Source organism: Cyclospora cayetanensis, unplaced genomic scaffold (genome assembly GCF_002999335.1).
Source record: "Cyclospora cayetanensis isolate NF1_C8 unplaced genomic scaffold, CcayRef3 CcayRef3_contig_29, whole genome shotgun sequence".
Taxonomy (NCBI): Eukaryota; Apicomplexa; class Conoidasida; order Eucoccidiorida; family Eimeriidae; genus Cyclospora; species Cyclospora cayetanensis.
In genome coordinates, this window is record NW_020312247.1 from 48501 (window position 1) to 115305 (window position 66805).

A 66805-nucleotide genomic window follows, 5' to 3' on the forward strand; every position below is an offset into this window, starting at 1 on the left:
AGACATACGCTGGCAAAATCTGTCTACCACAGGTGCTCCACATGGCCTCTGGGTGTGTGGCGTTGCGTTTCTTTGCAGCTCCCCTTCGTGATGCTGCTGCATCTGCATATAGCAATAAGTTAGTTAAACAAGGTTACAGTAAAGAAATACGCCACAATGGACACGGTTCAGAAAACAGTGTATCATCTGGTCAAGGGGAAAGCTATGCAACTCATGCCTTCTGGGAACCGAGCTCCCACTGCCATTCAGCGGCCTGTACGGATCTACACACAAGCCTCTCGTTTGCTAGAGCCCCATATGTGTAGCAGAGCTAGTAATACTGAACTGCTTGTTTTCCCGAAATTATGCAGAGAGTGACCGGTGTCTTCTTCTTGCTTGTCCAGCTTACTTCTACTTGAGATCCCCCTCTTATAGTAGCAAAGAATTTGTTTGGGGAAGCGAAGACGGAGCAACCATGGAAGAATGCAGCGTCACAGCAGGACTATCAGAAGATTCTGATACTCTTGCCTCTTGGAAACAAGGATTAGAAGATGTCCCTGTCTCGCGTAAGCTCCACATAGCAGTACTTGTGCCGGATTCCCGCTAGGGACACAGACAAAGCTTTCATCCCTGCACACACTCAACAAATTTATTTTTTGCGTTACAGATCATTAAACAGCACGTTTCGTTGTTATTCGTTTTTCTTTAGCTCCCCCATACCGGAGGCCCTACACTCCAATCAGCAACGAATCCGTTAGGGGAAGTATTGGAGTTACAGAGCTTACCCCTGAAGATATTCAGGACGCTCTTTTCTCCGAAAAACACGCCGAAGAATCTGACACTTCCCAAAACGTTGCCTATGGTTTGGACTATCTCCGTTCTCCATGTAAGCGGCATAAATCGAGGAATCACGATACTGAATATGTACATGACTGCCTTACCATCTTGGGTAGGCGTATATGCCTCTGTTGCTGTAGCCAAAGGCCGACTTGTTTTTTCTTATTTTAACTCTTCCTTCGAAGTGTTGGCCTCTAGTGGCCACTAGAAATGTAATTCTCGTCATGTGCATTAGCCCAGCAAATCCTCGGGGAAAACACGTAAATACTGTTTCACCAGAATAGTAGACACGGAGATAAAAGCGCGTCTTGTGACTAAGGATGGCTTGCAGCCCTCATCTAGATGTTGAGGCTTTGAGGCGCAAGTCGCATATACTCTACTGCCCCTATTCGTGCAACGTCCTCTTGCCACCAAGGCCGAGTTTTAGTTTGTTCAACTCAAAATCTCAAGGGCAGCCTTCCTGCTTTATGGACCCAATAAGACACCACTTTGAGCGTTGATTTTTTTGGAGAGTTAAGGCTTTAGGGGTTTGAGGAGCCGTTTCTCGAAGTGAGCAAACCGATGCGCTAAGCATCACTTGTATAAAGGCGCTAGCTACGCCCACAGCTCGTCACATGCGGATGGGAATACTCTGGAAGACTGCAGTCCATATATTTTTAGACATAGATTAATCTGACTCCTCGCAGGTCCCGATGGAATGTGTGTGCTACTACGCGTACTTGCAATGTTTCCTGGCTTGTAGTGTTCTGTATTTTTGCCCCGCACAGAGTACCACACCTCATTTATTTATTATAATAAACATCTGGCCATCGAGCAATGACTTCGGAAGCCACCAGATAGGCAAAAACGAGTCTGCTACTTGCAATGCTGCTGTTGCTGCAATAGAGAATTGCACCATTTTAAAGCACCAAGCAACTCCTGCTGACATGCCACGGTCTCATGGCGATATTTCCACATCTCCACCTTGCCCTAGATAAAACCTTCGAAGAATGGGTCTCAAACAATCCATCTCAACTACGTTGCCTTGTCTGAGAAAACTGCATTTGCTGTTCAAGACGGAGCCGTAAGCTGCCCGAACACCCGATTAAACTACAGCGTGGCAAGTTAGCCTGAGCTGGTGAGTACCACTAACTTTTCTTGGGATACTCAGCGGTGCATCTTCACCAGGTGTGTCACACCGCTCTACAGGCCAGAATATGCAGTGCCTGGACTCAGACCATTGAAATCAAGGGGCGCCCAGCCCCTGAGTAAGTCATAGGGCAAAAGGCGATAAAATAACCTTTCTCCAGAAAGATTCATCGATAAGTCAAGAGCCTCACTATATTAGCGATTCTCTACTCTGTCGGACACTCTACTGAGAAAACATAGCGGATAAGACGCCGTGTCCACCAACAGCTTCCCTCATGGGCATGATCTACTAAAATAAGCACTGCAGTCAAGTCTGTGGGTATTGACGCTCCATCTTAGAGCTAATGTTTTCTTCCCAGCATTGTAGTGGGTTTTTCTTGTATAGCGAGGCCCAATTTGCTCGTATGTGCTTGAAGTGTGCAATAGGTGGAACCTTAACGATAAATATGAGTGCGTGTGCCACACAACCCATTGTAAGCCCAGTTAGAAGGATCGGAGTTTAGTTATATAAAGAAGTAGCCCAAGTAGTGGTGCTCCCGGGATTATTCTTCCGTATCCATGCTGTTTCCTAAGTGACGGTCGTGAATTAAAATCTTAGACTAAGGAGCACTCTTGCAGGCCTCAGTATTCAGGGCATTCGGTACAAACACTGCCAGCTAATGACAGTCATACATATCCTTGCCTTCCCAGAAGCTGGAAAATGCGTTGCACGTGGGTGTAGCTAAGCCTGTTCTTACAAAAGATAGCGGCGTGATGTTTTGAACAGAAACTCCTCCTTGCGGTGCCCATTTCCTGATGACATCTCAACACGATGTATTTGTCCATACTGAGAGATAAGGCAGGAAACACACTATCCGGACACTTGATTATTTGAAGCATTTCATTTTCTCCTAACTTTAAAAGGCTCTTCCACGCACTTGCGATCCAGGGTTCCTCTGGCCAGCATGGCACCTCGAGTACTGTGGAAAAAAGGGAAGCCATATCCAGCAAGCTATTCCTCCCTTTTTTGTATTACTTCGCCAAATTAGTTGACTAGCAGCTGTATTTCTTTCGTATATGCGGGCCTCTAACAGGTCTACGACTAGTCAGGGGAAACGAACATGTATCCCCTGTAGTCCTGTTGGGTTTCTGTAGCTTGTTCACGGAATTGTCCACAGAACCGGGCAAAGAACAAAAACAGAAGTAGCAGGATATTGCTGTACTTTACCACCTCGGTGACGTCACACATCATATATGGTGAGCATAGGCAGAGAGGATTTCTCCAAGGAACTTTCCAGGGCATATTCTGAACTCCAAAAGCACTTTGATGCAGAATAGCGAGTTCAGGAACCCTGCGCACTGTTGTATGGCCAGACACCACAGGCTAATTCAAATAGTCCATAGGTAGCTTATGAGTAGTTCAGAGCTGCTTTAAGCATGAAGCAATTTGGGATCTTTGGTTCCCGACTACATATTTACCCTATGGCAAGAGCATTTTATGAGGAGGGCCCTTCTGTTTTCGTTTACGCTTAGATGACGATTGATGAAGAAGAGCGTAGTGCCAGGCTTGTGCCCTTGTCTATAGGGTACAGCGAGTTTGCTGAAAGCGCGCGGCAGATTTCGAGTAGAGCACATTCAGGACGTGTACCCTACATGGCCATAGTATTAGCAGGGAACAACTGGACACAACACTTACCTGGAGGCAGTTGCTGCAATATCTTTTACGCCACAGATCCATACGTATCACCTTCCTTCTAGTATGGTTTTGGGCATTACAGCTGGTTAGAGCGAAGCCTGTTAAGGCTTCCGAACAGGGTTGTACTGGAGACGTAAGGCAGTTATCCAGGATTAAGCAAAACTGCAGGACCTGGTACCAGAGCGCAGAAGATAAAATCATTTATGTAAAATTAGCTCCTACACGCCTAGCTTGTAGAACTGCTAGGCTTCATTTGGATGCAAAGTATCCTGAAAGTCACCTAAAGGGCATGATCCGCAGCCGCTGATATGCAGAGCGAGCACTCTGTACGAAATTCCGAAATCTATGGGGCGCTTGTCTATTACAAACAGTCACCATATACATAGCGTGCCTATGTAGTCAACTACGTGGGAGCTAAGATTGCAGAAGTAGGCTTTAGTTTTGCGCCGAAGGCAGCTGGTGACTCATTCTTACGGCTCTCCTTTTGCAGGCTTTCTGAAGAACTTAGAGAGTTTCACAGATCTCACAATGCCTTGTTCAGTGCGCCTTGAAGAATCTGCAGGTGCCTTGCTAGCATGGTCTTGCTGGTTTCTGGGCCTTTCACCTAATTTTGTCTCTTCTTGGTTTCGTGTATCTTGCAAGAGTGGGGCTTAACATGTTGAAAGTAGCATATCCCTCATGTCTAACTGTTCCTGCTTCATCGATGACCTTACGAAAATTTAATCCTGTTCCGCACTTTGTTGTTCTGGTGATTTGGCCTTTTGGGGCGATGTGCCAACCTGCCTCTAAACTTGGTGTGAGCGACCAATCCGGATTTTCACATGGGCCTCTTCAGTATCTTCACGTGACAAACTAGCTTTTGGCCTAGCCTGATGAGTACTTTTTTATGGGTCCACATGTCCGCGAATCAAAGGCAAAGCTGCTGTTTAGTCGCATTTGTTCCGCAAAATAAAACGTGAAACACAGCAGCTAAGGTGGGCTGAAAACGCAATAGGCAGTGGAGCTGTCAGAACGGCTCCACAAGGGGCCGTATGCAGCTGGATATAGGCTGCCTTTTCGGCTGTGAGAGAGTTCGTGCGATAGTCACGGAAAATCCATCGGGATATTAGGGGAAGCCTTCCCTTGTTGATGCCTCAAGGTAAGGGGGTAACTTATTTTCCCGAGTTAAGTAGACGACTCGTACGAGAACCAGATCAGTTTGGGTGGTCTTCTTCGGCTTTATGTGCAGGAAAGACCATGCGAAGATGACAACGAATAACCCATGGAGATCGCATTGGATTCTACAGACGCATGTGCCAGTGGCTGCAGTAGTGCTGACTCGATTGCCCCTTGGCTGGGTTGATGAAGTGTCAAAGAGTTTGGTAAGTGTGAAGTTCATGCTTAATGGACGGCCTGGGGTATTGGGATACTAAAACGAAGATGCAGCCGCCTACTGTAGAAAGGCTCATGCATTCGCCAAACTCTCGGTACGTTTGGAGCCTTAAAGTCAACATTGAGCGAATATATTCGGTGAAACTCAGTCAGCCTAGACTGAACGACTCTTGAAAGCAGCATTTATTATTGTCCAATCACTGCTTTTTGCCTGTATATCCTCCAGAATTACCCCTTCAGAGCAAGTGTTCACATTGCTTTCTTCTTGAACGATTGAGCCTCATTTTACGCAGGTTATTTAAAGCTTCGCACTTTTCGGATCTAAATTTGTAGATGATCTAGCTAAATGTATTTTTGCCCAGTTTTTGGATGCACACCATTATTGCAGTGGGTTCCCTCGAGCCTTGCCAAGGCTGCAGAACCAATCATGCTATAGCAGATGCACGGCAACTAAGTGGTCTAATTTGCACGCTCCTCACTGGAAGTGCTTCCTCTTTAGCCTTATCGGTTCCCAGCTAGATCTGCTTAGCCTTTACACTAAGTCAGGAGCTGTTACATTGATGATGTCAACTATATGCGAATTTGACAGAACTTTCTAAGACTGTAGTATCTTGAGGCATCGGCTTTTGAAAGCCCACCTTGCTTCGTCTGCCCTGTGGCATCTAACTCCGATCAAGCCCTGTTTTGATGAACCGTTGATACGGCACGCATCATAAGACGCTGTCTTTCTAGCATCTTAACACCCATTCAGAAGTGTCTGCGCATAGTAATTCTTCCTCTTGATAATCTGTTCTGTGTGGTCATGACTAGGATGACGTCATCTGAACAGAGCAAACAGTAGATCACTATGCCCTTGTGAAGTACATGTGAGAAGCTGTATGACTGATTGCCAGCAGCGGCCGCTAGCGTGTCCCACGCACCAGTAACACCTACAGAAAATTCTCAGTAGCCCTAAGCATCCCAGCAGAGGGTCGAGCTACAGTTCAGCACATTGTATTAAAGCGGCTGTTTATCGAATAAGCTAACACCGAATTGGCTCATCGGTTTGACTGCTCCAAGGTTCTACGTGCCGCACAGAGCGTTTATTAATGACGTCACAACGCTGTACTCCTGGGTGCTGAATTGCTATATGGAACTTGGTGATTATTGTCAGAAATGCCCAGAGGGTGCAGTAACGTCACGTCAGCTATCTTCTTTTGCTTCAGCCGAGCCGTCTAGAAGGAAGGCGAATAGAGGCGTAGCCTCTTAGAGAAGATTATTAAACAATATTTTAATTAGCTTTGATGTGACTTGCGGGCTTTGAAGGGGGACCGCAGAACACCGCTATATTCCAAAGAGCGTGCTCTGTAGGGCTTCATATAAAGATGCCACAGGGGAACACTGAACCTCAAGCCCATTGAATGACTTGATAGTAGATATCACCTGGTCTTCCAAAGCGCCACTTCCCCTCATTATTACGTCTCGGGGAAAGAGGGTCAGCTGGAATGCGTGTTGATGCACCAACTATGTAGGCGAGGCATTCACAGCTGGTTGCACACCCCAACAAGGGCACAGGCCAACAACATTGGTTTTTGTTGTATGGCGCTAACAAACAAAGGGTATATCCTACTAGCCATACTAAATAGCTAATCCTTTTCAAAATCTTAATCAAGTTTAACGAAAAGAAAGTGTTCAGATGTAGCGGGCTAAGCTACACCAACAATTTCTTCTGTACTGGTTTTGTATTTAACCATAAACGGGTGAGCATTGACTGTTTGATTTGTCTGTTATTGTACCTTAATTTCTTAGAGTACTGATACCCCCATACAAGAAGACGCGTTGTTGAATGCGTTTGCACTAGCAGCAGCATGCAAGTAGCTGTGAAACTCGGAGTGCTAGAATTGCTGCACAACGCAGCCTAGCTGGCCCTCTCCCCTCGTGTTGAAACTCCAAAGGCCGCTGGCAGTATAATGAAGAAGCTTTCTGTGTAAGTACTTAATAAATTTCTAGTAAGTTTGCATAGAGTCTAGAGACCATAGATGGAGAGCTACATAAGCTGTAGTTTGGAGTGCTAGGGGACAGCATACAAAGGTGATAGATGCATATAGCATGCACAGAGGCAGTATGTAAACGGAAGAAGCCAGCATGGAATAGCTAGAGTCCTTTTGGGTGCCTTTTTGCCGCCGTGCAATGCTCTGGCCGTTAGCCCGATGCCCTGTGTTGAACAGGTTCGCAAGACGGGGCAAATAGGCAGCACTAAATCCCCATGCTAGCATATACTTGCCGTCTCACGGACCTATGAGAAGAGCGTACTTCAGTATGTGTGTTTTGGAGCTTTCTTGTGGGGATGAGAGCGCCACTGTATTGGTTGCTCCAAAGCGGTCTTGTAGCTTGGCGCCTTTATAACTGGTCCGATCCACGACTAGAGTTTTATTCAACCATGTTAACATAAAACACTTGCTGAGAATCAAAGATACAACTGCACTTTTGAACGCGGGAAAACGATGAAAAGCGTACATCATTGCCGCCTTGGCTTCCCGTTGTCCGGCGGAACTCAACCGGCACACAGCTGCATGCCTTGGATTCTCTACTTCTGTCGCTGAGTTTTCGCCTGATGTCTTTGAGTTTCCATGGGAAATAACGGAAAATTACAAGCACATGTGATCCCCCTTGTCGTGCTTATGCATCTGCTTCATCCGAGTTGGGTGGTACCAGCGGCCTTCCCCGTACAGCCGCAGGCAAGGGCATGCAGGGGGACTAAATGCAAAGAACCGCTAACTCGCATCCTCTTGTTGCGTCCAGCACATGTGTTGGAGAAGCATCACTGCTAAAGGTAGTATAAGCTGACTCTAGCACCTGTCTTGGGGCGAAGCCCACCGGGTCTAGGGTAACGGACGACCACTGCCGTAGGCAGCGGGTCGTGCACTCCGGATCTACCGCTCTCTTGAGACAATTTTCCCCGTGTGCGCCCACATTTTTGAATTGAAAAGAAGAGCCGATACCCAAGGTTTTGGGTGAGGATCCAACACTGCTCCCGATGCGCCGCATGACCTACGCTGAAGCTGCGGCTGGTGCTGCCGGAACCAACAGCGACCACCACCAGCAGCAACAGCAAGCCTCGACCGGAACCAGCCCCTCACTGTGCAGTGCTGAATCCTCTCGAGATTATGGGAAAGACGGAAGATTCGCAGCAAGCCGCGGCAGCTCCCGCGAAGATCTACCAAGCGCTGGATCGTTATGTTTCAATGCAGCACATCCAGCAATATCGCCAGTGGGGGCGAATCCGGGAACTGTGAAATTTCTGAAAGAGCGCTACGAGCGCCAGGGCTCGGAGAACGGCCTGACCAACGTGCCGCGCCTGCGGCTGCCGAGTTCTGCACAGTCTTTCTCATCGTCCTGTTCTGCAGGGGCACCACGAGGAGCGGAAAGCCGCAACAGTACAGATGATGCGAAGCACTGGGAGGTATTGGCCGATGCAGAAGCTTGCGCCGAGATTATAAAGCAGCTGCTTCTGGAAAAGCAGCAGCTCCAGCAGCAGGTGGACTATTTGTGGAATCAGAAAGAGGCTTTCCGCTGTGCCAATGAAAGAATGTCAAAGGTTTTGTTGCGACAGCAGCAGCAGCCAGCTGCCGCGCTTGCCGCAGCCGCAGAGGCCGTCGGCGCGACACCTAGAAAGGACCTCGCTCGCCGCTGTGTAACCGTCGTGCCATCCGGATGTCTCACGGCAAGGGGCCCTGTGGGCCCGCGATTGAACTTGGGGGCTCTTCGAGAGAAGTGCGAAGATCGTGCAGGTCTTGTTGGGGTCAAAGAGCATCAGAGGCAAAACGCGTTGCAGCATCCACCCGAGAAAGGGAAGCAGCCCAAGAAGCCGGTGCCTCTGCCCCAGAAGCAACAAAACAAATTAGCCGGCATTCCAGGCATGGCCCCCCTGAATTTGGAGGCTTTGCAGCGCTCAGGGGGCAGTCACGTGAGCGGTGCTGTTGCGACTGCGAATACTGACTGCAGGGGGCTCCCCTCTAGGAGCCTCCGCACGGGGGGCCCTTTGACGTGTCGGGCCCCCTTGGCCTGGAGTGCTCTAAAAACACCGAGGCGGAGGTTTGGAGATGGAGTTATATCAGCCCGTGCATCATCGGGAACCTGGCAGCGAAGGGGGCCTGGCGATGAAGAGGAGCAGCAGCACAGAGCAATCGAAAAAGCCCTTATTACTTCTCTGCGTTCAATGAATATTTTGGGGTCCTTTGGTCGCGGTGGAGCGAACGGTAGCCGGAAATGCAGCAAGACTGCTGCTGGTGCAAACTGGGAGCCCACACCCGAAGTGGCGCTGACCCACTGCACGAGTACACCCGATAAAGGATTCTGGCACTCGACCTTTCTTTGCGTCCTGAAGATTGAGGGCACGGACTTTTTTCTTGACGCTGTCCAGCAGCCGCTGCAGCAACAGCACTCCCTGCGGCACTCCCACAGCAGCGCCAGCAAATTCTTAAGCAGTCTGAGCTTGGCGGCCGACCCAGCAGATGGCCACGCAATGAATGGGGCTCGTATTTTGGCTTCGAAAGAGACAGCAGGTGAGAGAGGACAGCACAAGCAGGGTTTGAAATTCCTGACGAGGTGAAGGGCAAGCCGACAGTAACGGCATGCCGTTGTGTGTACTCCCTGGCCCCCAGGCCCGGATACCCTGCGCTGCTATGCTGAAAGTAGCCGGTGTCTTGAGCCCTCCATTTGTATACGTGTGCCAATCCGCAGCTCTGATATGTGCCTTCATTAGATTTTGGCCCTGCGACTGTGCTGTGGGTTCTCTCGCAGGTGTGTTTGAGGTTTGTGTCCGTCACTTGCTGACAGATGACAATTGGGTGCGATCCCTTTGCATTTCAATGTATTGGGGCCTTACCTCTGTGGTAGACCCCGCCGAGCTGCCTCCTGACCAAACCCTCCAGCACGGCCTGAGCATGGATGAAACTCAGGCAGGTGCGCTTGAGGACCGCTGTGTGAGCTCCATCACATCGGAGTCCGGCAGAGAGGAAGAGGAAATGGTTGGCGGGGCAGGCGATAGCAATGGCAAGAACAAGCTGTGGAGTGGCTGGGACTTGGTAGCCTTAATGTATCAGCGAAGTATCGACGCAGGGGGCACACCGATCCCAGGCAAAGAAGCCAGTCCTTCCACGGGCCTATATGTTTCCTCACGGGTTCCAGACGCTTCCGAAGCCGGTTCTTCCCCTAGCGGCAGCAGCAGCACCGGCAGCACTATCACCAAAAACAGCAGCAACAAAAACAATGACATTGGCTACGGCCTTGGCTGCAGCAGCACCACTGCAGACATGCGGCGGGCAGAACCCTATTCAGCGATGAACCAGCTACTGCTCCAGAAGGGGCCAGCAGCAGAACAGGTATTCATCGTTAGGGCAAAGGACCGACACACCGGAGTGATGCCTCTCTTCCACAGGTCAACTCAAAAATACCTCCATGTACACCCCACTATGGGCCTTGTGGGTCTTGTACCTCCCGTAATAGAACAGGAAAAGCAGATGCGACTGCTGCAGAAATCTGAGCACCAGCATAACAAAAGATCACGGAGGCGGTTGAAGGCCAGGACACCACTGGAGAACCTGCAACAACAGCAAGAGGGAAGCAACTGCAACGTGAGTAGCTCCGACCAGAACACCGCCGAAACGAAACAGGAGCCGGTAACTCCAGACATGTTCTTGCGGCCATGCAGAGTAGAAATGATACCTCTTGCAGATTTGCTGCTGCAGCAATCGGTTCAACGACTTCTCTCGAGCGTACAGGAAACAGTGCCACAGAAGCAGCCGGAGGAAACCTCTTGGGAGGGTTCTGGGGACACTGGCCCAAAGGCGCCTGCCGACTCTGCAAGCAGTTGCAGCCACAGCCGCAGCTCCTCAGATCAGGAAGATAGCTTTGACGGAGTTGTTGCTTCGGAAGGTGTTGGTTCGCTCGACCTTGGCAGCTGCAAAGATAGCCGTCACCCGTTAGTGCCCCCTCTTGGTTTTTCCTCGACCGTCGCACAGCCGACATGCTTATCACCAGCCCAGCAGCAGCCGGTAACCCTTGAATTTCATCTTGATGACGAAGGAGTAGACACAGACATGGAAGGAGAGGGCGTCAGACGCTGTGGCAGCGATCGTAGTAGCGATAACAAGACGGCGTATGTTGATGGTCACGTATTGTACTAACCTACTAGCCTGGGCACCAGGAAGTAGGGCAATGCCGTATGTGAATCTTCTTAGGGACAGAAAGCTATGATGTGATTTTGAATGTGGGCTAGTCATAAAGAGCTGTCTGAGCGGTGGTGCCGAGGGGCTTCTCACCTCGTCCGTCCCTGCAGCTGAAGCTGAAAAGAAGTCGAGACATCTTTGTAGCGTGATGCATTTAACAGCTTTGTTTAATGGGTGCATCCAAGCTGAATAGCTAGCTAGAACGTTTGACATGTTATCGGTTCCTGGGCTATGGGAGTATGCAAGTGGGCACATAGAGGTAGCTGTGTGTGGATCGCTCTGTAACCTTGGTGTATAGGAAACTCATTATAGAGATCTACGCACTCATAGGTAGGCGAGTAGCTTTCCCCTTTTCTGTTCAACAGTTCAGCGGTAATTGTGCGATCTTATCCAGGGTCATATTCCACAGAGACCTAATTCTGTAATTAGACAAGGGCAAACATCTCGCTAGAACGGCTATCCAACGCACAGTCGCGGGTAGTTTTGGCTGGCTGTGCAGCTCAAGTATGGCTTGCAGGTGTATTTGGTATGAAATTTCGAGAAGTCCAGATATTTTGGGGCACTGACCGTGCCAATGGGCCTCAAATCACAAAGAGCATTTGCAATACCTGCTGGGTACTATTGCATTGTAGAGAAGCCACACATCCTTGTGAATGTTGGCTCACCTGCCCGATAACATAAAGATACTACATCGTGGTACGCGGGAGCTATCCACCAGCTAGCACTTGTAGATCCGTCATCCCTTGTTTTAGCTCGCCGGTTCACATCTAATTATGTAGCAGCACATTCCTTCCACTAAACATGCACTTCCGGGTTACATCCCACAACCATTCGTCCACACATTAATTGCGGCCAACGTTCCATGCTTCTAAGAAGGCAATGGTCTCACAAAGCCAATAATGCTACAGGAGACTCTGGTCCGTTGGCAGGAGGAATGAGCTAAACTTCATTGACAGATCTGTAAACATTTTGCAGAATTCTGAGGCGAACAACTACCGGTACTAAGCATTTCATACTAGCTGCCAGTGTGCCAGGGGATAGACATAGTTCTCTATCTGTAGAGGTGAACCAATACAGAGCATTGGCATCTAAGGCGCAATGAAGTACTTGCTAATGTTCGCAGTGAGGCACTTTCCTGAAGAAATGTCTCCGAAATGCCTTACGGACGCCTTAAGAGCCCGCGTTTCATGCAGGTCACTAATTCTTAGCATTAAAGGCTTATCAGTTGTGCACACGTGATCGCAGAAGTAAACGGTGCACTTTTGGAGCTGTAACTGGCCTTTCTTCGCTAGATTTTGCACAGTAGTATTCGCCGGTATTACACTAAAGCTCGCCTTTGCTTCTGATCCTGCGAAGGGATGCAGCCACATTTGTTGAGATTCACGAATCTCGTCGCAACTGCCTAATTTGGAAGCAAGTGGCTGGTATTGGGGATGATGGGAAGAGTGAAACTGCCTAGCTTTATTCAAAGTGTGAACAATATGAGTGCTGTGTCTTGCGAAAGTAGGGATGGAAGCAATATTTAGGTATGAAACCCGCCTATGTGCCTGCAATTAAGAGCCTTGGATTTGTCATGTACTGTTTTTTACCTTGCAGCGGCCGCGCACTCGGACAAGCGAAGGAAGTATCCCATCTATTGTCTGCGGGGCACTGAAATAAGGAGCATTTCATCTAGCCCCAATAGTTCAAGCATCTAGTAAAACACGCTAGTGAATCATAGCAAGCAAAAGGCCATTGCTTCCTACCGGGCCAGTCCGTGCGAGAGCATTCACACTCCTGTGTCTTGTATCGGTTTTATGGCGCATCGGTGTCTCGCAGAAAGCCTGGTGGGTCAAACAGACAATTAAGAGGCCTCTTAAAAAGTTAATTGATTAAAAGATGTGTAAGTTTGTTGATTTTGTGGATACAAGGTGGTATTCCGTGGCAGACTGGCAATTCCCAACTGAGCACTGCAGGTATCTCCAGGTCCCTCCTGAGCTACGGCCAGCAGCGTTCATGCTGTATATACCTTGGCTGATCTTTCCAGTAAAATATTCCAGTAGCTAAGAATAGATATTATATGTAGCGTTTGCATTCTTGCTGTATCTTTTCTTGTGTATTCGTGCATCCAAACGCCGCACTCCATTTCCATAGTTTCATACATTGCGCGGACGCCACTGTCCTGTTGTACTGCTAAGGGCAAAGTCCTTTTGGTCCTCTTTTATTCACAGCACGCACGCCCGAATGTGATTTATCGCAATTACTATTTGTATGTTAATTTCGTGACTGTTAGTCATATGAAGGCAACGCGGGGATCAGTGAGAGCAACATGAGGACTTTCGCGTCGTCTTGAGGTTGCTCTGGTGATCTCCAAAAGCTTACCAACGTTTGTTGCGATTCAAATGCCGTTTTGAGGTGTACTAATTTTTGTTTTTCTTTTGGTTTTATTGGCGAAACAGCGCCAGGCCCTATATGTGGACGCGATACGTCATATCCGGCCAACGGTTCATAGAAGATCCAACAACTCCAAAATGTGCTCGAGCGTTACACAAAGGTGTATCAGCTTCCTAAGAAGGGAACGGCGCCGATTCCAACACCATCAGCTGAAACTTATCCCATGAAGACAAGAAAACTACTGCCTCTGTCAACTGTTTGCTTCTTGTCGTAGCGTGATAGGACTGTCCAATAAAGCTACGTCTAAGAGCCTGCTTCAAAAAAAGGAAATTCCTTCGTCAGCAAAGCGTGCGATCGGTCTTCTTTCACCCTTTGCCGCAAGGCCTGGGAAAACTTGTGATACGCTGCCACAACAGCCTAAAACACCTGTGTTTTCTGGCCCTAAAGCTTACAATCAGACACCTCCATTCATTGATACCCATCCAACGTGCAAAATGAGTATCGAAACCCCTTGGAAACTGTGTGCCAGCAATAAGGTCAATATCCCTAATTCAATTTCACCGCGGTGCGGAGATGAAAACGGCTGCGAATCATCTATTCGCGTCCCTGAGTCGGGCGACAGGTTCAACACAACTCTCCCTACTCTGAACTCAGGCTATCTGCTGAGCATCAGGAGGGCGTTTGACGACCTATATTGTTGCCTGCGCAGGGGGGCTAACCAGCTTAAGAATGCTCTTGGGCTATGGCGTCTTGGGAGGACCACGATTCTCCGTTTTTTAAGGGGGGCAAGCAGGTTCATGCGTTATTTTCGAATGTCTCAAGTCTTTCAATGCGGTAGCGATGGACATACAAACGAACAGGGCTCTGAGGCGGTCAGAGAAACAAGAAGAGATCTGGAGCAGTGCACCACCGAATTCCACAACACAAACTGTCTTCCAGACCAGCATGAAGCTGGGTATTGTACGGGTAGTCCGCAGTCCACTGTCGGGCATCTTTTCCCCGTAAGCATTATTTGGAATAAAGTAAGCAATGCAGACAGAAGCAGCCAGGAACTACCCCCTGAAACTGTACGACAACGCCCTCAGGAATATTCACACCTATCGGCTTCTTCAAAGGATCAGCAGGAACATGTAAAATTGCATGAAAATCACGTGCCAATCTTTTGTTACCAGGAACCTAGTCCAGCGCTGCCAGCCCCAAAACAAACAAATGCATATTCAACTTTGCCACTGGTCGTACTGGAAGAAAGCAATAGAATACAAAACCAACGATTCCGCTCCTCTGATACACCGAAAGTGACTGCATCCACGCCTCGGGGGCAGCAGACAAGGTTCATCCGCGCAATTCATCCGTACAACGCATATTGGCCTGGGTCCGGAGGTATGGCTTCTCTCCCCTTTGGTCAACATAAGCGCTTAAAACAAGCGGAAACGGATAAGCGAGCCCGCACCCTTCCACTTGCATCAAGTGGCTCCCATTCCTGTATAGTGGTAGCCAACAGAGATCATGCAGCTAATGCGAAGACAGAAAAGAAAGCGCAGCAAAGATTTCGCAAAGCAGACAGAAGAGCAGGGTATCAAACTGAACACATCGCAAACCTATGGATGCCAAGGAATGCGTTATCCGATGACGACCTTGTGTTCTCAAATCAAGAATCGGATGATTGCAGTGCCCTTGAGAGATCACCTGCCGCCCCTACGAAGCAACAGAGCTCGGGGGCATTTGGAAGCACACGTGTGATCCGGTCCCGGGATTCATCCGCCTATATTGGGAGCACAGAAAGTTTAGCTGATGGCTACAGTACTTCGGTGGGGATCAGCACCTGCGACACCAACAACACAAACTACATACCGACTCAAGGTGCAAGTGCTTCTGACAAGTCGTCCCGAAGATGCCATCAATATGCAGATTCTTATTCCACTGTGTCCTTTGCCTTCCCTTCAATCACAAAGTCAGGTCAAACAGGCGTTTATCGACGGCCCGTTGGGTCATTCAAATATCGCCCATGTTCAGCCACCATTTGCGGAAAGGCTCCACGACGGACTCAAAAGGACTTGGAAAGCATAAATTTTCGAAATGGCCACCGGGCTTGCACAGAAAGAAATGCTGGTACTGCCAGCACAGTGTCTCCTAATACACCTGGAGCCACTGAGCCGAACGCGGAAGACTCTACTGTTGTTGTTACAAAAGACCACGTCGTGGACTACATATTGATGCAGGCACATCCCTCCATGTCTAACCCAGATGAGATTGTGGCCTATGCCGCAACGCGGCCGTGTCCACTGGGCAACCGCATGCAGGCGGATTGCATTGTGGGAGCAGTTGCCGCGCATGCACTAATTCATAAGGTACTCCTTTCGGACATTATTCTGCCACAACTCACGAGGTCGAAGGTAGTGGCCATGGTTGACTTCTACTTCGACAGAGTTCGTCAAAACCAACACAGAATTCCGGATCCTGATTCTCCTTCAGATTATGCTTGCCTCCCTTGCTGTCGAAGGTGGCCACGGTGCGCCTGTTGGGGACGAGTCGCCCGCGCAGTATGAGGGAATCGCAGTGGAGGGCCGTTCAGAGTTCAGACTTCAGTCCATGCCATGCGTCATCTATATTCGATTATATCCCTTGCGTTATTGGCTGCAGAATCCCAGTGCGTTAAAAAATATTTGGCTTTGAGTGGAATTAAAAACATAAAAGTTGCTGATTCGGAGAACAGGTATCAAATCGGATATTTGATTGAGTTGCAATGCACAATGATGAAAGGTGCTTTTCTCATACGAAGCGTCGATGTGTGATGCCATTAATTGCGTTTTGATGGTACTATAAGGTCCCAATGTGTTGTTAAAGTGACCTACGCCCCCCTCGGTTTGATGCTCCTAGTACAATAACAGAGTATGCCGTCTTGATCGTAGCTGTTTTTGAAGGCACTCAATGAATGTTTATGTAGCCTTCATACCAAGGTCTACTGTGTTGGGTGAATATTTCACTTTGAGTGAAACCTACTTATGAGCGATGTAGCCGTGAATATAAGGCACCCTTTTATCCAAGTCTCAAGACACAATGAAAGTTTTTGAGGGTGGTTAAGAAATCGTCCAGCCTTCTCCTGCGTGCGCTCCTCAGAATTTTCAGCATAGGTTTGGAGACAGCTAGGGTACGCGCAGCTGCACCCTCTGCGCACTAGAAGCTGTTTCCAAGTACTTGCACGTGGCGTCAAGCGCACATGCACCGTCTTCTTGTAGCAAATTAGCACTACTATGCAACGAATAAAACTCAAGAACAGACGAACCAATAAGTCCATCGCCTACTGATTCTGAGTTGAATATAACTAGTATAGACAGCTAGTCAGCAGAAGGTGTTAAATGTAGCCTAGCTTGCTGTATTCAGGGGCACAACGAAAACACATGCATGACGTAAAACCATACATACCTCCAGAATGGCATTACATGTTCTTTGTGCCTGCTGTGGCACAACGTGATGTTTTCTTCATCTGGTGTTTGTGGTTCGTGCTAGGGTTTTGCAGTCAGTGAATGCGGGGATTAAGCAGGGACAAAGTTTGCTAAATGCCTGAGGATACCTTTTCAGTTATCTCGAAAATATGGTTACACACAGTGGGAGGCCTGTGATCTTGTCATTTATGAAAGCCACGGCCTGATTTTTTTCTGATGGAGTACAAGTATTTCTGCATACACAACTGCATGGGCGAACCGTGCTGTGCACGCCAAGGAGCCAGAAGAATAGCTGGGCCAAGATACGCCCTTCAAAGGATACCAGAGGGTTCAAGAAACGGACTCCCGAAAAGTCTTTTAAAAGGAGTTCGAGCTCGTATTCCCAGCAGTGCCCGAGGCACCGAGTTCCGTTCCTGGAGCATGAATTGGAGAAGCCCGGGCTAGGGAGCAATATTGAAAATAATGCGGCAATGACTTCGACATTGGATAATTCTTAACCCCGTGTTTCTTTCAGTGTGCTGCCTGCAGGCCGCTACCTCCCAACCGGCAACTAAATCGGAAAGCGCGAAGGCAGCGTCGATGCAATATCTAAAACGCCATTGTACCCTTCCTTAGGATGTTCTCCACTAGGCATATGATTCACATGATGTTGTTTTAGCACGTAGCCTGCGAACCAGATAATCTGTAGGTATCGTACATGGTACTTTCGCAAGGGGCCTGTTACGGGGTCCCTGGGGGGCCCACGGACGCCAGGAAGCGTCCGTGAGCCATTTTACTAAGCGCGAGATCCCGCTAGCTAGAGAGTTCTGTGTTATACCCAGAATTTTGCTGGTGCTTTTGTCTCGAGCAAGATATCATATGAGCAGAGCCGCTTGTATCCACTACTGCAGCGGTTTTGTTACAGTACCATCCTCCGTGAATGAGCCCCAGTCTCGGCCGCATTTCCAGCTTTTTCCATAACCGTATGGCAGAAAATATCTCTGCTTCTTAATGGGAAGTCTTTACTGGTGGCCCGGTGGAGCCCGCTACATTGTTTTCTTGGGGCATCCGCCACCTGAGCTGAATGTCGGGAACTCCAAAGGAGCGGAGGGGGCCTTCAGGGCACGGTACCTTCGAATGCCGTCAGCGGGCTTCCACTCGAGCTCCAGCGCAGCAGCCACGCGGTCACCCCTTCGGTGGTCGCCGTCGTCCTCCTTACCACTCAGATCCATACAGCAGCTCGCATCAACATGGACAGCAGCAGCCCAGTTCTAGCCGTCAAACCTGGCAGGTCCATCCTCCAGCCCCCCCGCCGCCACCACCACCTCCTCCTCCAGCACCGACAGAGCACATACAGCACCTTCTACATGGAGAACAGCAACAAGCCGCGCTGCAGCAGCACCATTCAGCGTCCCCTTACGCCCATGCAGAGTCACGGCCGCAGCACAGGCGGCAGCGTGAAGTTGACCCCAGGCAGAGACCTCTTCACTGCGGCGAACAGCCTGGAAGGCAAACGTTCACTGCTGCTGTGGCGGCAGCAGTAGCATCTACTGGAGATGCACCAAGACCCCGCCAATGGAAAAACAAGCCGGCCTCCACAGCGGTACGGCTTGGCGAAGAAATCGTGCTCAGCAGCAGCAGCGACACTAGCAGCAGCGACTCCGAAGGAGACGACGCATCAGCAGGACTTGAGCGAGATAAGCCGCAGCAGCCTCGTTGGTCGCACCAGCGATGGCGGGAAATACGGCATGCAGCGGCCTCTGCGGAGAAGAGAACCCCTTTGGAGAGCTCTCAGTATACCGCGTCGCACACGCCTCAGGTGCAGGGCTCAGCTGAGGGGCAGCAGCGACGGCAGCAGCAGCAGCAGCAGCAGGAGGTGCGGCATCTCGGCGGTCCAAAGCTGCGCATGGATTACGCGGTGCCAGCGCAATTAGCATCGACGGCCCCAAACATCCAGAGCAGCAGCGGTAAAATAAGTCGGAGCATGGACGGTGGCAGCAGTCTGTATGACATGGATGCCAGCCGATTGCTGCCCGAGTTCGGAGGGCTCCTCCGTTGGAAGAAGGGACAGTTGCAAAAGGCCTTGAGGATTGCCTCTGCAGAAGACGGCGTGCGGCCTCATCAGGCGGACGCCGACACGTTTATTGTGGATTCTGACTCGTGAGCATAGATGTATTTCTTTGCAGCTGCATGCCTCGAAGCGCTTGCGCGTGCCCAAACGGACTGACTACGCATATGGTCTCTTAGCAGTCCAGCACCCCCTTCAGGCAATACAGTGTTGGTTAGAGTTAGGTACCAAGACGCGTTTTGCATGCTTGTATCAGGGGCTGAGTTCAACTTGGTGGCTTTGTAGGTTAGCGTCTCGGCAGCAGCAAGTGCATGTCTCTCTTGAGTCCTTGGTGCCTTGTGCTTCTTGCCACTCCTTCCCTAGGCTGTTTGCGAAGTTTCTGTGGTCTTGATTTCCGTCTTTCATAAGCGACGCTGGCATATTGAATGCGGCCGCGCACGCAGTCTCCCGCCTAAGCCAGGCACACAGGGCTAGAGATACGTTCAGAACGCAGAGCCAGCACACAAGGATTGAGCGAGCTTCTAAGTAGAGGCTTGGAAAGAGTTTGGTTTCTTTTACAGAAGCAGTGTTGCCACTCAAGCTGTTTGTGTGTGCTCCTCTGCAGAGCCAACTGCCGGATCGTGGACGTGGCTGTATGTGAATGCAGCTGCCCCAACCCGAATCCACCGTGCTCTCACCTACTTGCCGTTGCTCTATGGCAACCCCAGCAGCACATGCACCAGCTGCAAACCTTCAGACTCCGCCTGGCGATCAGTACTTTTGTCAAGCAACAGCTGCTCAAGGTGCTTTCCGAAGCCTTCGTTCCTCTTAAGCCCCTCAGCTGCGAGCCACTGCTGGAAGAACTCTGCATGCGTTTGTTGCGAAGACATCCAGCTGCGGTTGCTGCCCGCGCCGCCGCAGGGCTTGTCGTCGGGTTATTGCTGCGCTTTGCTCAGAATGCCAAGGGAGTGCTGCCTCAAATTCCTTCCACCGCGGGCAGAAGCAGCACCGAGCAGCAGGAGGAGGACGAGGATCTGAAGGAGATTATGGATGCGGACGAGGAGAAGGAGCTTGAGGATCAGGAGGGAGGAGGGAACGGTGTGATGCAGACTCAAGAAGACGTGCGGCTTGACTCAACGGAGACGACCTCCAGCAGCAGCAATAAGCGCAGTCTCTGTGCTAGTAGCAGCAGCGAGGCGTGTTCAGGAGATCCTGCTGCAGAGCGAGGCTCTGTGTCGTCCCCTGAAGAGGCTGTTACCCGCCTTATGCAGTATGTACAGCTTCATCTGCAGCAGCAAGGGGCAGCAACCGGGGGCTCCAGGGAGGGGCCTCTGAAGCAGCTGCATGCACTGGAGACGTCCATTTTTCCGGCATCCGATTCCTCTCAGGCGCATTCTTTATTGCGGTTGCTGCAGCGCGATGAAGCGCGGGCTGCTGCTGCCGCCATAGAGGAGGCGCTGCAATGGCAAGGCACACACACGGGAGACGGAAACTCACTATCTGGCCTTGCGAATGAGGCAGCGTCGATCGAGATATATGTGCAACTGGCGCTGTTGTTGCTGGAAGCCTCAGGAGCAGCGGCAGCAGCAGGCGATGTAGATCTAAACATGCAACAGCAGTGGCTACACCGTGTGTGTCTTCGGCTTGTGCAGTTGCACTTTTCTCCTGCTGCTGCTTCTTCCCTATGGTGTAGCAACGCACTGTCTGATGCTGCAGCGCTCAGCAAGTTTCTCGCAGCTTTGCGTGAGTCGATGTTCACGGATCCCCGAACCTTCCGAACGGAGGAGTCTTCCAAACCTGCCGCCTTGCTGCCTGCTCTGAGGGGCGAGGATGAGGCCCTTTCTCCCGCCTTGCACAACAGTATTGCTGCGGAGCTTCAGCGGCAGTCCAGCAGCGGCATTCGCCTAGCCGCAGCGCTCTGCAACCCCTGGCGGCTCGCCTCAGCGCTCGCGGCGAGCTTCCGCTATTCCCACACGCAGCAGCAGCAGGGGACAGCATCTGTGTCTTCCCAGCAAGCAGGCACGTACGAGCAATGTCTGCAGCTTCTCGTGTCGCAGCCAGAGAGCCTCACGGCCTTGCGGGGGAAGCAGCGAATGGAAGCCGCTGTTACCTGGCAATCCGTTGCCGAGCGAATTGCCACGGCTCCCGAGCTCGTGGAGTTGCGTACATACCTCGACTGGTCCGAGACTCTAGATCCTCTTTTTGGAAGTCTTGACTCCTTTCTTCAGCGCCATGGGCATGCACCGTTTAGGGCCGCTAGGAACACCAGCGGCATGGGCAGCGGTCGGAGCACCACTTTGTTGGATCGGAGCTTCTTCTTGAGCGTCGAAGGCGGCGGCATCCTTCGCGTGCGGAAAGCGACTCAGGAGACTCTTTCGGAGCTGCTGGAAGCCGTCAGTACCAGAGAGGCCTCCACCGCTGTGAGGGCTCTTGCGGCGCTGTTGGGGCAAAGGCAGGAGACAGGATCTGGTGGCAGTGGCGGAGAAGTTCATTCGACCTCTTACGATCCCATGACCCTCCAGATACACATTTGCAACCATCTGAGGCAGCAGCAGGCGCAGGAGCAGCAGGCGCAGGAGCAGCAGGACGAGCAGCAGCACCAGGCGTGGGGAGACTTCTGCTGCAGGGTTCTTGCCGAGGCTCCGAGGGCCTTCGTGGACGGATGCGTTGTAATACTTTTGGCACCGCTGTGCGAGGTGTTTGGATCTGGCGTTGTTTTCGCCGCAGTAGAAGCTTTCAATTCAACGCTCAAGTGCCGAAAGCAGCAGCGCGAGCTAACGTCTCTGGAGAAAGCGACGGCGGAAAGGGTCCCCTCTGCCCCAGAGTCTGGCTTGCTGCGGCTGCTACAGACAAATGTCGCCTTCAATGCCTTGTCGTCGCATCTCCGCAAGGCGCTGCAACGGTGCGTTCATCTGCTCCTGCCGCCTCGGGAGGCAGGAGAGCTATGGGATGCCTTGCAACGCGAGCACTATGAAGAAGAAGAGCAGCAGCAACAGCAACCCAGTTCTCAGCATACCTCGCTACAGCTAGAGCACGAGGAGCACCCGCAGGATTTTGATGCTCGAAGCAGCAGCAGCCGTACGCAAGAGAAGGCCGTTCCCATGGAGCAGCCTGTGCTCGCGCTTCTACCCCCCTCAAGCAGGGCATGCCTTCCTGAACCCTCCGAAGACGGTGACACACTGCTGCTATTCTCGGGGAGGACGACAGCAGGCTTAGGCTATTTTAGCCGTCCACGGGCTGCAAAGGCAGCAGAACGCAGCTCAGTTGCTGCTTCTCACGCAGGTGCAGATCTCTCGGAAGCACCGCAAACGGTGGCAGGCGAAGATGCAGCAATCGATCTTTGGAATGGCGAGAGTCCGGCAGCGTTTGTGCGCCGCTTACGCGCAGAGGAGTTCGGTGTGGGCCTAGGCAGCAGCCACAGCGACGTCGCTGAAATTGCGCATGAAGAAACAGCTGTGGATGCTGTCATGCGGAGGCAACGCGAGAGGCTGACGCGTGCCTTGGGGCGTTTGGCGGGAGATCTGTACGCTGCGGAGGGTCACCTGCAGTTAGAGCTGCTTCAGAATGCGGATGACAATACATATGTCCTCCCACTGCCTTTACCGCCGTCTCTGGTCTTACAGCACGAGCAGCGAGAGCAGCTGCTGCAACTGTCGCTGCGGCTTACGGCCCTTCAAGTGCCCGCTTTGCACTTCGAGGTCTTGGCAGAAGGCCTCTGCGTTTTTAACAATGAAAGAGGCTTCAGGCCTGCTGATTTGCGTGCCTTGTGTGACGTGGCGCGTAGCACGAAGGCCGTGCAAGAGGAGCACAAGCAGCATAAGGGTGGCAGACGGCGCATAGGCAAGTTCGGAGTGGGGTTCAAGTCCGTCTTTAGCCTTGCCGACGATCCTCATGTTTTTTCATGCACGGGAGTGGCAATCAAATTCTCTGCCACAGACAAAAGTGGCCTTGGTTTCGTCCTGCCGCATCCCCTGGATCCCCCTGATCCCAGCAGGTATGTACCGTCAAAGGCTATGGAAGGCGCTCTGCTTGCGGCTGCAGATCCAGTTCTTTCAGCAGCAGGAGGCAGCAGCAGCTGCGAAGGCGGCAGCAGCAGCTGCTGCTGCGGCGCACTGGCATCGTGTTATTGTAACGCAAACGCGGCAACAGAGGCGGCAATCGGGATCTGGCGAACAATCATTTGGCTGCCCGTACGTCCAGCGCTGCTTGAGAAGTGGCAGGCGGCTCATAGCAGCCTTCCCAAGCGTCTTTCTGTGGTGGAGCCGCACTGCCTCCTATTTCTTCGCCGAATTTGCCGTGTGTCCTGCCGCAGCCAGCCGAATAAGAGCTGCTTTCTGCTAGTCAAACACACGTTCCAATGTATTGACTCCTCTGCCTTTGAGGGCCAGCAGCAAGAGCACCAGCAACAGCAACGGGGTCTTCGTCGCCAGACGTTTGGCTTGCCCAAAAGCGCTCGACACGTCGTTCTCACCTCACGTAGCCGCTCGCTAGCGAGCCCACTAACGGCAACACGATCATGCGACTTGTGGAGTGGGTGCACAAGCACGGCGGCTGGCGCTTGGAAGCAACAGCAGCAGCACTGGCTGCTCGTAGAGCACCTGGCGCCCTCTGCGCCTGTAGCGGGGGCTTTCGATGAACCCCTCGTGGTGGCTTTGCCTTTGACTCCGGAAGGCTATGCTGCTTCAACGTCTGCTGCTCCTCGTGCTGCCCACAATGCGACAGGAAACGGCGATCTATGTGGCAGCGGCACCAACGACCTTGAAACCACGGGAGTCAGCGCGGGATGGCCGCTTTATTGCTTCCTCCCCGTGAGAGGCTTCGGACTCCCTTTTATTCTGCAAGGCGCCTTCAGCCTAACAGCCTCTCGAGAGGACTTACAGTGTAGCGACCCCTGGAATGCGAGGCTCCTGCAGCAGCTGCCCGCTGCTTTATGCAGAGCTCTTTCTGTTTGCCGAGATGTCCATCCTGAACTGCAAGAGTCTCTGCTGCGCTTCGTTCCCCTCCCGAACGTCTACGCAGCCGCGGGGGGATCTGCGGAGATGGTCGCTGCCGCTACATCTGCAGCAGTTGCGGCAATAAAGGACCTTGAGTGCGTCCTTGCTGTCAACCCCCACATCAGCGACGTGCAGCAGCAAGACCCCCAAGACCAAGCCGACGACTGTGTCTGGTGCTCGCCGGCTCGCGCAGTCATTCCTTGGGGCACTACAGCGGGAGAAGGAGGTGGATCGCTTGCCGATATCGCATCTGGCGTGAGCAGCAGCAGCAGTCGTACCAGCATCCAAACTGCGGACTGGCCAGTTCCGCCGTGGCTGCTGCACAAAGCTCTAGGCCTCCATTACGTCCATCCTCGAGTGCTGCGACACCTCCCCCCTGCACGACTGCGCGCACTCGGCATGCGGGAGCTGACACTTTGGGATGTAGTCGAAATTTTGCGTTTTCTGGTCGCCTTGCGACAGCAGCAGCATCAGGTGCACAAGCATCTAGGGGCATCGGTCTTGCAGCCGCAGTGGGTTGGCAGGCTTTTGCAGCTTATCGAGTGCATTCGCACAAAGGATAAGGCGTCTCTGCGGCACCGTGCCGCCTTGGGAGTCCTTAAGGGCATTCCTTTCATCCCTACACGCTGCGGCAATTTTGTTTCTGTGGACGGTGCGGAGCTGACTCTGTGTCTGCCAGACGACGCCTCTGCTGACCCTGCAGCCGACAGCCCACTGCCTTCCCTTGACGCAGAGTCTTCCGAAGCTCCTGCAGAGCCTGTAAGTGGTGCCAGCAGCGCCGCATTTGTCCTGTATGTGCATCCCGCCGTCTTCAAGCCATGGTCCATCGGGCTGCGTCCGCCAGTCGGGGAGGCTGAGGAGCTTGTAGACGCGCAACTGCAGCAGCAAGGCGAGGACACTAGGCAGCTAGTGGATAGCGATAGGGCATTGCAGCGATCCTGCATTGTGCGCTGCTTACGGAACCTGGGGGTGGACTTTCTTCAGCCGCAGCAGCTGATGCGGCATCGGTTGCTCCCGCTGCTGCAGGACGCGCAGTTCAGGGAGACAGCGACGGACTCCCAGCTGGTGGAGTGCCTTTCCTTCTTCGTCTTGCACTACCGAGACTTGGCAGCGCTGATCGAGGCGGACCGTAGCTCTCCCATCGACGGCGTTCGGCAGCGAATGCTGTCGCTGCCGGTGTGCGTGGGGGAAAAGGGGGGTAAAATTCCGCTCGGAGCCGCGTCAATGCGCTATGTGTGGCCGGACGACCACGGATGCAGGGCTGAGGCACGCCACCAGGAAGCCGCTCTGCTTCAGCTGTACAGACAGCTGCTGCCAGAAATAATGTTCCTCTCAGCTGCATATGATCCGGTCATCGCCATGCCGACCTGGAAGCCTTTTTGCGAGCTTTTGGGACTTCAACGGCTGATGCACATATCTGCTGTAGTCTATCAGCTGCAGTTCAGCGACTCGAGGCAGCATCATTCCTCTACGCAACAGCCAGCTCTCAAGATTGTGTCTGTCGATGGCTACCCAGTGCCTCAGGGCTGCTCCAGGGAGGCGGTGGAGGATCTCGAGCTGCTGCTGGCTCGCCGATGGAGGGGATCTGCGTGCGATTGGCTTAAAGCAGAAGTGCAGAAGCAGGCCCATTGGGGGGACGCAGGTGTACGTGATGACGAAAGCGTCGCCGCTGGTTCCGCGAAAACTTGCGTCTTTTTGCTGGAGGATTTCCTATGTCCAGACTTTGAGCGTCTTGTTGCCGCTGCTGCAACTGCGGCAGCGTGCAGCAGCAGCAGTGACAGCAGCAGCAGCAGCAGTGACAGCAGCTCCAGTCCTGCGTCGTGGTCTCAGTCTTTCTTACGACAGCCGCTTCAGCGCATGCGTCAGCTGAATGAGGACCTTCGGCAGGCAGAGAATATATCCCTCCGTCTGCTGAGTGCAGTTCTGGCTGAAGCAGGACAGAGATGGCAACGCCTCAATGCCTTGCGATGGTGGCATGGTGCTGCTGCAACGTCTTCGGAAGCCTCCTTTTGCAAACCCCACCCGCTGCTCGCGAAGAATTTAAACGCAGCAGCAGCCAGGGCGCGTTGGCTCCCGAAAGATACTCCGAATGCTGGAGGTACAGCAGCGTCTTCCCTGTTTGTGCAGCTGCGTTGCAGTGCGTGGCTTCCAGCAGTGGCATGCGATGCCCTGTCTGATCTTGCCGTGGCAGCGGCATCACAGGAAGCAAGCGGCGCGGAGGCGCAAGTCTTTGAGATCGACTGCGAGGGAGATGACGTGCTCACTGGTAATAGCTCGAGCAGCAGCGATAGCGAGCTCGAGACTGCTGGACACGGTCTGCCGACGAGGCTTTTGAGCAGCTGCATGCGCAAACGTACAGCCACCAGCAGGCGCGAAAATCTCAGCAGAAAGCGCGGCCTACATGAGGAAGGCGAGGTGCACCAGAGGCAGCACAAGAAGTGTACTAGCAGCAGCAGCAGCAGAAATAGCGGCGGCAACGGCATGCCACACGGCCTCTCAGCTGCCGGAGCGGGAGGCGACACCAGGAGAATCAATAGAATCGCTGATGGCAGCTGCACGCGATGCAACGGCCGTGCTACCAGCGGTGACATATGCTGGCAATGGAGGTTTGTGGGACTGCGAAGGCCTTTCGAGGTGGCAGCCCCATCGGCGGAGTGCGTCGCGGTGTACGGACGCCTCGTCGAATACCTCCACCCGTTAGTGTGGCGCTTGCTGCAGGATCCGCAGCAGCAGGAGGCTCCCTTGGAAAGCGAAAGCCTGGAGGCCTTTGCAAGCCTAGCCCGCCACGAAAGCTGCCGTACGAGTGTGGGGAGTGGCATCCAGCAGGCTGAAAAATCCCTAGCCGCAGCCAGCCACATATTCCTACCCAATGCGTCTTCTCTGGAGAAGGTGAATGGCGGTAGATCAACGGAATCTTTCTCTCGTGCGTCCTGCTGGCTACGGGAACCGCTGCGATCGCTCAGGCCGCCTGGAGTCTTCGCAGCAGCAACGGCAAGTAACGACGGGGAAAGCTGGACATATCAGGGAATTCATTGCATGCCAGATGAAGCCACAGCTGTCAACGTCCTGCTGTCTCTTTCAGCGCATCTGAACCGCGCAGGGCAGCCCTCCAGGCATCCCACAGCAGCAGCAACAACAACAACGCCTGCTCGATCAGCGACAATTGTAGAGTCCAGCCGCAGCAACAACTACGACGTCAAGGCTCCGTGCAAAGCCTCAGAAGCACCTGGAAGCCCACACACTGCACCAGCCTTGTCAGTGGCACAGTGTTTCCTAGCGGCTGCTGGTGCGGCTTGCAAAGAAGGCCGCTGTTGCTGTGAACGCAGCTCGGCATGCGGCGAAGGGTGTGGCTGTCTCTGGCAGCATGCAGGAGGAGAGGAGTTGCAGCTGTTTTGCTGCTGCTGTTCTACGGTTGCTGCCGACTTCTTCGAGTTGCTGCAGTATCTTGCATGTCAAAGGCACTCGGTGGCAGATGCGACAAGCCTGCCAGGAAAGGCCGCCTCGAACCAGCAGAGCAGCGCCTTGGCCTTCTTGGCAGCGAAGGGTCTGGTGCTGCTGCCTCAGCCGGCGACTTGGGGAGTGTGGCAAGGAGAAAATCGAAGCACGGCAGCTTGTGCCGCTCGGGGATGCTGCATTCGCTGGATGCCACCGTCACAGACAGTCTTTCGGCTGCCAGTGGGAGCGCCTTTAGGAGCTTTTGTCTCGGGGGGGTGGCCCTTGGAGGACTTGTTGCTGCTTCTGCTGCGAGATTCGCCTCGTGCTGAGGCATCTATTTCCGGGAGGTTAGAGGCTGCGCTTCCCCCAGAGACTTCGTCGCAACAGGAGCAGCGTCTCGCGTTTTTGGAGGCTTTCTTGTTGTTGGATCTACGTGTTGCCGAGTTTCCCCCTCTAGAAGCCTGCATTGCAGCCCTTGTGTCTGTGGCGCATGAAGCACGCCGGCTGTCTGGGTGTGCGGCATTTGATGAATCGTCTTCGTCTACAGCAGCAGCAGGCACAGCAGCAGCAGGTACAGCAGCACCTTCGGGTGAGCTGGTCACTAGCACGCGGCAACGGCAACGCACGTTGGGGAATCTCGGGAGGAGTTTAAAGTATAGGCGTTTCGAATCCTCAGGAGAGGACAGCCCAAGTCGGCTTGTAGCTTCAAAGGATTCTCCAGCAGGAAATCGGTTGGCGGGAGCAGGTGCAGGATCTGTGGCAGGAAGGACAGGGTGCACGGGCTCCCAGGATGCGGGAGGCTGCGGCGAGTTTCTCCTGCCGATTGTTGCTCTGCTGTTGCATGTGGACTCTTGTTGCCGAAAGACAGGCGCAAGTCTCGTGCCTCTGCTGCACGGGCTGTGCGTCATCCCGTGTCTGCGACTGGCCTGTCTCTCAGCACCGTCCGAGTTCGAGGAGGCTGGTCGCACTCCTGTTGCTGCTGCTGCTGCTGCCGGGTGTGCTGCTCGTGCTCCCCTTCACGTCGTGCAGTTTGGCCTTCTCCCGGTGGGAACGCCGCTGTGGCTGCGGCTCTCCCCGAGTGACTGCAGACTGTGGGAGTCTTTGCGGGAGGGCGGAGTTGCCTCAGCGGCTGGTGAGAGTCGCAGAGGAGGGAGGCGGGGGCAGCGGGGCTGGCGAGGAGCGCAGCGTGGCATGGATGTTGACCCTTGGGGATGTGCAGATGCTGCCTCTGCCTTTTCTGACGCGCCGCATGTGGTGTGGTGTTGCGATGCTTCGTGTGACTGGGAGAAGCTCGTGGCTGCTGCCGCTGCTGCTGACTGCAGTGCAGCTAGGGGAAGCGAATGCTGTTGTCGTCTGTGTGGGCCTCGCGCGGCGTATCGCATGCGGAGATATCATGGGCTGCAAGGGGGGGCGGCTCGCGTCTCTCAGGCGTGGCTCGAACTGCTGCAGCAGCGGCTGGGTGCCGAGAGTCTCCATAGTGTCTGCTCCTCGCAGCTTACCGCTGATCCTCCCTTCGAGCTCGGTGAGCGGGGGAGGGCGTTGAGAGGGCTAGAGGTGAAGTCTCTCTGCATGGCGCTTGACGGGCAGGGCAGCAGCACCGGCTACGGGTTGGTGCTGCACGGGCTGAAGCAGCGGCTGCTTGCTGTGCTGCTGCCAGCTGTGAGGCGCTTCCTGCTACACCATGACCCTTCGCGGTATGTGGAGCTGCAGAGACAGTGGCTGGCTCGTCAGAATACTGCCGCGGCAGCGGCAGCGGGAGCACCGGCGCCGGGGAGGCCCTGCTGGCTGCAGCAAGTGCAGCGTCTCTTGATACTGCTCTGCAGGAATCTCCGCCGTACCATTCGCCACATGCCCTCTGGCGCTGTTGGACGGTGGGATCCCTGCCCAGCGGCACTCCAGTGGGAAGGTTTGCTGGAAGGCGAGGGTGGCGAGTTGCCTGTCGCCAGCGTTGTTTCCGGTAGCAGCAGCACGTGTGGCAGCGGCAGCAGCAGCAGCCACAGCGTGGACGCGGCATCCGAGAATCGGTGGGAGACAGACTTTCTGGGGGCAGAGAACGTGCCCCTTCTACTGGCCTGGAACGTGAGCGACGAGGCTCTGGGTAGTGCGCTTGTGGGCCTGGAGGCAGCGGAATCTGGCGGCAGTCGCTCACCAAGCAGAGCGCATGCTGCATTTGATGCAGCTTACGTGGACCGCCTACAGGAACTCCTGCTGCCTTCGCTTCCTGGAGAGGTCTTTGGGGAGTTTTCCCGCCTTTTCTCCCTCACGGGGAAGGTAGACGCCTCGCTCTCCGCCTTTTTGTTGCTGCTGTACGCGAAGGCTCAGCATCGGCTGCTGCAGTGGTTGCTCCGTCCGCCTTCCTGTGGAATTCTCAACTGGCTAAGGGAGCTTCAGCGGGGCACCAGCGTTCTCGGCTTCAGGCTGTGGACCGTTGCGGCAGCGTCGATTGTGGGAGCTGCGGTGGAGGATCACCTCGCAGCAGACTGTCTCTGGACGGGGGGGCCGCTTGACACCCTGGAGCTGCAGCAGCAGTGTCTTGCAGAGGCAGAAAGGAGGGCTTGGAGTGCCGACAGCAGCAGCGTTGGTGCTGCAGCCGCCTTCGCTGGTGTCGGTGCTGGCAAGACTGCAGACACCGCAGTCCTGAACAAACAGGCACTCTTGACGGTGCTGAAGGAGGAAGCACAAGCGGCTGAGAACAAACGGCAGAGCTGCCAGGACGCTAACTTGCAGGAGTCCCCCCTGTGGCTACTGAGAGATGCCTGGTTTGTCCTTACGGCGACTGACGGTGTCTCCACAGGTGGCAGCGGTGCGGAGCCGTTTGACAAAACAGCGGAAAGCATGTCGCAGGAAGAAATGCCGCGTAGCGATCAATTGGAGGGCGGGGAAGCTATTGTTGTTGACTCGGTGGACGGCAGAGACGCTTCGCCTGGTGTTTCGCCGGCTAAAAAAAGGCGCCCTTCAGAGGGAGTTGGTGCTGCACACAGCGAGATCCTTAAAGATGGCGAGGGACAGTTGGCTGCGCGGGAACATAGAGGAGCCGGCAGCAGCTGCAGCAGCAGCAGTGACTCTAGTGAAAGCGAGACTGAGGAGGAGGCGGTTATGCCCACGGACGCTTTGGGATGGACTGAGGAAGGGGGGGATCGTGTAGCGAGCTCTCATCTTGCAGACTCTCTCCAAGCAGAGGACGCTTCAAAGGAGCGCTCACGGGAAGAGGCCCTATTTGGAAGCCTTCATCCCTTTGGCAAGGCATCAGCGTATGAAGACTCCTGCAGCGTGGACGCGGAGGGAAAACAGGGGCAGTCAAGGCAGGGGAACTTCCAGGAGACTCAAGAGAAAAACCCCGTGGTGGCTCTTGGGGAGTTTGAAGCACAGGCTATTGACCTCCACCAGCGGTAAGCAAGCAAGAGCAAGGGATTTCCATGAGCGGCGGAAAGAATTTCAGCGAGATACAAGGCTGCAGCCACAGAAGGCGCAGTTCAAGGCCCACAGATTTGCAGGAGGGGAGGGAAGAGAATACACGCGCAACTTGCGCCACCGCAACTTGTCAGCAAAAGAACCTGGAGCGTTGGCTGGCTGTCAGGCCAGAAATCGTTTAGTTGTATTTCCCCACAAGGTGTCCGTATCGATTTGTGTCTGTATGGATCGCAGGGACAGAGACGCAGCAGAGCCTTTCCTTGCGGGGCCTTCTACCAATACCAGCAAGGCATCTACTATTGCGGCACGGCGAGGAGAAGCTCTGGTGTACATGTACTTGCAGAGGCAACTGCAGCAGCAGTTGGCTGCTAAGACGGCGCAGGTGGTGTGGCTCAATGAGGAGCAGGAGGGGGGGCAGAGCTACGACATCCTCATCCAAGTGAGCGCTCCTCGTACACTTTGATCCTTCCTGAACAGGACTTGGCTAGATGTAGCTGGCCAAAATTAGCCATAGCACAAACAACGCTTCTTTTAGTATCATCACATGAAAGTTTGGATTTCAAATCTGCTCTGCATAGCGTAGGCCATGTCTCTGTCTGAGGCGAAGAGCTACAAGGAGTGTCTCAGAGCTCTCTTTAACACGCTAGCACCTGTAGCAGCGTGGCTCGGTTCTACAGCTTCCTTTTATGCGCCAAGCAAATGTAAAGGAGGTTACTTGGCATCTGTGGCTATTCAACTGATTCCTTTAAAATATATAGAGAATTTATGCGGACTGTTTGCTGCGGCTGCAGGAGTTTCCTCCTGTAGGCTCGACTGCAGCCCCCCGCACAACCTTCGTGGAGGTGAAGAGCAGCTCAACAGCAGACAAGCGCTATTTTGAGATATCTCATAGAGAGTGGAATCTGGCGCAACAACACGTAAGGGGCTGGCCTTTTCCGCGCCCTTGGTATCCGTTTGCTAGTGTATGGTCTTCGCTGTGCATACCTTTTTTTAGCGTCTGCCTCTTTTGCAAGGTCGCCCCTGATAGATTTCGCACTCGTTGAGGACGATGGAATTTCTCATTGCAGCTGTGGTGGCATTCTCTGCATACCCAACACTACTTCCCCTTCGGTGGCGCCCTTAACTGCACCCAAGGCAACTTTGTCTTGGTTTGTCTGTAGGGAAATAGCTTTCACATATACCGGGTCCTTGACGCGAACTCTAGCAACCCCCAGATTTTTCGGTAAGTTACTTGATGTGTACCCCTTTCTGTGTTGACTCTTAGTTCGGCTTGTTTATACATGTTTCAGGAGGTAAAAATAAGCATACGCTGGGCCTTTTTGTTTGGTGCTGCGTTCTAGGATTGTCAATCCTTATCTGCAATGGAAGCAAAAGCGCATCGGCTTGTGCATTGCAATTTAGAAAAGATATGATGGATGGTTTGTTGGGAAAGTTATCCTGCAGTGTCCCTGTTAGAGGGATGCTTCCGTAGCATGGACCTCTGCAGCGCGATGCAGCAAAAGCTTCTCTACACAGAGGAGGACTGTGACAAGCATCGGATTTTTGATCAGTTTTAGCTTGGGGTTTCGGTAAGTATGTAGTGAGCACCTTCAATGGGGAACTCGCTTCCGTAGACTGGTGGAAATCCAGCAAGTGTTGGGAGGCGGCGGCCTATGCTGCTGCCAACAAAAGAAATCGTGGGATGTCCTACCTGGCTGACGCTCCAATGAGTTAGGCCGCTGGTGAAAAGGACTGCTCAAGTACCCGCTTGCAGGTTCTCGGGTTGAATTGAACTTTTTTGGTACAAAATTTTTAGCGCATGCTCCGTTTTGCACTCTGCTTTACACGGCCGCGTTTTTGGGGAAGCGATGATGCACAGCTACTTTCAGGGCCCCCTCCATACAACAACGCCAACTCTCTGTAGCCGCTGGACTCTCTAGCGCGTCTCTAACACCGCTGACTGCGGTATTGATCATATCGTAGAGGGCATGCTACTGCTGCGGCTTGTGCGTGCTTAAGGTGGTCATTGTAGTCCAAAACGTACAGTAGCGGGCTAAAATACAATCCGGCACTTTCCTCTGCAATAGTTATTCCTAGCTGATATACACTTGAGGATTGATTAATTTGTTTATCAGTTCCTATACCTTCTTTAATGCACAGTACTGTTGGCTAGATTCAACAAAATGCAACATTGTGTTGCGCGGGCGGTAGGTGCTGCGTAGTGCAACTGATTGTGATTGCTCGGAGTGCTTCGAGGGTGCAGATACTCACACCCTAGCTGCGCCTCTCCCATCAGGCTGGTATTATGAGAGCTGAGGCACGTATGAGAAGTATTTCTTCTGGAAGGACTCGTGATAACTTTCAGGAGGTTTGTATGGGGTCTCGAGTTAAGGTCCTTCCCACGGAGGTCTTGAGTTGAGCGTTACATTTGAAGGAATCTGCATGGCGTTGTGCCCTAAAAAGTATTTCTTCCTGTTTCTGACTACGTCCTTATGTGGAGAGTGATGACTGTCGATAGTACCTCTCCTTAGAGCGAATCGTGATTGGCTGTTCCAGAGCTCTACAGGCCGCAACCACTCTTCGCTACATCTTAGAGCTTTCGGATGTGTCAACCTCCTCGTAGTTGCTGAATCCTTCCTCTTTATGGGAGCGCGACAAAGGTCTCCCAGGAAAGGTGAAGGGTTGAGGCATGTCAGTTGCTAGTGTCTGAGGCTTCCGGATTTATTCGAATGTATGAAAAGTACAACAAGGCGTGATTCTCTGCAGGGGAATACAGAGACTCCTCGTTCGAGTTGTAATTATTGCAATATTCATCTATCTCATGCCGCATTCTGTACACTGAGGCCACCGCTTCTTTCCACATTTCTACTAAGGGTACAGCTTAAACACCATGACGCGGCTAGCGAAAAACCCTATACTCATCCACACGACTTCCGACTGCCAAGTTTGCCTACTTAAAGCATTTAAATCTTCAAGTGCACGATTGTCTTGATTTCCTAGTTTTCACCCTTGAGGCCCTCGGTGGTAGATTGCAGAAGGCGACCCACTCCAGCGCACCACAGGATGGCCCTGCTTGGGAGGCACATGCTTTGTGGGGCCGCTCCATAAGCGATTTATTAGCATGTACAGGAAATATTTTCCTTATCAGCGCCAGGATTTGCAGCCAAAGTACGAAACTTTTGCGGAGGTCACCCTGGTCGTCGAGGCCCCTGGCACTACCCGAGCCAGGCAGGGCCTTACTGCCCCTCCGCGTCCAGAGGTATCCCTTTTGATGCTTGTCAGCAAAAGAGATGTCGCGTTCGAAGCGTGTAGGCTTTAATAATACCTCCCGTGCATTGGGAACGTGTGGAAGGTCCCGCTCTTCCAATGGATTCTCTCATGACCCATCCCATTGCAAAAAGAAGCTAAAGGGAAGGCAATATCTAGGGTGCGACTGAATACTTCTTGACCCTTCAGACACTGCTATCCTTAAGCATTCGGCCTTGAACAGCTTTATTGGCAGTCTTTCAGACACTGTGCCAAGGCTGTGCTTCTCCTACTCGTGCGGCACAGGTTCTGCCCATGGAGGGAAAACCCTACTGGAGGGCCTCCTCGTGAAATCGATCGCGTGCTGGTTGATGAGCACTTGACGTCTTGCAGCGCCTGCGTCACCGGCAAACGGATGCCACCACTCAAAGATGATCCTTTGTGCCCTCGATGCTTCTTTGGTTTGTTCATAAAACCACGCAAGCCATGCCTCTTACGTCTCATCCCATGCAAGGGTTCTGGCCAGCCGTCTGCCCCACCGTCTTCCGCACTGGCAGACAGCCCGGCCTTAGCACGCTGGAGGGACCTGCAGTACCTCAAAAAAGTCGCTGGGGAAGAATCCGTCGACGTGGAGGTTCGGGATCCGCAAGGGTCCCACACCTTTGGTGGGCATTCCCTGTATTGAACTTTGGGGTTTTGGCCGTATACGTTGCTGATCCTGAGAGCCAGCACCCGTAGCACTACAAAGGGGGGCCGTGCGAGTGTGTGTTGTGTTGCCTGCCGCAGGCATGGGGCAGTATCAGCAGATGCCCTTCAAGGAAATTATCAAGAGACTTACAGAAGGAGACGCCTCTTTGTACGTCACCACTCAGCGGATTGCTAGCGACAGATATGGTGCGTTTTCCTCTGCCCTGCGTTGGATACTCGACCGGCAGCTACGAGGGAAAGCGCACGAAGTGCATGTACTAGCTCGCTAGGATGTCTCTCTCTATACCTTAGCACAGCGAGGGTACACAATAGGCAGATCATGCTTTGAAGGGGCAGTATAATTGAGCTCGCACTCCTGGATGTAGGCTGATGTCAAGGGCGCAGGAAACGGCCTGTGCTACCAACGCCTAAGACTGCTCGGGGGCTTCCGTACACCCCACTCCACCCCCTTCGCCCCCTCGGATGCAGATATGGCGTGTTTTTCCCCACACAAACCTAGTTTTTGATGGGCGGCTGCAGGTCCTAAGGCGCTCTGCGGTCCTCCGCTCTGTGGAGCTTTGTCGTGCGATTTCCCTGTAAATCCGACAATTGCAGGGTAAGTTTTCCACGGAAGCCTGATTACAGTGGTGTGTTATCAGCGCGGGGTGCGGGGAGTTAGCTAGAGCTGTTGCCGGTTTCTGTTTGCTGCTTGTGATTGCGTTTGTGCAGCAACCTAGTGCCCTCCCAGTTCAACATATGGATGGGGCACAGCCGGCATGGCAGCAGCAGCGGCCTCCACCACGATTTCCATGATAACTTCTACTGTCTTTTAAGGGGTAGGCCCTTTACCGCGCCTTTGCTTGACACAGCGTTGTTGTCGGAATTTCTGAATGCCTTGAGGTAGTTAGGCCTTGACTCCTTCATTCTGTGGGGCGGTAGGGCGGAAAGAGTTTCGGCTGTACAGCCCTGGCCTCTCTGAGCTCCTGCCGACGCATGGCATGGCGAAGCCCTCCAATATGCCGAAGCTTCACCCCAACGGACTTATATCCTATTTGAAGGGCATTCGTCAGGACGGTAAGCTCGTGCTGCAGGCTGGGCTTCTAGTGAAGTCACTGCAGTAAGAAATGCACCTCTGCATCCACTACCCAACATCTAGTGTAGAGAGTCACCACCGCATGCAGCCCACAAGGCCACTTGAGTTCATTCTGACCACAGCGTCGTTTTCAACAGCACAGGTTCTCCACCACCTTGACGCTGCGTTTTGCCGTGCAGGTGCGCATGAACTAGCCGTCCTCCGGACCCGCCAGCTCACCCTGGAACAAAAGGCCAGCGATTTGCGCGCACTCCTAAATCAGCGCGAGGGGGCTATGTCTGCAGCTCCGGCGCACTGCAAGAGCTTTCGCGAGCTAGACAAGGAAGTCAAGGAACTTAATCATATGTTGAGCCAGGTGGAGGCAGAGTAAGGACAACTTTCGTAGCATATCCACGTCGCTGTAATGTGCACGGAAGATATAGTCTTGCCTCGGCCTCCACAACCATTATTCTTAGAGGCGACTTTGTGGACGGTTGGGTTCTAGGCTTGACGATTGCCTCGAGGCGGCACTTGACGCAGTCGCTGACGACACAGATGTGGAGGACGACGAATCCGTGTCGGAAGATAGCGAGCTGATGGAAGTAAGAGCGGAGGGCCACGCGTATTTTTGACTCCCTATGCCTCTACTTGCTTACTTTTATAGTTTTTTTTCGGAAACCGTGTCGTCCAGCATGGTTATGCACTGCTTCAGGGACGTCTAGTGGGAAAAGGAGCATTTCCAGATCATTTTTGTCTTAGAGGGACTCGGAAGGCGGCCGCAAGTAAGCTCCTTCTCCGCACATTTGTGGCTCGCCTGCCGTATCCACTTGTACCCATGGTGGTGGAGTCCAGCGGGCTTTTGCGTATACGCAGCTTCGTGGGAGGGGCCTTCAAGTGCCACCAATGCGAGGGAAAGGTTCTGGAGTGTATGGGTGGAGGAAGGAGATATTCGTAAGTTGTGGCCAATCTTTGCTTAGATGTCTGTGCTCTACATCATTGTGGCTCTTTCTTCTTGCATTACTTCTTCCCAGTTGCATATGATTGTCAAATGGCTCTACCCGACGTACTTCAGATTCCAGCCTCCTGATCAAGTGGCCAACTTTATTGCCTCTTTCTCTTCAAGTCTGCTTTAAAATCGAATAGCTGGCTCTAGCTTGTTGCATGCATGCAGTCTACCTTCCTGCTAGTTGGTTCCACGAGGTGTTCTCTTACTCAAAGAGCAACAATGGCAAGACAGGGGATGCAGATTATGCTGGAGTCTGCGAAGCTAATGTGCACTTGGCACTTAATATTTGGCTGCACCCTCCCGCTTCAGATGGCACGTTTGAAGAGCCTTATCCCGATAGGTTCTGGGCCCAGCATGCTGCTCCGCAAATCGAAAAACAGAAGGCAGTGTCAGCTATTGCTGGAGCGTTCACCAAACAGACCCCGACTTCTGATTCACAGCAGCAAGGCAGCACGGTAAACAGCAACAATCCCTTCGCTGGAAGTGGTGTAGAGGACATTCGATGGGGGCAATCTGTGCATATTCCATGTGCCTCCAGTAAGGCACTGAAAGTAAGCTCCCCGCCACCGCGAGGCTGCAAGAACCCCAAGGCTGGATATTCAGCTTCTGCTTCACGTCTCTCACAGGCCCTTGCGAGAATAAGACGCCTTAAGCGGGGTCCTGGGAGAGTGGAGTATAAAAGGCATTTACGGCAATGCTTCGTCAATACAGTGTGAACACTCGAACATTTTTTGTATCGATAAAATTTGGGGGGGATGGCTTTGTTTCCACAGGCCGTTGTATGCCTTTTGCAGTGCTATTAATATGAATACGGCTTACTAACAGAGCAACTTGGGCTCTTTTTATGGTCGCCAGACTTGCCCACTATTAAAAGCCCAGAATTTAGGGCTGCCTCGTCCAGGCAGTGTCCTCGCGCTGAGCCATGTGAAATACGTATTTGGCAGCTGTTTGTATAGCTATGATATAGCGAGCAGCCAGACATCATGTGCTGAAGGACGCTTCTGGAGTGATATTGATCGCATAGAGGTACTTGTACTTTCCTCAAAGCATACCACCTTCGTGACGTATAATGAACTCCTTCCGTATAATGTCATCATTCAGTGTAGCTGTGAGGAATCCAGAAAAGCGTCGCAAGCCTAGACGCACACCACTTTCTACTCTGTGTGCTGTTACATTCAAGGAATTGGCATATTTTGATGCAGGATCATCTGACAGATCTATCTGTGCTCATGATGCCGCAATCAGCAAGCCATCTTCTACTCCCGAAAATTTAACAATATACCTGCATCTTTCATGCGGCTGATGCATCGTATATCACCAAGATGCTGCTTGATGTCTTTCTTGTGTAGCTTGACGCGTAGCGTATTGCCCGATTGGTATGTGTCACTGGAACATGAACTTTCAATGTGCTGCAAGCGCAGTTCACACGGTAGTGCTGAGGCTACATGTTGAGAGAGAGGTTTCTAGAACTGAAGCAAGATTATTTAAGCTACAAAAGAAGGAGATGGAATGAATGGGTCCGCAAACAGAACCGAGCTAGCACGCATGTATATGTGTTGTCGTTGGGTCGCCATAGCAGGTTGCAATGTAACGCTCCGCCTAGATCGTCCGTTGAGTAACTCTCAACCCCTGGACGATACATCAACGCCTAATCAAAGGCGTTTATTTCTCTCTTCGTAAGAAACACCTCTGGCTGACCGCGATACACTCTGCCACTTTCTACTACAATAGTCTACAAAGTGAACCAGGAAACTGTTTCGTATCAACCATAAAGCTTCCCTTTTAGTATACTTTTTCCCTTTTCAAAGGAGTTAGCCCTCCATTGTAAGATTGTATGCGGTGTGTCCCTGCAGAAGATTGCCATGCGCAGCTTTAGGAACTCATAGGATGCATCAGCATGCACCCCAGCTGTCCTGTCTCGAGGCACGGCGGAACCATGGCAAGGAGAAGGGGCTCGCTGTCTTGCAAGATATATCTCAAGTTTTGATATCCCTTGAGAGCTACGAGTCTCCTTATGAACACCACAGGAGCGCTACACTGCAACTTATTCTGCCCTACCCTAGAACTTACCAGCATGGCGGAAAACAAGAGAGCTCTAGTGAAATCTGGCGCACTTACTCACTACTCATAGCATACGCAAATAGCTTCGCACGCCAACTTCGTATGCGGGCACGTGTCATTCATCCTTATTGTGTGAAACTAATACTCCTCTTATAAGTCTACAAATTAAGAATGCCTGCAACAGAGACATAGGCAAATCTTGATATGACGGGTGGCATAGTAGTAAGGACGTAAAGGTTGCTTGGCTCGCTACACACGGTAACTATCCAGCATTAAGTTTCGCATGCATCCTGCTTGCCTCCCTTTGTGAAGGCCTAGGAAACAAACGCTACTTTATATTAGTGTACTATTTCCCCTGACGGCATTGCAGGGGACCGTTACGCGTCGGAATATCCTGCTCACGAACATTTACCTAGCACAGGGCATTGCCTTAGCTGCCTTTACACAATATTTGCCTACAGCAACTCGGTTACAATAACTGCCCAGGATCCAGCCAAATGTCAAACGCCTGCTTAATACCACGCCCAGGACGACCCGCCCATTTTATGGTGGTGTGGAATGTTTCTCATCAGACCAGCAGATTTAATGGTCCATGCAGACCATCAGCGAATCTTAGCCCCTTTGTGGCCCGCACCAGGCGCTCATAGGAAAAGAGTGTAATCAATAAGCTTGAGAGCTCTTGTTTGAAATGAAAAGCAGTGCTTTAGAGAGCAAAGTACGGTTTTTCTTCCAAGAAAGTATATTCCTTTAGACCACACTGGGGGGGCAAAACCAGGAATGCTTCACCTCGGAAAGGATATTGAAAACATGCATAACCTTGAAGAATTATTCGTCATTCTAAGCGTTTAGTTGGAAGATCATTGTTTAGTAAGGGCTATCGGCCATACCTCAAGGTTCCTGTGAGCGTTGGGTGTCCGTGCAGCCCCTCTGGCCACGCCGCTACCGGGGTGCTGCCTTCGGCCAGCAATGCAATTGACTACCCCGTAGCGAATTCAACCATGGCATAAGTATAAATATGGCTGTATCCTATTGCTTATTCGTCCTTTTGTGGTGAAACCGGAGGATTCCATGGATTTTAATTAGGGACAACAGGGACAGCACTGCACCAGTTCGATGCCCAACAGCCAGTTTCATATAAATTAGCTCCCTTAATCTGCTTCCCCCCGACCACACGCCACATTCTCCTTTATAACAACTTTTCTTGTCGGTGTATTGCTTGCTTTCACTTCCTCCCTGTGCCCAACGTTTCCAGATTGGCGTCCCCTGTTGTGAGCGCGTTCCCATGTAGTGAATATGGCTTGTGTATTGCAATGTGTCATTTCGATTAGCACAATTTTCCTCAATCTGAATAGCCAGCTGTAGGCTTATTTCTCTGTTGTATTTCAGGGGCAGCAGGTGCAAGTGTCTTTAATTTTTCTTTGCCTCCTGCTTGTTCGTTATTCAGCAAAATCTGCGGAAATGAGTGTCCTTGTGGCCTGTCTTCTTCTCCTAGTGGCAGCAGTTTCAGCTGAAGAAGAGGGATCGGTGGAGATTGGGCTTCAACGTGGGTAACGTAGTTCACTCCTGACCCCGTTGCAGCCTGTCGATGCACAGCAATACTTGTTTAAAAGCTTTTAGTGGTCTTTGCTTGTTTTGATAGCCTTGACCGTGACGGACGGTTACACTGCTGCAGTTATGTATTCCGTCTTTGTGTTTCGTTGGGCAGAATGCGTCGATGCCATGAACATATTACGTAGATCCCATCTCAGGCATCAGAATCCCCGGCTTACAGTGAGTTCTCAGTTGGAAACAGCTGCTAAGGGCATGCTGGATGCGGCATTCGGGACGAAGCACGACTGTAGAACATTAAGGGCGCCGGATCTTGGACAGGTACAAAAGCCGCCAGAGGCGATTTCTACTTCCCCAGAATAAAATCAATACCTAGCTGCACATATCCAAGGACCAATGCCCAAACAACTGACGGACTTTTGTCTGGATACCATGCTTAGTGCTCGCCTTAATGGTTAGGTAATTAGCTTCATGGATGCCCACTGGATTTCGGGGACTGCGCGGAAGCTACAATGGGCCGTATTCTCGGTATTTGTAACCGTTACAATTGCTCTGCTGATGTTGTCAATGTGGTTTGGGCAACTCTTCAGGCCCCCGCAGATATTGTTGGCTTGGTGTTTGTGGGCGATAACCCTCCTTGTCTCCAAAGCATGATCCAGGCCACCCACAAGCTTCTGGATATTTCGCCGTAAGTAGTGTCACCCCTACTTCTTGGGGCCCAGTCCCTACCCCGTTCACTCTTAGTAATGGCGCATTAAGGGTTACCTAGGTACCTTAGCCTACAGGGCAAGAATTATATTGATTTGGGGGGTGCTTTTGTCTCCTTGGAAACAGTACTGCTACATGTTAATAGCACGTTACACTGCTGGCCTGATGCAGGAGCTTTCCACCCGCGTATGACGAGCAGGTGACGCCGTGGCAAAATCTGGAGGCCCAGATAACTGCTCGGTTTCTTCTGGAAACCGCTACGAGTGTAGGATGCGCCTATACAAAGGGATGCAGCGTTGGCTACATTGTTTGCAAACTGTCGGCTATGCCGATCACGGGACAACATCCGTTCAGGTCCGTATCCCGTCTTATCAGTAGACTTGATGCTTTGCACTGCAGGTAGTTCATATCTGATGGCTAAAAAGCTCTAGATTGTGTGTTGAGGAATCTCATTAGGTGTATATGGACCACGGGATTTGATGCCACAATGAATTGGCATGTAGTAGCGTTTCCCTCATGTGTGTGCCTTGCAGCCAAGCCTTTTATGAGGCCCTCATGGAGAGGAGAGCATCAGGCATTGACCTTTATAGTTTAGGGCAAGATGACATTGACACTCCGTTTACTGGGGATGCTTTGTCTGCATGCAGTTCTGTGTGGCTCACATGGGTTCTGGCTGTTGCCAGTGCGTTGGCATTAAGGCACTAAAAAAGATCGAGCTTTGCGCTAAAAGAGTCAGTGCAAGGGATCTGGAATGCGGTTAGGTAGACTTTTCGTTGTTTCATGGTTTTGTCAGATTTTCTACTTCATGCGCCTACCGCACCGGTTGTGGGAATGCTAGTTCACTTTGGGGGTATTTTAAAGTTGGTCATGTACACTTGACCAGGAAATATCTTGGTACACTTTTTAATATCGAACACACATTAAATACGTGTCAATCTGTAGATCTACACACGCTGAGAAAATCCGCACAGTCTTACTGTTTTGAAGTGCTGCGCCCTTGAAGAACAGATCGAACTTGTTAGACGCTTTGTCACAGGATCTCAGAGCCAGTATTGCGTTTCCAGGATATTGTACGTGCAGTGTTGACACAAATAGGCCATAGTGGGAACGCTCATATGCACATATGTGCCCTACTTTACTTTGAAAACGAGTTTACGCGGCTCCTTAGAACGCTTGTGTTGCTTCCTCTTTGATAAAACTGTTTCTTACAGAAGACCACGAAGGTAATGTGTCGCGTTTTATTGGAGAGAGAGACCACAAATACGATCAAAGGTGCCAAGCAGCTCTGCAGTGTTGAAACAACTCGGGAGCTCGTCCCACATTGGACCTATGTTAAAACGCTTCAGCAACATAGGGCGCATGCTGTTCACCAGGTACATAGAGTAAAACACCCAGTCGTGTACTAGAGTTACTGCGGCATCAACGCTCCCTCTCATTAACTGACAAAAGTATTTCCTCCACAGTTATAGACGAATGGGTGCTTGAGGTGAATACTGCAAACTTTTTTCTTACACCATTGCTTAGGTAAATAATGTTTTCTACGGATGGTGAAAGCTTCTCCCGCGTTACTAGCGTCCTTCGTTTGGTACAGAGCCATCCATGTATGCAAACCTAAAGGAAGTCAAGATAATGCCAGCTGCATACAGTCCCCCTGGCTACGAGTGCTCACTGCCCAGCGGATGCCTACAGTGTGAGAAACTTTCAAGCATTGTTACTTACATTACAGGGACGTGGTGGCCCTAGTGGAAAAGGAGCAATTCTCGTGTGAGGGATTATGCGGTGTCTGATAACAATCTGTATTCGGCCAAGGTCTACTGGACAGTTAATATTAGGCTAATGCATTCCATCTAAATCTGATCATTCATTTGCTACGTGCCTTTTGTAGGTTTTAATGTTTTCACTCTAGAATCTTGAGATGCGGTAATCACATTCACTAAAGGCCTTTGAAGGATTGACCTACGAGTTGGGCTGTTTGTACATGTTCCACGTCGCAGGGTAGAATTAGGGTAATATAATATGGGTGAAAGCGGTCCTTCTCTGTTAAGTTGCTATGTGCCAGTGGGTGTCAATTTTGGGGGTGCTCAACGGGTGCAGCAACGCGCAACCCAGCTGCCCCTCTTCTCTCGTGTCGGAAATATGAGGGGGGAGGGCAGGAATTCTGCACAGAGTCTGGTACGGAGTGTTTCTTACGGAGACCGTCAGCTGAGCGTTACTTGTGTGCACTATGTGAGAGTGTGCAAATGTGCCCGGATGCTCAAAGTAATCAAAAGGCACAGCCCGTTGCGTACATGTTGACTAATTTTCAATCAGACTGGATTATGGTGCGCTGAGGACAAGGACTGGGCAAAGCAACTCCTAGAGTGTCGTGGTCAATTGATTTCTCAAAAATCTAATCCGTTCAAAGAGTTAACGGCCTCTGCGTGGACACTCTGGGAGTAGCTTGACAGTTCCACTCAGCCTAGGGACCCATAAGGAGAACCTTCTGGTACAAAATTCAATGAAGATACTAAGAAGTTTCTTGGTGTCTCACCAAAAAATAACTCGCTATCGCAATCGGAGCAGCCAAAGCTGCACTGAAAAAGGTGTTTTTTGCTACACGGCTAACTGGTTCGTCCTTTCGCTTACCTCATTCCTTGGACCATACTGCAAGCTCGATAGAAGAATGCTCAAAGTTATGTGCGTGTGCGCTAAGTGCTGTGTGCAACTAGCTCTGAGAGCTGGAAGTGCTTTCAGGGTGCAGGTACTCGTACCCTAGACGTCTTTCTCCCCCCATGAAGGAAGCGTTAAGGGGCATAGGGACGGGAGGGTGGGTTTTCTAGGAGAGCAATCAATAGCTTTACCTTCAGGCTGCATTGAGTCTGGAGTAAAGTGCCTCCCTACGAATACTTTTAATGGAGCATTACAGTTATACTGTCATCCTGTAGGGTTCCGGCATGAAGGGTGAGGCACAGCTCGAGTGCACGTTGATGCATCCTACAAGCACTGCGAATATTCGTACCTAAGTGCGCACTGCAACCTGTAGCGTACACGCATCCAGCATTCAATCTTCTCAATTTGAGCAATACTGCAGTGCGAAATGTATCTATCATTAAGATAGCCCAACCGAGAAGCTAAATCTTTTCCAAATTTCGCGAAACATGACAAATAGTGGAGAGAATGTCCAGATTTAGCACTGCGTCACCTCCAGCAACAGTTGCATTCCAGAATAAATGGTGTGCTGTATGTTGCGCAGAACACCCGCACCCCGGAAGTGCGTCATGCATGTTGAGATGGGTGCTCACAACGGGCAACTCCCTGAAACCCTGCTCGTTGTACCTAACGGAGGTGCATCGCGTCTCAGTACCTGCTTGGCTCAAAGCAGTCCAGTGCCGTGTGCGCGCAAGGCCACTATCACGGAAAGTGTGGCATTTTCCCGGTACCAAGAAGTGGAACTTTATAGCTGTTGTAGAACAATATTTTTAGTTCGAATCTTTATGTATAGCACGTTGGGGGTTTCACTGTTTCAGCAAAGTACCGCGTAGAAGCCCCGTACGTGATGCTGCATGCTATTTTGGCAGGGGCTACTATGCAGCAGCCGCTCCCCTTGCTCTGCTTTATGTCCTGCACTGCGGAGTGCCGGAGAGTCTGCTGCCTGTAAGGTGTTATATATGCAGCTCTGATTTCTTTCTCTGTACGGTTGGTTCTCCACGGCGGCTCGGCCTAGCTGTTTGTTGCCATGCTGCCTCGCGTTCCGCTGCAGCCGCTGTTTTTGCGGCAGACGACCCAAGGCAGGGTCATAAGCCCTATTGGATGGTTTCTCCCATTTAGGCTCGGAGAATCACGGGCCCTGCTGTCTTCAGGTGCCCAGGTTTCTGGCCACACGGGGGTTTGCGTGCGTCCTTTCGGCACCTTCAACCATAACATTGGTCCTCACAAGTCGGACCCCCCGGCTAGCGAAAAGCCGCTCTATTTGAATCGTTTTGACCAAGCAAATGATCCAGCCCTCTTCCAGCTCGAGGCGCAGCAGCTGGAGGCGAAGGGCATGCTGAAGGAGCAATGCAAGGACGCCATTGATGCAGCCGATGTAGTCCAGCCATCTAACCACCCCCACCAACGCAAGGGCCTTCTGAAGCGCATGCGCTACTGGCACTACCACCAGACAGCCGAGCCGACCTTTCCTAAGACGCCAGATCTGAGCAAAGGAGGTAAGCCGGTCTCACACCTGTGCGACAAGCCAGCCACTGCGGCCCATCCCTTTCCCGCCCGTCATGTTTCTCACTTTTTGAAGCTCTTACCGTAGCCTAGGAGCTTCATGCGTGCTTCCCGTGTAAACACACTTTCGGCGTCCTTCATGGGAATACCTTTATGGCGCACTCACGCTCACGTGCTCTGAGACCTGCCTGCTGTGTGTGTGTGTGTGTGTGCGTATGTCTATGTGTGTCAATGTGTGTGTCTATGTGTGTGTCTGTGTCTGTATGTATGCAGAGCTGGCGGCTGGCGCAAATGTGGTCCGTACGTCTGTATGGGCTACGCCTGATGAGCCGGCTGTGGTCTCTGTTGGGCGTTTTGCACCCGATAACTTCCGTGCCGCAGGCTATGCCGAGAACGCCCCTGTCCCTACCAGCATAAACAGCGATGCGCACCCAGACTTCCGAGACTACCGCCTGGGCAGCGGCTCCCCAGATAGAAGGCCCTTCATGTACTTCTTGAGCGCATCATACTTCTTTATCGGAGCCAGCATGATGAGAAGCCTGCTGTGCAAGATGGTTCACTTCTGGTGGGTTAGCAAGGTAAGCTGGAGAAGCGCCATGTGCTGTGAGCAGGGCCCTGCTTGCTCATTTGGGGTGTACAGGCAACTCGGAGGAGGGGCTGTTTGCGGCGGGTTGCTTGCTGTGACTCTGCGAATTTCGGTGTGCGGAGTGCTGTGCGTTGCATTTCCTGATGATAAAGCTGTTGTTTCCTATAGCATTTACTTATGCTTTCATGTAGGACCTGATGGCTGCGGGTACCACCGAAATCGACCTCAGACCGATTGAAGTGGGAACGACAGCAGTCTTCAAGTGGAGAGGCAAGCCCGTCTTCGTGAGGCACAGGACTGCTGAGGAGATCGAGCGGGCTCGGTACGTAAGGGAGCCTCATCATGCTGTGTCAGTCTTGTTTTCTGTGTGTTCCAGCGTACGTTGGTCGCATGGGGTGTCTGCATTGCATTCGCGGAGAGCACGCCGACTGAGCAGTGCTTGCATTGGCGCATGCAAGCACCTGAGTCTATAATTGACATTTCTGTAACGTTTCGAGGGATTTTCATGGTGGAGTGGCATCCGTATGTAGTAGACATGCGAAATCGTATTCAAGGAGCTGGTTGCGGATGCGTGGTGGTGTGGCTTGCAGTGCGGATGACTTGGTGGTTGGCACAATGAAGGACCCCCAGACGGACGCTGAGCGCTGCCCCCGTCCAGAATGGCTGATTAACATCGGAGTTTGCACCCACCTCGGCTGCATCCCGATTGAAGGCGGCAGTTATCAGGGCTGGTTCTGCCCGTGCCATGGCTCGCATTACGACATTTCAGGTCAGTGCGCCACCTCTTCACTTTGGCTGTCTTGGCGAGTGATGTGTTTCGAAGGAGCTCATGGTAGTTCTGCAGCTTCTTGCTGGTCCGGTGGACTTTCGAGCTTTCTGTTTAGCGTTGTTGGATGCTTTCCTGTTGGCACTTGCCTTGCCGATAGACACATTGCCGCATATCATGCTCCCTGTGCAAACATACTGTCAGCTGAGAGGGCGTAAGACAATCCAAGAGCCTTGCTGTTGCCTTGCGGAACTTCAGGCCGCGTTCGCCAGGGTCCGGCGCCTACCAATCTTGAGATTCCCGAGACGGTTTTCCTGGACGATCTTACGGTGAAGCTGGGATAAGTCGGTGACACTCTCTGCTTGGTAGATGGTTGTGGGCGTTATTCTGCGCCGTAGCAAAAGCGCGTGAAGCGAAGCAAAGCCGCAGCAGCTACCGCTACCACTGGTGCTCTTTTGCGATATTGCCAAGGGGTCAGGATGTTCTCGCGGCTGCAGCACAGAACCTGAGGGCTCCGCTGCCTTGCATCAGCTACAGCACATTGTCTAGACTGCCTCCCGATAAAGCCTGCTATTTTTTCTCACGGCAGACGCTTAGCAAGCTATATTAACCAGCCGGCACATGAGCATAGCGTCGTTTGCTACTAATGTTTGCCGGAACCAAAAGGGGCTCCTTATCGGTAATTCCTGTGTTCTACCGACAAGGAGTGGCGGGTTTGCATCGCATGCTTCACTCACTAACTTCGAATCTATACGCCCACGCACTAAGCAACGCCCGCAGTTCTTTCATAGTCGCATCTCTCGTGCCATCATATGATTATCGTTGCACAACTAGCTGAGGCAAATGCGCGTGCTTCCCAACAGCCACGGCCGCTAAGGGATACCTTTGGCATGCAATAGTATCAGCCACTGGCGTCGCCCTTTTCCAGAGATCATCTTGTATTACGACACAGGGGGTCCGTTGTGGAAGCCGTGCATTGCTGTGATAGGCTTATCCTCTTAGAAGTTGACCTTTATTTAGGTACGTTAGAAGCTGTTTCCCGCAGTTTGTGAGCACTGAACCCCTACCTTTGCGCATCGCAGCACTGAGGAGCTGTAAACGCCAAAATTATACTTAGTAGGCCAGGAAGCACTCGAGGACATTGCCGTGTCTTTGAGACGGAACGATCTTAAAAGGCTTTTCGAGGCATCAAACGACAAGCCATCATCACCCTCATTGCGACCGCTTGCTGGACTCCTTGTACACTGTTTGCATTAGGAGGTACTCCAGTAATGCTTTAAGGGTGTTTCTAAGGATCCCGATAGTGCCAAAATCTAGCATCGAAAGGAATTGTGTTATTTCATAAAAGCACCATCATTCATTAGATTTACAGGGGCTCGCCCCCCGATTGCAAGCAGATGCACGATCTCGCCATTCCAGGCATCTGCGTGCAGTAACTATGAGCAAAAGCACACGCTGTAGCGGTTTGTGCTACACTTACACACTTTCTCATACACTAGCTATATCCAAGAGTTGGTTAAAGGTGCTTAAGTGGTTTATTTGGCAGTATAGCTTATTTACTGCAGCTTTCTGTTAACTCGATTATAGAGAGCGCAACGTTATGTGCATGTGCGCTAGGTGCAACTTGCAACTAGTTGTGAGTGCCCATGTGCTTCGAGGGTGCACGAACTCGCACTCTAGTTCTCCCTCTCCCTTCACGTAGGGAACAATAAGGAACACGGGCAGGAGAAGGTAGAAAATTTTCTGAAAAGCACTCAGAATTTTTCTCTTTAGCTTGAAGCTGAAGTTGAAGGTCTTCTTTTGGAGACAGATCAAGTGTGAAACACACAGCGTGTAAGAGGTTCAAAAATAGCACTATTCCTGCTTTGTCATAAGTAAAAGAGCAGCCAAGCCGGACAGCCAATACATGACTGAATGGGGACAAAGATCCGTGCCATAGAAGTAAAGTGCCGGAGTGTAGCCTTTCGCCTTCCATCACTTAAGAAATCAGGAATTTTCTCCACTTGAAGTGTTTTGTGTTTCCTATTCACATGCCACGCTTGACAAATAGATCTGGCTGATTTCGGCTTATAATTGAGTCTGCTCAGAGCGACGTAAACGAACGGCTATGGAAGGTGTTCTAAGTTGCAGTACAACAGAGCGTATTCGTGCATTGCGCGTAGAGAGGGCTACAGGCGTGCAGGGAAGAGTGGTATGCCAGGAAGTGTTTCACGCATGGGTGCATAGCTCCTTGTTTGAATGAGTTGCACGATGGTATGAAGTCTAAGGACACCAGCCTTTGGAGCCTGCATTCGGTCTCATGTCAAAGCGCGATAAAGTGCTGTGTGTAGCCCACACACATATACACACGGGATGCCTCAGCAAGGCAAAGACTGTCTAGATGTATACATTTCCCATGGCCAGCTGTGCTGCTTCGTGCAACTAGGTGTGGAGCAGCTAGCACAAGGCGATGAGGGGCAACAGAAGGCATGTGGGATTGGAAGATCATAGGACTACGAAGGCTCAACACCTTCAGCCTACACCCCTTTATAGGCGCAATACAATTAAATGTATGCAGCCAAGGGACCAAACAGTTGGACCCTAGTGCAACGCGCCGCCACATACTATCTTGCAGTCCTTGGTCCGCTTTCCGTAGTACTTCGCGATGTGCACTCAGAGGCACTGTGCACAGCCTCTCATGAACTACACAGACTGTCAGCCGAGATAAATACGACAACCGTCGGGATGTGTGTGTATAGCTGGCAGAGTTCTATATATGGGTCCTACCACACATGCGCTTACGCTCCGAGTGGGAGACTGGGTTGGGTAGGTGTCAAATTTGTACACTGAATCAACTCCGCTGTACCCTATTTCAGCGTTGAGCGGCATTTAATCAGAAATAATTCATAAAACAAAGTCCCGGTTAGCCTACTCGTAGCAGCCCTGCTTGAAGCAGCACATACACACCGCGTTGGGCTGCAGCTGCCCATGGCAAGGAGGGCGGACCGGCGCTATGAGTTGCTTGAAGACCCTTCTTCAGGGAATCATCTTTGCAAATGACCTATTTTTGTCTGCCAAGGGGGTCTTGGCGCTTTAGGGTCTATCGGTAGGGTCGTGCATCCGCAGCGTCGGGGGCAACCAGCGTTGAATTTCCCGTCCGGTTATTCCATTTGCCGTTCAACTCGTGAAGAAATTCTGGCTAGGGTCTACGTCGACACAGCGCTGCAAGCGCGCCGCTCGCAGAACATCTGCCCGCGCGCAAACGGAATTAATCGTGCCAATGCAGCAAAATTCGTACGCAGACATCCCTAAGGCACCCGGCCAGCCTCTTTCAGGCTACAGAAGCGAGTGTTTTGAGCCCATTACAGATCCCTTTGGAAGCCAGAAATCGGTCATCGTTTCGCTCCACTGTACAGTCATGTTACGGGGCAGCCCGCACTTGTAGTTTTTGCACGGCTTACCAGCTTGTCAGCTGCTGCTGTTGCCCTGCTTGTGTTGGCGCTGGCGTGATACATTTGCTTGCCAACATGGGGGATGCCGAGTTCTATCCAGAGGCTCCCCCCTCCTCGGCGTCTTCTATTCCGAAGCCTCAGCAGCAACCCGTGGAAGAAGGCGGCGAGGCAAGCCCCTCAGGCCTTCTCCGTCTGCGGAACGCAGAGAGCCCTATGCATGTGCCTTGCGCTGCTCAGCCTCCTCCTTGTGCGTCCTTGTGTGTCTTTCATGAGGCACCTAATAGTCCATCCCTCCGCATGATTATCCCCTGCACCGCGGTGTGTGCCTAGCAGTACGGGGCTGACGTGCAGACTTATTAGCTCTTGCTGGATTGCATGCGCGAGGCGCCGCCTCCACAGGCAGCGGGCTGCTGCCGGAGGAGCTGAGGTTTTCTTGGGGGGATCTTGCAGGCTTTTCCTCGCTTCTTTCCCCCTAGAGAGAGTGCACACTGCAGCTAGAACTCGGACTTGCACGTGTTTTTGCGCATGCTGCTTGCCGTTTGCTGTGTTTCTCAGACACCGCTGTTGCAGACGGCGATATCCCGGGGGGGGCGCTACTCCCCGGTAGGCAGCGCATCCTCGTGAGTGCGGCACGGCAGCTTGCATCGAGCGAGCTGCTAGTGGAAGGCCTAGACGTCTGCGCTGTGGATATTTATACCCACGCGCTGCCTCCGCCCTCCTTGCCACCTTCTATAGGGCCTATACAGGCGGAAGAGGCCTCGCCTAAGTCTCAGCACTCTCGGAGGCATGGCGTGGAGTTTTTGCGAGTTCATGCGCTTCTCCAGGCAGCCGTAGGTGCAGAGCAGGACCTAGTTGTTGTTGCGTAAGCTCCTGGCAATTCCCTGGCAGAAGGCTAGCAGCTCCTTTGCAGCCCGTGAGGCAGACGGCAGCCTGCACGAACTTGGAGGCAAGAGAGAGTGGCAATAAGGGGGCTTGTTGTTGTTGTCTCGGCGGCACGCCGACAGAGCCCTTACCAAAGCGGTAGGGGATTTTTGCGGGCAGAGAGGCAGACAGACTCTCGAAGATTGCGCGAATTTTGGATGGGGATTGTGTTTTTGCGGGTGCGTTCCTGAGTTGCAGCCTCCACCAGGTGGACACGCGGCACAGACACGCATGGGCTGCATGTGTTGCTGCTGCCTTTGCCGCTGCGGAGGGGCAAGCGGCGGCTGCTTTCCAGATGCATCTGCTTGGTCCCAAGGCATTCTCTGCAGCAAGTGGCACGAATGCTGCTACCGCGCAGCGAAGTGCATGTCTCACCAAATACGAGCAAATCGTCCCGCTTGATGCCTGCCCGCACAACAATCAGCTTCTCCTGGTGTACGTACACCCCAGCCATCTGCACAAGGTCACCTTGCTGAGTATTGCAAAATCGCGTCTTGGCGCTTACTGCTGCCGAGAGCTGCAGCAGAATTACACGCAGCAGTGGGGAGTCAGCTCTGCTGCTCTCGAGCGGCTTCGTGAGCAGGGGGAGCAGCGGAGGAGGCAGGAGGAGCTGCAGCAACAGCAGCAGCGGATGGACTTGTTCTTCAACTTCAGCAATTTCTTCGGGCTCGCCAATGCGGGGGAGGCGGGCAGCACGGCTTCGGCGCCAGCTGTGATGCTGTCAGCGGATGAGACATCGCGCCTAAGGAATAATACGCCATCGGGAAGACGTCCAACATCCCCTTTGATGGGTCTAAGCAGCCATTCCAAACGGGAGGCACGGCGGCAACAGCGGCTTGACCGCCAGCGGTTGGAGGACCGCATATGTTGCAACAACACCTGCTCACTCCAGCCCAGTAGAGTGTGCAGCAGCGACAGCGGCGACGCTGGTGACTATGGATGCGGCTGCGAGGTGTACAGGGAGGTGTTTGCGTATGGGGGGGTGGCAGCGCGGCTCCTCATAGGGGCAACACCTGTGATCGTTGCCTGCATCGACCTGAAGCTGTCAGAGAGCCCCTTAGAGGTTTGCGGAAAGTCGCGTGTCTGTGTCACCTGCGGACGACAAACGCTGCAACAGGAGGAGAGTTCGGGTGCCTTAGCGGCAGGCGCAGAAGGCAGCAGCGAGCTGCATTCCTCGGAGAAGGGGGTTCTTGCAGAGCAGCGGAGAAACGCAGCATCAGCCTGGAGGCGGCAGGTGACCCTGGCTGTGCAGCGGCAGCAGCTGCTAACAATCTTGTCCGAGTAAGGGCTGGCGCACAGCTGCGCCGCCTCGCCTTCTGTACCTCTGCATGATTTTGCCGATTTCTTTGCCGTTCTTCCAAACAATCATGTAGATTTAGTAGGGAAAGGTTTCGTGAGGCGTGTCTGTTTCTCTCTGTGTATATGTACATGCATATGTACATGCATATGTACATGCATATGTATATGTATATGCATGTATACGTATATGGATGTATATGTATGTATGTATGTATGTATGTTTGCGTCTCTGTGTGTGGTGTCGTCTGGCGAGCCTCAGACCCTGCACGTCTCTCATGTTTCGTGGAATGCGTCAGCGCTGCCTTCTGCGTGTGCAGCCTCCGCTTTGAAACGGAGTGTGGCTGGACTTCCGCTTTGGAGCTGAAACCGCTGCTTGTTCTAGGTGCATGCCATCGAGATGTCTACGCTGGGGCGGTACGGCAGAGTGCGCGAGACGTTGCCGCAGCAGGAGCTCTCGCTGCAAGTGAAGTTCGTCCAAATTCCGCAGCGGCAGGACGGCGGCGTCGCCTCGTAGAGCTGGAAGACTTGGGCGTCCGCACGTGCGAAGACAGGCATTTTTTCTTCTATCGCACTCCGGCAAGGGCAGGAAATCCCCTTCTGAGCATCGTTGAGGGGGGCCACGCTGCGGAGTGGAGGCGGTAAGGGGAGTCTTGCACGAGTCGGTGGAGGCATCCGCTGATGCTGTGCCGTGTATGCCGCTGCAGCCGTAGCTAGCTAGCTTGCCGTGCTGCTACGCGGTGCCGGCAAGACGCATGTGTAGTGCCTTCTGGGGGTCCTTACGGGCTCTGGCTAGCTAGCTAGCTAGCTAGCTAGCCAGCGGGCAGGACAGTGCAGGGCAGGGCAGGCGACTGTGCCGGCGCTGTGCTGGCATGGCGTGTGTCTAAAATGGCGTGTGTCTTGTCTTTTTGTAGACCAGCCTGGAATAGGGGGAGCGCGTTCACCGATGCTCCTTATTACCAGCGCGAAGGCGTCATTACTCGCTTCTGGCTCAGATGGATGTCTTTCCGCTTGCTCGTCGAGGCTGTCGATATGGAGCGCGTTAAGAAGCAGTGTCACGAGCTGCGGCAGATCCTGCGGGTAGCTAGCTTGTTTTCCGATATAATACATATATGTATATATATATATATATATCTGCACATGCCCTTAACGGCGAAAAAAGGAGGCCACCAGCTGCGGAGCTCGCCAGCGCAGCGGCTCTCCGCTGTCGAGCCGGAGGGGACCCTCGAACTCGCGCTCGTGGCAAGAGGGTGGCTGGCTGCGGTGCCTCTCACAACAACGCCACGGAATTCGTGCCTCGCTTAGCCCTTGCGGCGTGTGTGTTTCGTGTGTGTTTTTGCTGCAGCAGGAGGGCCGCTCCCTCAGCAAGCTGCTAGTAGACCCCCCTTTGCTGCAACTCCCACCTGTGCGTGCGTTCGAGCCGATGCAGCTCAAGATTTGTCTCTCGAATCCCCACGCCTCGTTGCCGACTGCTTACGCGGTGTACTGCCTCTCAGACTCAGGTAGGGCTGCGACTCGGCAGCCTCCTTGCACGGAGAGTGCGAGGGGTTTCAGAGGGGTGTACGCGCGGCAGGGGTGGGGAGCAAAATATGTATCTACGTCGAGCGCTTCGCGTGTGGACGTAAGAAAGAGGCTGAAGATCGAGGCTTTTCGCGAGAGCGGTGCCTGTTGCTCCCCTGCAGCTGAGCTTGCCGCCGTCTCTCTCTGCGCCTCGTGAGGGTTTTTTTCCGCAGCTACCGACCAGTGTGTGGCTGTCTTCTGGGGGTGTGTTTGCCTTGCAGGCAGGTCCATCGTGCCCCTGTCGCATGTATCGTACTGGCATGGAGCTGTCTGGCGTCGCTGGGAAGGCAGAGGCGCTGACGAGCAGCCCCTAGGCTCTGCTCGGCAGATGGTGCAATCCAGAGGCGACATGCAAGAGCAGCAACGAGAGCAGCAGCACGACATGTTGCTCCACGAGCAGCAGCGCTTACAGGATGAGGCCCGCAGCAGTGCAAGACGCCATGACATCGACTCAATGCAGGCTACGCCACGTTTGGAAAGCGGACCGTATGCAGTCACAAGCGAAAAAGACTTGGGGGCGGTGCTGCGGAGGCGAGTCCGCCTGGAGAGGTAATCGCGAGAGCCGCTTTCCCTCTCCACGGCTTGCGTTCAGACACAGGAGTCGGTCCGAGCTGCTTGCGGGGGAGGGCGTTGGACATGCTGTCACGCGTGTATGTGTCGGTAGAGCTACTGTGCGTTTCCTACGATGACTCCGCGAGCGAATGGCACCTTTCGAGGGGCTGTAGGAGCGCATTTTGCTTTCTTGTGCGTGCTTCGTGGCAGGTGGCTATTGATGGACTCGCTGCAAGGATTTTTAAGAGGCGGCGAGACGCGGGTGGTTTCCATCACGCTAAACATTCAGGAGGGCATTTACACTGCTCACGAGCTTGCATGTGGTGTTCTGGTGATTAGATTGGTTGATTCTCGGCAGGATTTCTTCTGTTGCCTGGCGGCTTCTCTCATGCCTTCCCTGCTGGGAGCTGAGCTGCACCCTCTGGCAATGCTTGGGCAGAAGGCCCTTCTTCCGGAAGCCAGTGACCTCTCCAAAGGCAGCGGCGAGTCGTCCACAGAGGAGGGCGCTGCCGCGGCGCTAAAGTGTGCACCAGCTTTGGAGGTGACGCAAGAGGAAGAAGGGAGGGAGCTAAAGTCTTCAGCGTGCAGCCGAGGCAAGGCAGAGGACTCCAGCGAATCTAAACCCCAGCTTCCGCTACCCAAGGAGCTGTGGTGGTTGCTGATGCATCTATACAGCAAAACACAAGCAGCAGCCTCATCCGCTGAGAGGCGACGTCCTCGGAACTGTGGTGGCTGGAAGGGCGAGCTCAAGCGCAAGCATCACCCCCAAGACAGCATGACAAGAAAGGGAAGGGAAGCGTCTTCTCAGGAATCTCTACAGCGCGCTAAAAGCAGCTTCCAAAACAGGTGCACGGACGAGGATAGTGCTTGCAGCAACAGGCCTAGCAGCAGCGAAAATTCTTCCAGCGAGAGCAGCGACTTCTGCAGCTGCAGCACTTGTATGTGTAGGCGGCTGCACTTCCGAGAATCTGGCTGCCTTGGGGCAGACATCGCCGAATTCTTGAGGGCCTTTGGAGGCAACTCCCTTTCTTGGCCGTCATTTCTGTCTGGCGCAGACACGTACATGCAGCCGCAGCGGGATCCGCACGACTTCTCCTGCACTGCAGAGACTGTTGGCGAGAACTGCGACTGCCGCGCCGTTCACGGCAGTGGCAGTCACAGATGTCGGCACGAGATGCCAGAGCGTCACGTGAGAATGATGCCCCCCAATGCGGAGTGCGACCAAGATGGCCTCCTGGAGCGTGATGTCGCCTTCTTAAGGGCCTGTTTAGAACGAGGCGTTGCGATCCCTGAGGGCGTCGGTCTGTGTGCCGCGCTGGCGGTGAGTCTCTGCTGAGAAATCCGTTTCTTCGAGGCTGTTGCCTGTCTCCCTGGCCTTGTCGCTGCAAGCAGGGGATGCCTGTGTCATGGTTCGCAGATGTTCCCTTTGGGGACGCCTCGTGGCCAGGGAGGGGTTGAGGCTGTCTCTCGATGAAGAGCGCTGCGTGGATAGAGGGGGTTTTTAAGGGCTCCGCTTCACAGACGTGCAGCTGCCAGCGCGAGCCGTTTATGAAGCACTGTTTCTCTGCTGTGTTCGCAGCTTCTGGAGCAATGGGGCGCTACGTGCTGCTTTTTTCCCAGCGAGTTCGCAGTGCAAGACGTACAAACCGACAACCTGCACCTTTTGTGCCGTGCCATTCTTCTGTCGCTGCCTTCTGTACATGTAAGCAGCGCGGCAAGCCACGGGCATGCCCCATAGTCGTTCTCTTGAGGCCCCGTCCAGCTTGCTGTCGACGTAGGCTTGCTGCATAGTGTGGCTAAGGCGCTGGCAAACCTGAGGGTAGCCGAGACACGACTTCGATATTGGCGCATGTGTCAGCAAATTAAGACCGATCGGTTCTGTTCTTCCTGTTGCAGCGCAACGCCTTCATTTCTCTGGTTTCAGCCCTGAACGCGCTGCTAAAGGCTGCAACGCAGGTGATGGGCGCCTCTATAGGCCCCGCTGGCACCGACACCCCCAATGTAGAATCCCACACTTTCCAAGCAGGTGTGTGTGATTCTGGGGTTGGAGCGGCGTGCGGCGATGAAAGAATCTGCAAAGACAACGATGGTGCAACGGTGTGCGTCGGACACTGCCCATCTGAGGGGAGCTGTACGGCGGCTGCGTGCCAGCAAGTCGGCGAAGAAGCTTCGAAGTCTGGGGGGCACATGAGGCAGCGCGCACGGCAGCGAGTCAAATGCTTGGAAAGCCTCTGCACCCCTGAACTGTTTCGCCACGCGTTGCTGCTATGGATAGGCTCCTGGCTCATGAAGGGCTGCCGCCCAGGGCAGCGTTATGCAGTGCTCGATCATTTTATAGCGCCTGTATAGAGGGCCTCCCTTCATCTATGCCACGCTTACTTGCGATCTCTGCTTTAGTAACGCGTTTATCGAATGCCAGTAGTAAGGCGCCTAAGATTGTTCTCGCCGCTTCAGCATTTGTGGATGTGCTAGAAACAAAGCCACTAGGCGATGGCTCGTGGGGCATATTACTCAGAAAAAACTAGCCTCATGATGTACGCAGTCAATTTTTGACAGCGCCGGATGTTCGGAGGCGGGTGCGACCCCATTACTAGACGTGTGTTTCATGAGGAAACACACTGCGCGGTGCCGTGCAGAAACGCAAGTTCCGATTAGGGCGCCAGGCAGCAGGAACAGACCCCGCGTACTGGCATGCGACGGTTCCTGCTGAGCAAATGAGAAATTGAATACGTCTATTACCGCTCTACACATATGCATGCTGGGCTCCGACCCCAGTCCAATGCCTACTCCCCCTTTCTCTTGACGCAGAAAGAAAGAGGGACGTATAGGAAACCTCCCGGTACTCATCTCGCAAGAAAAAGGGAAAAAGCAAAAAGCAGGCGTCAATCGCTCCACTGCCGTGGCTGGCAGTGCTGGCGCTGTATGTATGGGCATTGTTTCTGCCGTACTGGCTACGGCAGTGTTTGCACTTTGTGCCGGAACGTGGGGTAGAAGGCGCGGGGATGGACCCGGGTGGCGTTCTGGGGTTGCTGCTGATGATTGCAGCACTGCCGCATCTCACACTTACGCTTTAGAATAGCACACATAGTCGGTGAGGAGGCTAAGCTGCAGTCAGATTTTGTCGGTTGCAGAACCTTCAGGGCCGCCCGGCTGGGGTTGTTGCCGAGCCCTTTGTGGCGTTGTATCGAAGCTTCCTGCCAAGCTGCGTCAACTGGACGGCCTCGTTGCACGCGTGGCAGGCAAATAGGAGAGCGTTTCGGGGTTGAACCATGTAGGCGAAGCGCATGAAAAGCAAACTGTAAACGCATAACACCCCCGTCATCCTCTCGCTGATGACTTCAGGGCTCTTACGCATGTCAGATAGGCCAGCAACTACGAAACCCCAGTTTGCAACCGGGCCCCAGAAATGCGTGGTGCAGCCGTAGGTGCGAAGATATGTGACGAAATTTGACCAACCGCGGCTTGCCATTCTCTCCGCCGAGGAAGGTTTCCTAACTTTATTGCGCGAAGAATACGGGCTGTTGGTAGCAGACGATGTCACGATACCGGGCAACCCACCGCGAGGCTCTTATATAAGCGTCCCCAAAGCCAGCGCCTCTAAGCCTGCAGTTCAAAAATGAAGTGGTAGGCGGAAATCAACTGTTGAGGAAGTGGATGTCCTAGGCACCGACGGGTGTGAGGCTGAACAGAAGTATGTGAGCGCAGAGAACATAAATGCCGGCTAAATAACCACCAAAAACATTATTAAGGCGCTGCATATAGGATATATGCATAGGGCAGACGCCTTTCTTTGCTTTGGGGTGTTGCCTTAGGGGGGCAGATAGCACATGCAGATTCCATGATGCCTTTACGCGAAACACTTCTATCCGCGTCAGTAAACACATTGGAAGTTCAAAGGTATTCTGTTTTAGAGGACAAACACAATAAGCTCGCTTCTTTCTGTCTTACCTCTAATTCGCTTGTTTGTCAGACGTGCCTCAATCTAACTCTAGTGGTGTCCCCCTAAGCATCGCGAAGTTGTGAAAGGTGGTGCGATTGGCATTCTTCAGAACTAGGGCATTCCTTCGTACTCTGTCTTTCTGATTTAGTAGTATAAGCAGGACTCGATAGGCTAAGCAAGGAGAAACACGATCCAAGGAGCCGATACAATCATGGGGCACCTGGGCGGCTATGGCGGGGGTGTTCGTTTGCGCGCTTGATTACTGCACTTCCCTGACTGCGAGGAGACATTCGAAAAAGAATGCCAGCATCTCTACAAGAGAAGCATCACCGTGTACAGCTGAGGCTAGTAAGCCGCTGTGCACGAGGAGGTGGTCTGGTCGTAGAAGCCCAGAGACCTTTATCATGCCTCTGCTTTGTTTAAGAACTTCTATTAAAAAGTATAGTACCTATATCACAGACTACGGAAGATGAATACATTCTGATATAGAAGACTATGATGATCCCAAATGGGGTTCACAGTCCCTACACCAGTAAGATCTTGAAAGCAAACCGAAAAGCAGACCTTTTCAGATCTATCTACAACGTACATTAAACACCTTACCGAAACTACCCTCCATCAGTACAATCCATATATGCTGTAAGCCTTCCCGGAGCTTCCACCTTGACGCCTAAAGGCAGCTTGGTTCCAGCAATGTACAAAGTCCGGCTACTGGAAGCTATAGCATGCGCCATTTTTTACGTCCAGTCTGTGCTCCTGTATCCGAGAATTCAGACCAATGCACTTTTAAAGTTGCGAATGAGGTCACCTGCGCATTGAACAAGTCAAGATTGTTCTATGAGCAGCAAAAAGCTTATTTGTTACCGGGAGTTGACATGATGGCCCACTTAAAACACATGGTCATCTATTAATTAGAGCATTGTTTGTTCCGGTACTCCGGGCTTTGCTCAAAACTGAGTCATTACATTACGGAAGCTAACTTTCCATGGTTTTACTTTTAATTGATCTTTTTAGTACTTCGTACGGCCAGTGGGTTCTTCGCATATACTTGTATTTGGAAGCCTCGCAATTACGTAGGCAGTGAACGCATGTACTAGAAATAAATTAAGTAAGTCTGGAGGCCACTAGGTGAGCAGCGATATTTCGTATTTGGCATGGGTTGCTATGCTATTTGAGCCCAAGATTATTAAAAGGGGCATCCCCAGATAGCCTTTTGGCTATAGAGTTGGCCAGCGTGAAATTCAGCGCACATAACACTAAGAAGAGAACTGCAGAATATTTTTTACATCGAAAATCCCCTGAGTATGAAACATCCCCACATCGCTTGTTGGCAGGCATATCCCCAGCCCTAGTACCCCTGTTATTCCTAAAGGGGCAGACGTCTCACATCACTCCCTTTTTCTCCTCTGCAATTGGGAGTTTGATTACCCCTTGCGTTGGCTGTTCCTGCTCCTTTTGAATGTTGGTTTCGTGTGCCTTTTCAAGCTCGAATTTGAATTGTTGCGTTTTAGTGTGCTGAGGAACGAAAGCAGCGCACACAAGCCGAGTAGCAAAACATGAAGCATGCGCCAGAAGTACCAGTAAACTATTTTAAAACGGCAAACACCGCTCCGTTATACGACGCATTGCCCGCAGTACCCCAACCAAACCACTTAACCACGCCACTGCACGAACTGTACCAACTGCTGAAGCAATTGTACATGGGTGCCTTACATGGTTCTCAAACCTGATCGGCTGGTCGGTGAGATAGAGATCAGTGTAGTAGGAGTCAGGCTTCATCTGGTCGTAAGGGGGAGGCTCGATTGGCGTAAGAGATCCATCAGCCTCTCTAAGATAATACGTTGTGTTGTCTGATCCTCCCTGTTCCAGTGGGGACGTCGCAGCTCCACCCCCGGATGAGCGGAAGCTGCTGCTTCCTCTACCTGTATTTGAATCACGGAAGGGCCCTTCTGATGGACTGGTTGTGCTGCTGCTGTTCTGGGCTCGAGAGCTGCTACTCCCCCCCGAAGTCTGCCCTGCTGTCCTTTCAGCGGTTCCAGTGGTGCTCGGCATCCCGCTGCTCCCGCTGCCGCTAAAAGAGGGGCTAGAGGGGGTTGACTGTGTCGTTGAACCGCTGGTGCGCACCGTGGTCTGAGAGGGAGTTCTGCTGAAGGTGCCGCCGTACGGAGACACCCCGATGCCGCTGCTGCTGCTTGCTGTTGCCCCGATACCACCACTACTTGTTGCTGCAGTGGTACTCATAGGCCTCCCCACACCGGTAGGGCCTCCACTAGTGTAGACAACTCGACCTGACGAGGCGGAGCTGCTCATGAATGCTCTGTCCCCTGTCATTCCAGAGCTGCCCATACTGCTGCCGAACGCCGTTCCGTTTGATCCGCCGTAAGCATTGTTGGGGCTGGTGTAGCTTGTTCCGGAGGAGAGGTGACTGCCGCTGCTGCTGCTGCTGCCCCCGTACGTGGTGCTGCTAGAACTGACATATGGCATGCTGCTGCCACTTCCCGAAGCCAGCGAGGAGGTCGAGTACGTCGGCATGGAGAGGCTGCCACCTGTGTAGGTGGTGCCCCCGCTTCCACTGCTGTAGAACGTTGTTCCACTAGTGCTGCTTGAAGGATAAGCCGCGTAGGTATCTCCACTACTAGAATACGTAGGAATAGATCTTCCGGAAAATGAAGAGGAGCCGCTATACGTGTTGCTGTAGGGCACCGTACTCGACATATATGTTGAGGTGCTTACAGGTGATCCGCTCAAACCGCTGTAGCCGGTGGTATAGCCGCTGGAGAAGTTGCGACCGCTGCCTCTGGTGCGCCAAGCCTGTAGATGCCTTGGTTCCGCGCCAGTGGCAGAGTCTTGCAGGGTTGACCCATCTGCATGGATGGCATAGTCTCCCGTACTTCCTGAGCAGTTATCTCTCGCAGTTTCTGATTCGTAAGTGCCGATCGGAGTGTGAACTGCAGCGTTTGCTTGCACCGCACAAACGGCACAGAGCAAGACTACAAAGCAAGATACAGCGTGCCTCATTTACACAAGAGTGCTGCTGAGGCCGGAATAATAAGTAACAACGGGGATGGTGGGGGATTTCTGCACCTTAGACGCGAAGATTATTACAAGGCTTTGGTGGTCCGCCGTGGTCTAAAGACTTTCTTTATTAATACAAAGAACCCCTGTGAGCTTCACAGTAGTCCAAAGATTTTGTCACACAAAAAGTAGGAACACGCTTCCTTAGAGTTCTCTGGAGCAACTCGTGATCGAATGTACGCCTTCGCGAACTCTGCCTGACAGGCAAGGGCCGTTTCGCCGCGGTCGTTGATCCAGCCAGCATCTTAGAAATAGTAGTGAGCCACTTAATGTATTTTATTTTCTTAATTTTTGTGCCATTCATACTTCAGGTAGTAGCCAGGTTTTAATGATTCCGTGGTGTCGGAGTACACCTAATACCTTCGTTTGCGCACCAGAGGTCACCTGGATAGAGGAGTGTCCATGGACGTTGTATTTATTGAAATAACGCCTTGACTGCACTCTTCGCTCAACTCTACAGATTTACCACCTGAAAGATCTGCATCTCGGAAATTTGGTTCCTGCACGAATTTCCACTAAGCATTGACCGAATGCAACACACCGTTCCCAGGCATAAACAGCCTGTCAACAGGTCAAATTCTTTTTATCACGACTTAAGAGGTCTTTTCCAATTAGTTACTGATATACACTTGAGCAATCCCCACGGCAACTCCATGAGGAGCTTCAGAACCTACTGCACACAACCCCGTAAACCGGCTTTAGGGCTTCCCGCTTCATCCACGACTAGTTTTTACAATATAACCACAGCATTATTCATTTCTTACTGACTGCTCAGAGCTATTTAGGGTGGCTTACTGTAGAGAGAAGTGAGCCTCAGCGAACCAATTGCCCTCAAAGTTCCTAGATGGATCTTTCACACACACGCACACCGATAGATTTTCACTCCAGCCTTGTGAAGCCCTCACACACCTCAGATTCTGCTTTGTTAACCCGTTATAGCTAGCCTGTGTATGCATATTTATTTGCAGCGCAGTGGGCTACTGAACTTGTACACTTCAAGCTGGGAACATTCATGTTGGCATTATCGACTCTCTTGCTAAATACGGCATCCGCGAGCGGCCCGCGAAGCACAAACAACAAATTGTCAACAAGAGCGTTCTCTAACTCAACAAGAAGTTGAAGGTTAGAGAGCACTGCACGAGAATGATAAGAACAACAACCAACCGTTCAATAAGCAAAAAGTCAGCAATTCAAAAAGTTGAACATTTCCTGCTAACAAACGATTATTTACATGTACAGTCTGCAGCTACCTATGTGGTGTGAGCTAGTGCATTTAAACAAAACTTGGTTTGCTTCATCTTGTTTGGTTCCTTCAGATATGATGCTAGCCACAGTCCAGGACAATGAGGGTCTGACTCTCCCTCCATTATGAGATGATTTCGACACACACACACAACTACGCATGCATATCATTTATAGTGCTACTAGTGGCTTTGTTGAAAGCGCATGTCTGCACATTGACTGTCGCTTGTTGGAACACTTTTCTTCCCTAATCTGATTGAAGGCGTTCTATCCATTACTTGACGTCACACCTGCTACGATTCTGCGTATCTAGAGCCTTCAAGATCTACGGACTGTGTGACTGTCATTTGCGGCTTCCCAATCAGACAGCACTCCCAGTGAAGCTGCAAATCCCAGTTCTTATGCTAAACCAGAGGTTATGCAAGGGGCAACTACGACTGCTCCTGTATCTGTTCCGGTAACTAGTCGGATGGCTGATGATAGGGCGCCTTCAGGGGATGAATGTGTAGAAAAGAGCTCATGGAGGTATAATTCCACTGACAAACAGTGGCTGCTGCAGGCAGCAGATGCTGTGTTCGGTCTACCATCAATGTCACCTGATATATGGACAGAAGAACCAGAGGGGGAAAGAAGGCCGCTAATCTTAGTAGCACTTGCAGAAGCGATACAGCACGAGGCGAAACTTCGAAATGAGGCGAGAGAGCAGCAACAAGAGGTGGATGACCCACTGCTGTTATCTAAAACGATAATCCACCAAAAGTGGAAAAAGAACTTTGATATGGTCCGGTTGCTGTTGGCTCACGGGGCATCTTTAGACAAGCCATCCGAGGCCGGGGTTTTCCCCCTTGAGTATTCCATAAAGAAGCACAGCATGCAGGTGCGCAAAAGTAGAGTAGGCGACAAGAAGGCCTAACCACCCAGATATTTACACGCACAAATCAATATTCCTGCACGCCGATCTACCGACAGGTCTGCATTGCTCAAGCCGTTTTGCAAGTGCCCAGGCACTACAAGTGACTTTCAGATGAATATTTGCAAAGGCACCTTCCACCCACCAGACCCTCAGTTTGCACTCATATATATGGTTATGGAAAAATGCTCGTGTACAGCCGTGTAGTGCTGATGGATCTAGTGTTTCATAAGGCCTGCAGTGGATCCTGCGGTTGACGCTGCATCGACGACCCCTAGCTTATTGCACGAGTCTTTGCTCAATGAAAACGAAGGGTGAGGAAATTTATTTTAACACACTTATCTTGGAAATGAGCTTATCATTCCAATGAGTGTTCGTTGATACACTGTCTGCAGGCGACCACTCTATTGTTATCTGCATCACAATGCTACACCAATGACCACCAGTGGTTGTTTCCACTGCCCCACGAGCTAACGCCACTGCATCTTGCCTCAGCAGATAATGATCTTAGCCTAGCCAGTTTGCTCTTAAATGGGCAACCCGATGGTCTATCAACAATAAACGCTCGTTGTCGAAAATGCAGCTCTACTGCAGTCGCCTTCACGTATCTGCCCGAGGCCCCCAGCGGACTACTTCCAGAGCGCGCAGTTCGAGTCCAGCTGCCCCTCTGCCGGAACTGCCTGGTCAACGCACGAGACGCTCATGGCTGCACCTCAGCGTTCTACAGTGGGAGCCGCCGTATGCTCAGGCTGCTGCTAGACAGTGGCACTAACCTTGATGCGCGTTGCCGCTCGGGCGACACTCTTCTTCACGCTCTTGTTTACAACGCTTTCCGCAATGTAGATCCACCTGCAACAAGCTTGTGGGATGCTTCCAAGAAGCTGGAGGAGCCACGATATGCAGCACCTATCACATGCAACTGCACAGAATGCAGTGGAATTCGCGGCTCCAGTGCGGCTGCCCTGTGCCGCATTGGACTACTTCTTGAACGCATTCAGCTGCGCGCATCTAACAACGGTGATACCGTGCTCAAGAATTCGACCGAGGTCCAAGCCTTCGTAAATAGGCATAACAAAGCAGGCTGGACAGCACTTCACATCGCGGCAGCAAGAGGATATTCAGACGTCTGTAGAGTGAGAAACGATTGTGCTTGAAAGCGTATTCTCGCTCAAAATAGTTGTTGAAAGGGGTCCATTCTGTAATCATAGTCACGCAGCGAGCAGTGCGCAGCCCCTTTGCATCTTTTAGCAACCCCGGAGTATTGGTTCTTCTGCGTACCACATGCGATATCCTCTATCTCGACAAAAAATGAAATCTCATTTGATTCGGGCAGCCGGACTCCCCAACAAGCCTTTTTCGGATATTCCAGACTCTTAACAGTAAAGTCCCCACAGGGTTACTTTGTTCCAATTGCAAGTGGGTCTTATTTTTCGGTAGTGCAGTGCGCCTCGGCCTCCGGTTTGCAGGTGTTGCTGGAACTTGGAGCTGATGCAAGCCTTCGTACGATGAAGCGCAAGCTAACGCCTAAGGACCTTGCCTTACTCAGAAACCACCATGAAACGGCAAGGTGATCACCGCTTGGAGTTGTGGGCAGTGGTACGAGGATCCGTATGGGTCTATACTTGGACCCTCTCCACAAGCGGTATGCTGTATGTGCGGTCACGCTGGTCCATTTCTACATTTTTTTTTACTCAGGATACTGCGTGACAGTGAACGCCTTCGTGCATCGTCCCCTTCCTTTCGAATCCTGCAACAGCTTTTGAGCAAGCTGCAGCAGAGCAATGAAAGCCATCCTCTTCTACATGTACTTGCGATTTCTTGGTTGGGGCTGATATGCTTCCACTGGCGAGGAGTTATTGCAACCCTCCGAGTCTACTTTCCTAGCGTATTCGGCCCCTTCACACAGCGAAATGTTTATTGATCCTATCCATCACTCTGTACGGCGACAGCTTTAGGAGGCAGTCATTGGCTTAATTGAAGCAGCCAGAAACGGGCACCCGCAGAGGAAACCAAGCACCATGCACCGGTGCTCCCAAAAAACGGCCTCTAAAAACCGTTTATCTTTTTGCTATTATGTTGCACAGCTAGAAGATAAACGCGAGTCTTAACTTGTATGCTCGCCTTTCATTGCAACGTAAAGATTGCGGTTTGTGCCCGACGGGCCCTCTGCCTGCGTATTGGGTGATGTGGGAACCATGGGGTAGCCGCATTGCGAGTGCGCTAGCTGCGCATACGTATTTTGCTGGTGCTGCTCCGTGGTCACTGAGAATGAGGAGAGTGCACTTGATTTCTTTCTGAGAATGAAGGGGGGGACGGGATTATTGCGGTGTCGCATCCGGTGGTAAGCTTGGGTAAGCTGTTTTGGGTCTAGTGTCTGCTCAGGATCGTCCTGCTGCTCCCACCCAGAGCCGTTGGTGATGCCCTTAGCGCCTTCTGCGTCTGCTGTAGGCGGATGTGGTTGCGGCTCACCTGTCTGTACGGGGTCATCCGGCGAACTGGGAGTACGTAACCGCCGTTCTAACATCAGCTGCTGCCGCCGCTGCTGTGCAGGAGACTCTTCGAAAGGGTCATGCGCTGATGCATCGCATGCAGCGCTGATGCTATTCCTCATGGTGCCTGGACTGCCACCTCGCGCGTTTCCATACATGTCCGCCGCTTTCCCGATTCCGTTGAAAGGCCGATTGGCTGCTGCTGTCTCGTGCGGTTCCGCATTTCTCTGATTGGCATCTCTCTCGGGTGTGCTAAAACGAGTCGCAGTGCTGAGAGCGGTCTGTTGAATAGAAAGTTCTTCGGCTTCAAGCCGCCCATCATCAAGTGCTGCAGCCCTGTATCGCTGCGTGGGCAGCAGCAGTCGAATCCCCGGCGGTGCCGGCAGTTGATCGGGGTTGAAGTCGCAGCTGAAGACTGTAGATATGGCGACATGAACAGACATGAGGGCGAGCAGTATTTGAATGCTTGTATGTAGGTAGATAGGGCCTTCAGGTCACAAGCAGCCTCAGCACGCCGTAAGAAAAGGGACGCAAGGGCTGCCGTGCGTGGCATAGGGGGAGGCGCACCGCGCATGTAGAGCAGCTCGAGAGCAGAATCCACTACTTGAATTTGGCGGCAGCTCCTGGCGGTGGGGGGAAGGCCTCCTGCACACGCATC

At 52.4% G+C, this 66805-nt stretch overlaps 8 protein-coding genes across 8 annotated transcripts in view; 6 read left to right on the forward strand and 2 right to left on the reverse strand.

The window, feature by feature from the left end:
- Positions 1-8006: 8006 nt before the first annotated feature.
- Positions 8007-11392, forward strand: LOC34617833. The gene is made up of 3 exons (XM_026338637.1): positions 8007-9534; positions 9773-11140; positions 11250-11392. The coding sequence occupies exons 1-3, from the start codon at positions 8007-8009 to the stop codon at positions 11390-11392; spliced, it is 3039 nt and encodes a 1012-aa protein (XP_026194422.1).
- Positions 11393-18978: 7586 nt separating this feature from the next.
- Positions 18979-32282, forward strand: LOC34617835. The gene is made up of 10 exons (XM_026338638.1): positions 18979-19154; positions 19667-20033; positions 20124-26349; positions 26536-27213; positions 27286-28026; positions 28150-30859; positions 31116-31320; positions 31673-31798; positions 32042-32103; positions 32222-32282. Exons 1-10 carry the CDS (start codon positions 18979-18981, stop codon positions 32280-32282), a joined length of 11352 nt encoding a protein of 3783 aa, XP_026194423.1.
- Positions 32283-33750: 1468 nt separating this feature from the next.
- LOC34617836 (jmjC domain-containing protein 4) lies at positions 33751-38174 on the forward strand. Its single transcript, XM_026338640.1, has 13 exons — positions 33751-33804; positions 33875-34119; positions 34413-34771; positions 34893-35000; positions 35334-35409; positions 35523-35629; positions 35733-35867; positions 36066-36252; positions 36371-36467; positions 36578-36647; positions 36739-36816; positions 37037-37486; positions 37978-38174. The coding sequence occupies exons 1-13, from the start codon at positions 33751-33753 to the stop codon at positions 38172-38174; spliced, it is 2163 nt and encodes a 720-aa protein (XP_026194425.1).
- Positions 38175-44457: 6283 nt separating this feature from the next.
- On the forward strand, positions 44458-47075 carry LOC34617838 (cytochrome b-c1 complex subunit Rieske-1, mitochondrial). Its single transcript, XM_026338641.1, has 6 exons — positions 44458-44527; positions 45028-45372; positions 45653-45957; positions 46157-46287; positions 46556-46734; positions 46990-47075. The coding sequence occupies exons 1-6, from the start codon at positions 44458-44460 to the stop codon at positions 47073-47075; spliced, it is 1116 nt and encodes a 371-aa protein (XP_026194426.1).
- A 3162-nt stretch (positions 47076-50237) lies between these two features.
- Positions 50238-56840, forward strand: LOC34622909. Its single transcript, XM_026338642.1, has 11 exons — positions 50238-50480; positions 50639-51024; positions 51282-52364; positions 52700-53020; positions 53294-53455; positions 53685-53881; positions 54161-54488; positions 54702-55375; positions 55478-55812; positions 56071-56193; positions 56388-56840. The coding sequence occupies exons 1-11, from the start codon at positions 50238-50240 to the stop codon at positions 56838-56840; spliced, it is 4305 nt and encodes a 1434-aa protein (XP_026194427.1).
- A 2974-nt stretch (positions 56841-59814) lies between these two features.
- LOC34622908 (uncharacterized transmembrane protein DDB_G0289901) lies at positions 59815-61449 on the reverse strand. The gene is made up of 2 exons (XM_022736049.2): positions 60145-61449; positions 59815-59946 (listed from the first exon to the last, which is right to left on the reverse strand). Exons 1-2 carry the CDS (start codon positions 61447-61449, stop codon positions 59815-59817), a joined length of 1437 nt encoding a protein of 478 aa, XP_022588050.2.
- A 587-nt stretch (positions 61450-62036) lies between these two features.
- Positions 62037-64812, forward strand: LOC34622907. The gene is made up of 3 exons (XM_026338643.1): positions 62037-62193; positions 63114-63625; positions 64054-64812. Exons 1-3 carry the CDS (start codon positions 62037-62039, stop codon positions 64810-64812), a joined length of 1428 nt encoding a protein of 475 aa, XP_026194428.1.
- Positions 64813-65762: 950 nt separating this feature from the next.
- LOC34622906 overlaps positions 65763-66805 on the reverse strand; it is an 18397-nt gene continuing 17354 nt past the window's right edge. The window contains exon 32 of the mRNA XM_026338644.1: positions 65763-66562. Within this exon, the coding sequence (XP_026194429.1) occupies positions 65763-66562 (800 nt within the window). The remainder of the gene's footprint in view (positions 66563-66805) is intronic.

Excerpts from the sequence above, each read along its gene's own strand:
- LOC34622908 (XM_022736049.2), bottom strand. The coding sequence starts at position 61,449 with ATGAGGCACGCTGTATCTTGCTTTGTAGTCTTGCTCTGTGCCGTTTGT. Across the intron at positions 59,947-60,144 it reads CGATCAGGTTTGAGAACCAT|CACACTAAAACGCAACAATT; the intron begins GTAAGGCACCCA and ends TTCGTTCCTCAG.
- LOC34617835 (XM_026338638.1), top strand. The coding sequence starts at position 18,979 with ATGGACGGTGGCAGCAGTCTGTATGACATGGATGCCAGCCGATTGCTG. Across the intron at positions 20,034-20,123 it reads TGCCTCAAATTCCTTCCACC|GAGGGAGGAGGGAACGGTGT; the intron begins GCGGGCAGAAGC and ends CTTGAGGATCAG. Across the intron at positions 31,799-32,041 it reads GGAATCTGGCGCAACAACAC|GGAAATAGCTTTCACATATA; the intron begins GTAAGGGGCTGG and ends GTTTGTCTGTAG.
- LOC34617838 (XM_026338641.1), top strand. The coding sequence starts at position 44,458 with ATGGGTGCTCACAACGGGCAACTCCCTGAAACCCTGCTCGTTGTACCT. Across the intron at positions 44,528-45,027 it reads CGGAGGTGCATCGCGTCTCA|GTGCCCAGGTTTCTGGCCAC; the intron begins GTACCTGCTTGG and ends TGCTGTCTTCAG. Across the intron at positions 45,958-46,156 it reads ACTTCTGGTGGGTTAGCAAG|GACCTGATGGCTGCGGGTAC; the intron begins GTAAGCTGGAGA and ends GCTTTCATGTAG.
- LOC34617833 (XM_026338637.1), top strand. The coding sequence starts at position 8,007 with ATGCGCCGCATGACCTACGCTGAAGCTGCGGCTGGTGCTGCCGGAACC. Across the intron at positions 9,535-9,772 it reads GGCTTCGAAAGAGACAGCAG|GTGTGTTTGAGGTTTGTGTC; the intron begins GTGAGAGAGGAC and ends GTTCTCTCGCAG. Across the intron at positions 11,141-11,249 it reads CAAGACGGCGTATGTTGATG|TCATAAAGAGCTGTCTGAGC; the intron begins GTCACGTATTGT and ends AATGTGGGCTAG.
- LOC34617836 (XM_026338640.1), top strand. The coding sequence starts at position 33,751 with ATGACGCGGCTAGCGAAAAACCCTATACTCATCCACACGACTTCCGAC. Across the intron at positions 34,772-34,892 it reads GCAAGGGTCCCACACCTTTG|GCATGGGGCAGTATCAGCAG; the intron begins GTGGGCATTCCC and ends TGCCTGCCGCAG. Across the intron at positions 35,410-35,522 it reads GTAAATCCGACAATTGCAGG|CAACCTAGTGCCCTCCCAGT; the intron begins GTAAGTTTTCCA and ends GCGTTTGTGCAG.
- LOC34622907 (XM_026338643.1), top strand. The coding sequence starts at position 62,037 with ATGCAACACACCGTTCCCAGGCATAAACAGCCTGTCAACAGGTCAAAT. Across the intron at positions 62,194-63,113 it reads AACCTACTGCACACAACCCC|ACAGCACTCCCAGTGAAGCT; the intron begins GTAAACCGGCTT and ends CTTCCCAATCAG. Across the intron at positions 63,626-64,053 it reads TAAAGAAGCACAGCATGCAG|GCGACCACTCTATTGTTATC; the intron begins GTGCGCAAAAGT and ends CACTGTCTGCAG.
- LOC34622909 (XM_026338642.1), top strand. The coding sequence starts at position 50,238 with ATGGGGGATGCCGAGTTCTATCCAGAGGCTCCCCCCTCCTCGGCGTCT. Across the intron at positions 53,456-53,684 it reads CACGAGCTGCGGCAGATCCT|CCCTTGCGGCGTGTGTGTTT; the intron begins GCGGGTAGCTAG and ends TGCCTCGCTTAG. Across the intron at positions 56,194-56,387 it reads TGTCGCTGCCTTCTGTACAT|CGCAACGCCTTCATTTCTCT; the intron begins GTAAGCAGCGCG and ends TTCCTGTTGCAG.